The sequence below is a fragment of the Garra rufa genome, chromosome 1, assembly GCF_049309525.1.
Source record: "Garra rufa chromosome 1, GarRuf1.0, whole genome shotgun sequence".
Lineage (NCBI taxonomy): Eukaryota > Metazoa > Chordata > Actinopteri > Cypriniformes > Cyprinidae > Garra > Garra rufa.
The window spans coordinates 43,376,714-43,438,524 of record NC_133361.1 but is presented as its reverse complement, the minus strand read 5'-3'; the positions used below and the strand labels follow the sequence as shown (position 1 = coordinate 43,438,524).

General features: G+C 36.4%; 1 protein-coding gene across 1 annotated transcript; it reads right to left on the bottom strand.

Moving 5' to 3' along the window:
• Positions 1-2,344: 2,344 nt before the first annotated feature.
• Positions 2,345-57,825, bottom strand: LOC141312084 (KAT8 regulatory NSL complex subunit 1-like). The gene is made up of 4 exons (XM_073832579.1): positions 57,351-57,825; positions 41,296-42,547; positions 2,502-2,761; positions 2,345-2,352 (listed from the first exon to the last, which is right to left on the bottom strand). Exons 2-4 carry the CDS (start codon positions 42,456-42,458, stop codon positions 2,345-2,347), a joined length of 1,431 nt encoding a protein of 476 aa, XP_073688680.1. The 5' UTR covers positions 42,459-42,547; positions 57,351-57,825.
• Between the last annotated feature and the right edge of the window lie 3,986 nt (positions 57,826-61,811).

Here is a 61,811-nt window from a genome sequence, read left to right as displayed (position 1 = left end):
AGCGTACTTTCACAGCAGCCAATGCTCGATCGCAAAACAGCTGCTGTACGGGTCGTTGGATAGTGGAGATGGAGAAAACTACTTCTATAGTTTTTGTAACACTGTCTGTCTGTATAATGTGTCGAAAACATACCACAACCGTAAGGAGAAAGAGGAGCTCTGCTGAGGTGAAATCGTCTCAGTTTTGAATAGGGCTGTGACGGTGGCACGTTGTTTTTTTATATATAGCCTACACTTCAGTCAGCGAACAAGCAGCCTGAAAACGCTAAAATAAATCAAAGAAATAATATATTTAATTAAGAAAGTAGCCTACGAGTATTAAATAGGCTATTAAACAAACATTCCTTGTAAAAATGTCCGACAGCTCATCAATTTTTGGCCGACTGAATTTCCAGTCCGACTGTCTTTTTTTCTCTTTCTCTTCCTCATTACACAGCTGCTGATTTTAATAGCAAAGTGATTACATTTATTTTCGTTCCTTTAGTTTATAAAGTTAATTTAGAGATATATTTGGAACACTTTTTGTTTGTTAAATTCAAGTTTTTGTTTTTTAAAGTTATACCTAGCAAACAGCGGCAGACAGATCAAAAGCCTGCTTAATTCATCGCGATTTAAATTTAAATCCATTGATATAAAAAACTTAAAACATATCACAATATTAGTTCAATCATTCAATCAAGATAATTCCAAAGTTTGTGCGGAGAGAAGCGCGCTTTGCAGGACATGGAGACGCCAGTGCAATGTGGAATTTCTTTTTTGCTCATAAAGGTAAGAGTAATTTACCACCCGGGCCGGAACTGTAAAGGGTCTACCTTAGTTTGTGTGTACTCACAGTATCAACAAAATGTGCTCTTAAAGAAAACAAACAGAATACGCTTGATATCTTTGGTTTAAACAGGAGCGCTTCACAATAATTAACCGAAACCCAGGTAATTGCCTCACAAACACAATATCTATAGAAAGCTTTAAATTATTATTTTACTATAAAATGAAATAATTAAAATCGAAAACAAAACTCTTTCATTAGCTAATCCATAAAGATGCATTAGGCATTAATGAGCAGATGGCAGGATCGTCAATTTCATCTTCGCAACACTGAATCAGAAAATACTAGTTTATTAATAAGTAATTCGAATATTTTCTTAATTTTTGCCTTGACTCATTCATGGTAATTACTTTTGCTGGGGCTTTGAGGCCAGTTTTGCGTGCATTTGAATGCGGAACTCTTCCAGCTGGTCGCTGCTGATGGCAGGACGCTAAACACCGCCATGGCAGAATGAATGTAGCAGAAAGTTAGTCAAGTTATCCCGTTCCAGCGTGCAAAGTCACATGACTTTTTTAATGCGCACTGAGGAATTTAATTTGAGAGGCTTCTTGATGGGGAATGCCGCATGTACACCACAGCAAGCCGCTGTCTTGACGGATAGTAATTTTAGTTTATTTAGTCTATATATTTGGCAGATGTAAAGCATACATGTGTATGTTTTTTGTGTTAGTCCATTTTTATTTTATTATTATTATTATTATTATTATTATTATAACAGTTCAAGGAGCAACATGTCCGTGCACTTTCTAAAGATTTTAGTTCTGTTTTTGAATAAAGGGTTGTAAATCCCTTTTTTAATCCGATTAATCGAAAAAATAATCGACAGATTAATCGATTATTAAAATAATCGTTAGTTGCAGCCCTAATATATACACTATATTATAAGTTATATATAGTTCACTGTATAAGTTATATATAGCTCACCCAAAAATGAAAATTTGATGTTTAGTTAATCTTCATTTGTGTTCTACTGAAGAAACAAAGTTACCTACATCTTGGATGCCCTGGGGGTAAACAGATAAACATCAAATTTTCATTTTTTGGGTGAACTATCCCTTTAAGTAATATATTTCTGTTGCGGTTTATTCAAGTTCATAGGGCCCTAATTTGTGCAATCATAGGGCCTCAATTTATCAACACTTGTCACATGCAAATTACATAAAAAAAAGAAAACCTGACAAATGTATAGAAAAAAGTTGCAACCTGTATGTTAAACATTTTGGAAGAAGTCACTTATGCTCAGCAATGACAGTATACAATAATAAAGTAATAAAGGAAACAGTAATAAAGGAAAATATTACAATTTAAACTTTTTTTAATTGCCTACATTTTAAAACATCATTTATTCCTGTGTGAATGGTGGTATTAATATATAAAATATCCTAAAAATTGGTTTATAAAGTTAACCAATACATGTCAAATTTTAACATTTCAATACATTTCTGAAGTTTCATGTAGAGTCAGATTAATCTTAAAATACAGCCATTATTTCACGTGACAAATAATTATGATACTCTTCTAATGATCTGTTTGTGTTTAAATCACACAAAGAAAACAAGCCATAAAAGGAGCACTTTGAAACAAAGACAGTGAGCAAAAGAAACATGAAACAATGATCCCACAAGAGTCTGCCTCGCCACGGGAACACAAGAGAGCACCCGCGTTGCCAAGTTACCCAAGGCAGACGCCACCTCTGTTGGGTTAAAACTTAAACTACACCAGTGATTCTGGCGTAAACAGCATAAAGTGAACAAAGTGAAGGTGAAAGTGCATGGCTGTGTGTATGTGCTCACCTTGCCGGAGCGGATCTGTCTGTAAATGTCGGTCTGTTGGCGTATACGGTACTCCAGATCTGAGACTTGGGCCTGTAGCCAGTTCCAGTGACTGATGATGGCAGCTCGGTCAACGGCATAACGGCCTTCTGCTCTCCTACATCTGGAAAACAGAGAAATATAGCGGTTACAACTCACAGCAAGAGTTCATTCATGTTCATTGAGGTTTTAGGAAATATGTGTCTTCATAATTAGAATTTACACTGAAGATTTAGCTAAATGCACAAATGCATTTCCCCTCTAAAAGCTAGGTAAGGAGTTGCTCTAATAAGTTATGTCATGGTGCTTATGTGGACATTGAGTTATATTTTAGTTTGAGTCACTTGCAGACTGTTAATACAGTTTTTTTTTTTTTGTAAGAGTAAGCATTAAGTGACAAAACACGAAGTAACCTTTGCTTGACGGTTATCACCTCTCCACAGCACACAGTGACATGGAAGTGTAAAAACAAAACCAAGAAACCAAATCTGACAGGAAGTTAACCAAGAACATCAGTTCCATCCAAAACTTCCTCTAGCTGTTTGTGCGCGTGAGAATTTAGTGAGCCACTTGACAGGCCACTCAAAGAGACTTTTCCCAAAAACCACTCAACTTGCTCTCATTGAACTTCACAAAAAAATGAAAATAAAGGGTGTCAAGCACTAACAAAAATGCACTGAATTGACCTCTGACCCCTTTACATTAGCCCTAGTACATTCTTGCATAACCTCTGGTCTCTCAGCTCTTGCAGTGAGGCAACATAAACAAAGCAAAACCAGTGCATATTACTGAAAATAAAAAGATTGCAAAACACGAGGAGAAATAAACATCTCCTTTTTCATCTGAAGTACAACAACATGACTCAAGATTTCCCTGAATCAGAGAGAGCGAGAGACTTGAGAGATAAAAGTGAAGGGAAAAAGCAAAAGCATCACTGTAACCACAGAGGAGAATGACGAGAAGAGAACTAAAAAGTGCACTGAGGACACAAACATACACACTTATCACTACTTTCTTGTAACAATCCAATAAGAACGCTTTTTTAGGTTGGAATTACACTCAGATCTGCTTCAGAAGAGCTTGACAACAACAAAAGTTTGTCTGAAGCCTCACTCTCGTTTTCACATGAGAGAATACCAATCAATAGACTCACAAACAAGTCTTATTTCAACATGTAGGATTTTTGTGTTTTTGTGCTTTTATCCTGTGGGCTTCACTCTCAGATGTACACTGAAACCAACTTTTTAAGGTTGTTTTAGACTAATCACAAGCTCCCAGTTGGTTTTCAATGAGAGAAAGGCAGCAGGCTTCACCGCTTGCCAAGCGCACGCACGACAATCCAGTCACTTCATTGTGAGCGAATGTTAGCGGCACACTGGGCAGGACAACAGGATTTATTTGTGGTCTCTGCACGTCATTGAGCAATCATATGTGATGTTATTGACAACCAATCAAATGACATTGAGTTATGTAGTCAAAGAACCACACTGCACTAGCTTTCTACAAATAGCATATGAAAAGGGTTTGTTGGACTTGAGTCAGCACTACCAACACCACAGACAATGAATTACCTTACGTTGCATTATTTTATTTAGAAAAAAACTTGCTCCTACAGTATCAGTACGTCTGACATGCCTAAACGTAATCTTACTGAGAGGCTGGGACGATAACTGGCCCAGATATGAGCTCACAATCTGTGATCGTGAGGAGATCTGGCATGTATCTGTGCTACAGCCTGCACACACATACAGAAAATCATGCTCTGCTTCACTTCAATGGACCTTTCAATTTCATTCTTTAAAAATGCAGTTCCACTAAAATTCAAAGGATAGCCATTCCCAAAATATTGTGATCATTTATATTTTCAAGGATGTTGGTAAGCAGTCAGTTTTGGTTTTCATTAGCTTCCATTCTAAATGGACAAAAAATAAATAAATTCAATGCAGGTCAATGGGCATTGAAACTATTTGGTTCTCAACATTCTTCAAAAGAACTCTTTTAATGCCCCACAAAATAAATAAATATATAAATAAAAAAGCAAAAACATTACTATTAATAATAATAATAAAAAAGAGAAAAAATAGGAAAAAAAATAAGCAGCAATGACAGGCCCAAGCCATCTGACCAATAACCACCCTAGTGGCATCAGGAAAACATTTACAGTAGCCTGGTTTTAAGGGTTACAGCAATGAAAGGGTTACACTAACATGAAGATTGTGACAGACAGAAAGAAAGAACAATATCTAAAACAATAACTATTAGTTGACCTAGAGTCCTAGTCCTAGTGGCTTGGGCCCCAAAAAATTAAACAAAGAGGGTGAGTAAATTCTGACTTTTTTATTTTATTTTTGGGTGGACTAATATATAACAACAATATATAATTAGTATGGGATAATGCACGGCTAGCTGCCCATTAAACTATTTTAACACACGCACAACGTGGAGGCCAAGAACCAGGGCGGTTGCTTCTGCAAAGTGCATTAAAATCGTTTAATGCAAAGCTAGCCATGCATTATCCCACTGATGCCATGGTAATTTGCCAGCATTGACAAGTTAAAGCTGTTAATGATGTGTGCAGTGCAATATTTGACTGGACGGGTAAAAATGAAGATCGTTTTCGTCAGTTACGGCTTGTTACCTCTAGCACCCTGCCTGTTTTAACTTAAAAACAAAGATGAAATAATGCGGTAAAATGACATTTATTTGAATGAATTATAGCATTTACTGCAATTAATTATCGATCGAGAGAGAGAGAGAGATATGACAGATGTGTGTGCATTACCTGCATCTGTGCGTCTCTCTATAAACAATGAAGCTGTGTAACTTCAAAAACAGCGATTTTCCACCTCATTGCTGAGGAATATAATATGAAGTTGTGGATGTAAGATCTTAGACCTCTCTCTTTCTCTGTGTGTTTGTGTGCATCAACTAAAGCAGCACATTAATATAGAACGCTGATTAAACTGACTTGGAACTACCTGCCAGCCAATCAGAATTGAATATTCAGACAGACCATGGTATAAAAAAACATGAATAAACAATTTTAATTAAATGTATTATTGTATTATTATAAAAACATAATCAGAACACCATGTACAGGCATAAACAGAATAACTGTTAATACTCAGACAACCAATTTTGCAGACAATGAGCATATGCATTTCAACAATAACCACAATCTATTCTGAAGAGGCTGACAAAGACAGGAATGAGGCTTCTGTAAACACGCTATGATTCCCTGGAACAAGCTTTACAAACACTGTGACCAGCCTTCCTCCTCTTCACTGGAATGCCATGTTTCCCTTCTTGCCAGTTCAGATGAGTGTTTTGTATTTCTGGGCATTCAAAATGTTTCCACATGGGTTCGGGGTGGGGGAGGGACTGGCACGATTGTGTAATACACAGAGCTGCCACAAGAGGCAGCACATGAACATGAGTAAATATGGTGCACGTTTGGATGCAAGAAAGAATGTGACAAGATTTTTTCAAGAGCTTTTAAAGCAGTCTGTGTGTGTGAGAGAATGATCGAGTAATAAATCAGATCTGAGTGAGCGAGTGTGACGCAGAGACAGCAAATGAGCACAGATGAGATGCTTCCCAACCCGTTGTCCTCAGAGGAAACGGGAAACTAGCAGGAAGTGGCTACAAAATGCAGACAAGAGACTGTGCGTAAAGATCAAAGGCAGGTCATGTCAACACAACACGCAGTCTTTGGCTGGATGTGAGTAAGGGAAATTTGCATAAGCTAATATGATCTACGATACATCTCGATGGCCTATAAGCCTTTAAATGCGAGTCACAAGCCTGCTATGATGTGTCATGCCTATGTAGACTAGATACAATGCAACACAACTGTGAAGTAAATGCCCTTTAATTTGTCTCGTCCAAACTTTGTTCACTCTCGTCAGCAAAAACTGTATTTGTCAAGGGAATTTAAACATTAAAAATAAACCCACAATTCAAATGAATCAACCCACAGGCCTACCACATTTTGCAACCATCAATTAAGCTCCTGGTGAAAAAAAACCAGCCCTTTAGCATTGTAAAACCAGCCAGTTTCGAGATTTGACAATTCCACCCCCCCCAAAAAAAAAAAAAAAAAAAAATCGCTAGCCCTCTAGAGACAAAAGTCACACACACATTCAAGCTGAAATGCCATGTACAGCCAAACATTTACAGGCCAAACAATCCAGAAACCTTCAGCTTGATGCCAAGTGGGTCATCATAAGAAAAGGCTCACGTTCACATAGGCGGACACAAAGCCAGAACAATAAATACTTCAAATACTTAACACAGAACAAGATTGTGCCAGTATTTTAAACCAACATACAAAAAGCAGCACACACACAAGCCAAAAATGTCCAAACAGATCCCATTAGGGGTGTAAAACACCACTGATTAATGCATTTAATACTTATTTATTTCACTTTAATGACAGTCAGTGGATTACACATTTATTTCTTATACAAAATGGAACTCAAGACTTCGTTTTGATAATAAAAATCGGCCAAATCAAGATCTCTGACCTGAAAACATATACTGAAGAAAACAGTGACCGAATTTCAGATTTCAAGATTCACTGCATAATTTTGTGAATAGAATTACAATGCAACTATATTACACTTCCAGTCTTGTTTTTCAACAGTAAGTTTTATTATTATTTTTTTGCAGTTATTTGATCCAAAATACAGCAGAAGCAGTAATTTTGTTAAATATTTTACTATTTAAAATAACTGCTTTCTATTTGAATATATTTAAAAATGTAATTTGTGTGATCAAATAAAAATTTCAGCATCATTACTCCAGACTTCAGTGTCACATGATCCTTCAGAAATTATTCTAATATGCTGATTTGCTGTGCAAGAAACATTTTATTATTATTATTATTATTATTATTATTATTATTATTATTATTATTATTATTATCAATGTTTAAAACAGTTGAGTACATATTTTTTCAGTATTATTTGATAAATAGAAAGACCCAAAGATCAGCATTCATCTGAAATAAAAAGCTTTTGCAACATTATACACTTATACCATTCAAAAGCTTGGAGTCTAAGTATTTATTTATTTTTTGGGGGGGAAAGAAATAGAAATTAATACTTTTATTTAGCAAGGATTTCTATTTCAGATAAATGCAGTTCTTCTGAACTTTCTATTCAAAGAAACCTGAAAAAAAAAAATATACTCAGCTGATTTCAACATAATAATAAATGTTTTTTGAGCAGCAAATCAGAACATTAGAATGATTTCTGAAGGATCATGTGAGTGAAATAATGATGCTAATCACAGGAATAAATTACATAATAAAATATATTTAAATAGAAAACTGTTGTTTTACATACTAAAAATATTCCAAAATTTTGTTTTTGCTGTACTTTGTATCAAATAAATGCATACTGTTAGTGTAGTGTATACAATAATTATCGCATTGCTACAGGAAGTTAGAATACTTTTCCCACTCCAGTTTAATATTCAGAAGCAACTATAAATAAGCCATTTGTAGGTTAATGCCCCTGCTGTGGTGCTATCAAAATATTTCATCCCAACACTAATGTTGTAAGTTGGGGGCGAGATTAACTGTTTAAAAAAGGTCATAATTTTTTACAAAAGTAAAAAAATAAAATATTGCATGCTTCTCCTTTAATACAAGTATTGGCTGTGCCAATGGAAAAAGTACAGGAACTGTGTTTAAAGCAATACTGATCCTTTAAGAAAAAATAAAAAAAGACTACCCTTTACCTCAATGGGAACATCACATGACAATGCAGCGTAGCACATAAAATCACAACATGTAAGCAGAGAGCACCCACTCAAAAATATCCCCAAGTGAAGCGAGACAGAGCTGATGATCAACAGAAAAGATGGGGAGACATAAACATGTAAAGCTGCTTAATCTTTCTCTGATGATTCCCACAAACAGCGACCTCTGCACAGAACAAACCTCGATAAAGTCTAACATTAGCACAACAGCAAGACACAATCACAGCCGGCTCAAGTGGGAATGGGTGGAAGGACAGAAGCGTCCCATCTCAAGGTCAAAAAAACACTACAGAGTATCTCTCTTTAACACACACACACACACAGTGCTTGGGGATTTTGTCAACCGAAGCAGTACAAAGAGACAACATATATGTGAAAAGCTTTACCAATGCGCATTACAGGAAATGTCAAAAGCAAAAAAATAGGTCTATAAAAATTAAAAATAAAAACTGTGTTGTTTTTGTTATGCTGATTGTTTCTTTGCTCTACTATATTACTGAAGGTATTATTTTTATTACACTATTACGTATTAAATCGCTACTAAAATTTGGCTATCATAAAGTGCATTTTCAGGCTGGACTCTCATATACATCATTGCCTTCATGATGAACTCCTTCGCCTCTGACACATACATAAGTGCGCGCGTGCACGCACACCCTGCTTTTTCAGGAAATGACAGAACGAGGCGGAGGAGCAAAATGAAAACACAGGAAATCAAGCCTGCGGTGATCATTACGTGGGTAACACGCAGACAGCTGAGACGAGAATACTGAATACACACACCTGCATGCATGCATGCAAATACCAACGACCTTGAGCATCCAAAAACAATCATTCATAATAGAGTTAAGGTGGTTTAGAAAGACGTTGAAAGAACCGGTAAAACTGTTGGGCAGAGTCAAAGAGCAACACTTTTTTTAGTGCAGCCTGCATTTGTAATCACTGTGAGAAAGTGTGAATGTGTGTGAAGGGCAGAATGAGTGCTGACTTCAAGGCCGGGGACGGAGCCGCTCTACTGCAGACATGATATGGGCGTCGTCTGGAGAACAAAGAGTTTGATGTGCTGAGAGAGAAAGAGAGAGTCCCGCCCCCTTCGAGGTCACATGACTGGTAGGAGGCAGACATGAAGCAAAATAAAGGAGAAAAGAATAGAGAATGGAAAAAGAAAAGGCATGCCAAGTTTAAAGCATGAATATAGTGTTTAAGCATGCTCGAAATAGCTTTTGTTGTATTGTTTGGGAGTTGTATGGGGCTGAAATATACTCATTTAACAGTGTTACGTCCAATGACTAAAATGTATGAAGACAAAGCAGCATTAACTACATCATTCTTAATCATGTCTATTTCTGTATTTTTTTCAAACTAGCCTTATGTACTTTTTGTCAATGATTTATTTAAATTGATTCACAAAGCATATGTGTGGAATACTGAACTTTACGGTCACAATAATACACTGTCTTCCACTAAAAACAAACAATAAAAAAAAATGGCATTTTTTAAAACATATTTAAAGCTGCAGGCCATAACTTTTGGCGCTTTAGCGGTTAATAAACAGAACTGCATGCATCTTGTGGAAGAACATTGGAGCCAGAGCTACTTCTCTCTGTTGATAATGTCTATTATGTCTGAAATAGTATTATAAAAAGGTATTACAGGTGTGCCATAGTGATTCAGGAACAATGTTTGGAAAATGGATTCATGATGTACTTGCTTATTATATAAATTGTCAATTTTGAACCAAAAGTTACAGACTGCAGCTTTAACAAATGATGCAAAATTCTGTAAGGAGACTTGTATGGAAACCCATTGAAACCAATCTGCTAAAATTAATCTTGCCAGCTTCATGTCAAGTTCTATAAGCTCTCTCTGCATGTTAGTAGGCACTATACTTGAAGAGTCCACACAACACCAAAAAAAAAAAAAAAAAAAAAAGCAATACAAGCAATTTACTAAAAAACAAAAAACAAAAAAACACACAAAGCAAAAAGGCAAATGTCAAATTTTGACCACTTTCAATGACTAACAATTGCTGGAATTAGGAGCCATCTTGATCTAAGAAATCACATGATTTAGGAGATCACATGATCAACCAGAATAAGCACTAATGCAGAAAACAAAGGATATACTGCAGTTGATCAATATACAAAATAACACAAATAAATCAAATGTAATGTAGTGAAAGTACTGAAAAAAAGTAAGTTTATCAACATATTAACTTACACAATATAAATTAATAAACATAAAAGGGCACTACGATATCGGTTTTATTTTTTCCCAAATTTCGTTCTATTTTTTCCCAGATTCCATTTTCCTTTCCGCTTTAATTTGTCTATTCTGTGTTTTCTCTTTTAATATTTAATGGTAAATGAAAAATCTTCATCAAAAAGCATGTCTAATTAATTTAAATGATTAAACTTGCACAATTTAAAAGCAATTTATTAAAAGTTTAACAAACTCTTTTTTTCTTTTAAATTGGGGCCCTGTAAAATATACTTTTTTTATTTTTTTTAATTATAATTATTTTTTTTTCATAAATACTGAGTTGTGTACATGGATGGCAGATATGGGGTTAGAAATATATCACAATATTTCTGGTATTTATTGTGATATCGATATCAATGACAATAAATCAGGTAATCTAGGTAATGCATCCACTAAGAGACAAAAAAAGATCAAATTCCTGTTTCTTTAGAGAAAAGTATTATCTTTACTATTTTACCCAAAATAGGCAAACGAAAGTAAACGAAACTGCGCGTCTGCGCCATTCATTCACACAGAGACACGCAGAACATGCAGGATTCATATTTAAATAGTATTTTTGCACCTTAATATTCACAGACACTAGTCCATATCAGGTTTTGATTGAAGTGTACTGACCTACTTTTGATTTATTCATCCCAATTTTGGCAAATTCTATTGTTATACAGTAAATTCCATTTTCATGAATGGATTGCATGACTGATTATGCTTTTAGCTACCAGTAACTGTATAGTACTCTCAGCACCTTGTTAACATATTTCACCATATTTGATCATTAAAACCAATATCATCTAAATAAGCCACAGCCTGTAAACTAACAGCAATTAGCTTTTACACAGGAGAATGTGAAGCATGTGTGGATGGTGGGCCTGGTCTCTCACACAGGAAGCCCATGCCCCCATTTTCCCAGCTCCCAGAGCATTACTATAAGTCAGCAGATTTCCACAACACTGACCATATGCCCAAACACGCTCCCATATATCCCCCCACTGCTCACAGTGGGTGCTGGAGGCCGTGGTTAGCTAGATAACGCTGTGAACTTGTAAATAACGCGCCCGTAGTCATGTGTGGGGGGCGTCAGTACTGATAGAGGAGGGTCTGGAGGCTCTGATAATAAGCATGTTTCCTTGTTGACCACAACACACAACGACCGCCACTCCCGCCACAAAAGGGTCAAAGTGACGCACGCCTGAGGCTAACAAAAGCAATGAGGGTTGGTTTGCTGTGCTAATGTTTAACTTCAGCAACCATGGAACATCAAAACAGTCTCAGGCTAGAATTGGAACATTCCTGATGAACAAACATCCAAAGCTCATCAAATATCAGGTGTTTCTTCAAGAACACAATCTCTATAGGTACAACTACAAGTCAGAGTGTGTCATGATCAGCTGATCACAGCTGCACAAGTACAGACATGATGATTGCAACATATAAGCCCAAACATGTAAATATTTCCAGTGAAGTTTAGAGAAAAACACTGAGCCATCTGGAGAGTTTCAGTAACTGATGCAGCTTGCATGTAAACTCTTGCATGCAGAGTTGTTTTGCATAAACAGGTCGACGTTGAACTTGCAGCCACTTGAATAAACACGTGGCCTATAACCAGTTCAAGATTTATTTGTCGATAGTGACGAGGTCAGTGCAGAGCCGATTTTGGTTTGCTATGACATTTAGCATGTCAGATTAAAAAGCTGTCAAGGTATCAAGCTGAATTACTCCCGTTTATAAGCTCACAACCTCAACTGACCTGAAAATGCTAAAATCAAACCTCAAGGGGCACTAAAGATGAAATCAAATGATTTAAGGAAGCCAAACTTTTAAAGTGCAATCTGGAAAAGTCATGTTAAGTCCTCAAAGTTTTTTTTTTTTTTAATCAAATGTAAATACATGCCCCAGTCACATTTTTTGGTTATATAAGCATTACCTACACTATCAGAAAATGAAAAAAGATCCATTTTATATTTTTACATTAACAATGTAATCAATATTCTATTTATTAAAGCCAAGTATGAATCTCATCAAGTAAGTGTTAAGCATTTTACATTCACTAAAATAGTAACTCAAGGCAGTGACAATTTAAACAGCATATTTTACGTGTGAACTTATATTTAGCTATTCTTTTTAATAGTTAACTTTTAACCATTTTTGAATTTTTTTTGGATCATCAGTCATCAAAGCTTGGTAAATATTGGTTACAGACATGGAAATTTACTTTAAAATTGAGCTGATTACTCACTAAAAACAGCCACAGGTCATGTTTTCATGCCATTTTAAGTCTTAGTCTGGTGTGAAAATCTAAGTGAGTGAGCTGTTTACTTGTTTTTTTTAAATTAGTCTTCCCATTACTGCCCTTTTATTGTTCATTCAGACTGTTCTGTGAACTCGCACAAACACCAGTTGGTTTATCGCATAAGCCAATCATAACCAGTCATATCCAATCATATCGTGACTTTACCCTATTCATTCTCAAATAGCCCCAACCAAACCCACCACACACTAGTTCTTTTAAAACTCAACGGACTCAGGAGAGGCGAGAAAGACACATAGTCCTGCTGTAACTTTACCTGCCTGTGTTGCTGTTGGACAAAGTTTCTTTACAAAAACTGGTGATTTTGGCGTTATTTTTGTACTACAAATTTTTCTCTCATCTAATTTTTTGAAGAGACACTGCCTCCTTTTCCTCCTCAGAGGAAGCTCCACAGGATTACTGAAGAATTTGACCTCTTATCTTCAAAATATTTCTACACATCCCTCGACTCTTATGTGCTCATGTTACAAATACATTTGCCCAATATAATCATCCCAACTGTGTTCCATTCAATCAAATTCCAGGATTCCAGTAAAACCTGTGCAGATTCCATGCTGGCCAAGCTACGACTGTGTTTGTTGGTGAACAGAGCAGAAATTTAAATAGCTTGTGCCAGGCAGGAAGGAGTCAGTGAATCAAAAGGTGAATCCTGTGTGGAATTCTGGAGTCTTTACATAAATGAGCAAGAGGAGAAAAGGAAAAGAGAGAAGAAAACAAACTGACTAAAAAAGCAAGTATGTAGGAACAAGCGAGTATACGAGAGAGAGGGAACAAGTGTGAAGCGTTTTGCAATGGGTGTGGGTGCAGATTTCCAGGGCCATCAGTTCTGCTGTAAGCAGCTCCAGATGTTTGGAGATCAGGGTGGGAAAATGACGCGGCTCCTCGGCATGTTTGAACTCCTGACTGACTGCACCACCACAGCAAGAACGGCCTTACGTCACACCAGCATAACAAATCTGTGATGTGTTTCTCAAAGAGAAGACAACGTGGGAGATGAACTGACTAGATTCAGCATATTGTGGAATAGATGCAAAGTACATACTGCAACACATTTGTTCACAGTTTTTAGGATGAAATTGAGAAAATGGGCAATTTCAGTGTGTTTGTTTGTTCATTTGTGTGTTTAACGCCATGCCAGTTTCTTTGTTTAAAGTGTGTTTAAAACATTTAAGAGAAAAAGTTGTCATATCAATGCTTCAGTAAAACATCCTAAAATAATATGCATGTCATTAAAAAAATCATGCTGAACATCAGCAAACATTACAAATCTAAACTATTTTTCAGTATTTCAGAAACCAAAATATGAGCAGCTGATTATCCATGAAGTTTGTTTATAATCATGTCTGCACCAATTATCAAAACGAGACTCGTTAGTGATACATAGCAGGATGAAATGTTTGTCAAAAAAATATGCGTGGGCTCATGTTACCGGCTGCAATACAGAGCACTGAACGCACAGCGAGCGGAAAGCCAAACATTTACACCGATTATAAACAAGGTTGGGGGGTCATGACTAATTACTTTGATCTCTGAACAGTTGTGACAATTGTCTGTTAAGAGCAAACAACTAAAATGAACCAATAAAGATAATTCAACATGTAAAGCTAAAAAAACAAAGTGATGCAGAAAACGCAGACTGAATTGCAGAATCTGTCATAAAATGGAATTAACTGTATAACGCGGAATGTCAAGGAATTTGCCAAATTTTGGATGAATAAATCAAAAAATAGGTCAGTACACTTAAATCAAAACACAATATGGACTAGTGCCTCTGAATATTAAGCTGCAAAAATACAATTTCAGAGTATGATTTTTGCATTTTCTCTGTGTTTCTGTGTGAATTAATGAAAGGCACAGATGAGTGGTTTTGTTTACTACACATACTGAAGCATGCATGACGCTCAGCCTTCGTGTTTTCAGCTTTGCAGCTGTGTTTTCAGATTATTACAATTTAATGAAACCATTAAAATTGAATCTAAAAAAATATTGGAAAACTGATTTTGCAGGGTTCCTACACATTTTCAACTTTCATACTCAGTAGATTTTCAGACCATATTTAACAAATGGTTCATAGAGCATTATTTTCAGCTTTATATTTGGTATATAGCACAGTAATCTGTAAATATTTTTATATTTAATATTTTTTTCATTGGTTTTCTCGAAGTGACAACATACAGAGCCCATAAAATAAAATAAAAATACTGACTTTTACATGTGCACAAGAAACTTTGTGTAAAACAAGAACACTGATGCACATGAATTAACAGATCTACTTTCTCAAAATTTGTCTTTTCTTATGGTAGAAATAGCAAGTAATATCAAGGCCTAATGTCCAATTTAAGACATCCTCTGTGGTGGCGCAGAAACCATGACACAAAATTGGCTAATGGCTAAAAATTTGCCAAATTCATGGGTCTATAAAAAAAAAGACTGGTACTGTAAAAAAAAGTGTTTAAAATTTGGCTTTCGTTAGGGCAGTATGCCATATTTCAAGGCCTTAGATCTCTTTAACGTATACTTTGTGGAGGCCAAGAAACCACATTGTGAAATAGGCTGATGGCACAGCAGGTGGCTCAGTGTACATTGTCCTACATGCTAAGTTTAACGGTTTCTCGCACATACATAGAAATCTATATTTTTATTTATTTATGCAAAGGTCCTTGAGGCTATGTAATACAGTGCTAAGAATATTGTGAGAAGAAACCCACAATGCTTATAACCTGCATTTTGCAAAATGAAAAGTGCACCTCCGTCATATTTGACAATTTACTAAAGAATCACTAAACAAATCTCTTACAGAAATCTCTAAAAAAAAAAAAAAAACTCTTTTTGTACAATAAATGTATTATCATTCAATTCCAAATTTTCTATGATAAAAAAAATAAACTAAATAGGGGGAAAAGTCTGGAAACACAAATATTTTTCCATACTCCGATTTCTTTTTTCCATACTTTTCCAAACCCCATAGGAACCCTGAATTTGGTAAAAACAAAAGGTTGTTAAAATGTAATTTTTTGTTAAACTTGTAAAACATGTTTTATTTTTGTTTAATTTAAGTCTAGAAAAATTTAAATGAAAAAAAAAAAAAAAAAAAAATCAAATAAAATGGAATTTGGTAGAAAAATAAAACCCTAATTATATACAGAACAATGGTAATACATAGTTAAACAGTCAGTCAATGGTTCATCTTCACTATCCAATCAGACTCTTTGATTAATCAAAACATGATTAGCTTTTAGCATCTAGGCTAAACTGGGCTGTAAACATGTCTGTCAAACGTAACATTTCTAAACACAAAACAGAACACACTTAACTGCATTATGTGCAACTGAACTGACAGCATGCACTGTATCCCCTGTACGCTCCATCTATACTTTCCACATTAAAAAACAAAACAAAACAAAAACTAAAACCTGTAGGCATGTTATTTTATGTTATGTTAAAGAGCAGTCACATGAACATCAAGACATTGAAAAACATCATTTAGGTCTAAGAAAATGACTTGAATGTACAGTGTAATGAAACACACACACAGGAGCAATAGTTTACAAAAAGGTATGTGAGCCTGACCATAATCACTGTCTGTTTGAAATCTGTAATACAGATGTTCACTTGCTGCCCAGTGTGTCCTGCTGTAGTGACTTGACAAGCACTGTTTCCACATACTGGGTAAAAGAACATCAGGTTCTCAAGCTCAAGGTACTAAGTGCAGTTTAATCAGTACACTGGTAATGTGTGAGTGCATAAAGGAAAGTACATGTAGTAGATATTGTTATATAGTTGACAGGAAACAATTCTTAAATAACAGAAAAAAGCACCTTTACTTTACTGTTACCTTAAGAGAGGTAAAACTCTTTTGGAGAAGTTAAGCACTGCTGCAACGGCCATCAAAGCAGCACTTTTGTACAAATTCAGACAATAGACAATCACTGCCAGACGTCAAATCGTCCGCTGTGAGTAATGTTCCAGTTAAAGGAGCGCTACAATAAATAGTCACAGTAGAAAAAAAGGCTCTACAAACTGTAGGACGCTGTAAACTAGATGTTTTACACCTAAAATATTTCTAACGCTACAGCTTAAGTCTTAAATGCAGATCAAAGGTTTTCATACATGTCAGGATGCCTATGATACACTGAACAGGGCTCTACAGCGCGACCATTTCACACTGAAAACTACTGCGGCGAATATGAAAAAATATTTAGGAGCACCGTGTGCGACTGACCCAATCAGCATATTTGTGTTTGCGTTAAGTGGAGCATCACGGAATCATCGCAATGAACTAAGATGAGTGACAGCTTTTAATGATTTTTAAGGGAGTTTGTAAATGAGATACTGATTTAGTACAACAGTTAAAAACTAATACTAAGTGACTTACATTGTTTGACTATAACACTTTTGCCTTATTTTGCTCTATTTTGTCATCAAAATGGTCTGAAACAAGTCACAACTGGGCCACTGTGCATCTCCATTCAAACACAGCGTTGTTTCATTTATGAATGAACGTGCATTTTTAAACGAATCTAGGGAGTCATTGAATCAATTTCCCATTCATAAAGACAGTCACTTGCTTTATTCCTGAACGAATCAGCCATCTGAACAAATCAAATGAATGACATGATTCAGCAATTAAATCAGTGACTTGCCGCCACCTACTGGCAGATTTTGTTTCATTTATAAAGTATCTTTTCTATAATTTAAATCATTTTATATTTAAAACATTAATCTCAACATAATTTTATGAATCTGATTGCACTCATGCCACCTCTGAGCCTCATTAAACATGAAAATATACCTACAAGCCACTTCTGTGTTCTTCTGTGCCACCTCTGTAGTTTAAATACATTTTGTTAATACTGATTTCTTTTGATTGGTAACTTATTCTGTTGTTTTATTTAGAAATTTTAAAAAGCTTATATGTGTGTATATATATATATATATATATATATATATACACATACACACACACATATATATATATATATATATATATATATATATATATATATATATATATATATATACACATATATACACACACATACATATATACATACACACACACATACATACATATATACATACACATACATATATACATACACATACATACACATATATATATATATATATATACATACATACACACACACACACACACACACACACACATACATACATACATACATACATACATATATATATATATATATATATATATAAATAGACATAAGATGACTTTAATAAAGTTGCCAATAAACACCATTACAAAGCTCCCCTGTAAATAATTTTAAGGAGTCAAATACCACCTCGTAATGGGAAGGCAATTTTTTTTGGGTCAGATTTTTTAAATAAGTGATTTGAAGGTGCTCCTGAAATTTTGAAGAAAAGTAAACAGAGCCCTGCTGAAGCACATTCAGCAGGAGAAATGCGTCTGGTCTGGTGGACATGACACAGCCTAATTGTACAGTGCTTCCTGAACACTAACTAGTCACTTATGAACATTTGTAGTTATGCACATCCCTAGTAATGATGTACATGAAGTAAACACTACAATAAAGTGCTGCTGTTACCTGGCAACACACCATAGTTAATTAACATTAACACACACCATGTATGTAGCTATCAAACCAAGGTCATTTAAAAATCAATCAGTCTTCTCAATAGATACCACCGGATTAGAAGCTCTTTATCTGAGCTTAGATGTTACAAAACAGTATTTTAAAGATGAAGAAATGGCATTACTATCAGCGTGAGGGACGGAGAGAAGATTTCATTTCGCACCACAGATGTATGTGCTGATCAAGGGAGCGTTTAGGCCAGACACACTCTGGTGATCAGATATGAACCAGCTTGATCAAACCCCTAAAGGAGGAATCAGACACTCTATTTAGAAATGTGTACGTCTGTGATGCAGCAAACACCTGCTGGTGTGACATCAAACACGCTCTGATCTGAAAAGCAATCACTCACGGCCTACGAGGAACAGAAACCTTTAGCAACAAGCGAAGAGCCAGAACAACGCTTATGTTTCAGTCACTGACGCACAAGGAGGACAACCAGACAAATGTGTACACTCTTAAAAAATGCTGGGTTCTTTTTTTTTATGGCATTTCTAAGCTTTATAAATGGCAGTGAATGGCTGTTGAGATTAAGTTCAATAAAGTGCACCCATCCATTATATAAAGTGCTCCACACTGCTCCAGGAGGTTAATAAAGGCCTTCTAAAACGAAGCAATGCATTTGTGGAAGAAAAATATCCATATTTAAAACTTCATAAACACATTCTCTAGTTTCTGCTAATTGTCGTAAGTGCATTACAAGAGAGTGGTGCTTCAGTGGATGACGTAGGACGTACGACGTAGGCGTAGCATAAGCTCTGGTGAGAATATGCTAGTCTTGTGAGAACCTAGTTTTGCTAGCATAAATGTGGCAAAGTTGCCCTTTATCATCCACTGGAACGACACTCTCTTGTAATGTGTATGACAGTTAGCAGAACCTAGAAATTACGGTTTATAAAGTTTTAAATACAGATTTTGTTTTTACACAAACGCATTGATTCACTTTAGAAAGCATTTATTAATGATGCACTTTTTATGATGAATGGATGCACTTTATCGGACTTCAAAATCTCAGCAGCCATTCACTGCCATTATAAAGCTCAGAAAAGCCAGGACTTTTTTAATATAACTCCAATTGTATTCGTTGGAGTAATTTTCATTTTTGGGTAAACTATTCCTTTAAGAAATGCCAATTTCAGAGTTAGTGTTCCTGAAGACAATGAGAACAATACCCTTTACACAAAAGCTTAAAAGCCACGTTTAATATTTTCTGCCAACACAAGTATTTCACAAAGGAAAGCTGAACATTTAATTGATTTAAAGACACTGTGAACTCTTATGAACTGGTTTAGACACACATTTCATTAGACTGAAAAAAAAAACTCCATTACTCCAAGTTACTCGAGCAGCCTGCAAAACACAACCACATGTGGCTTGAGCTTCCAACGGCTCAGGGATTGCTGGCCGATGTGAGCGTGTACCGAGTCCAGCCGGTCTTTTCGTGTTTGCGGTGGGATAAAAAAAACTTTGCGTGCGGAGTGTGTAAAGAGTGCCTATACGTGTTCAACAGTTATGAGATCCATGTGCATGTTTGTCGACGTGTAGCAAAACTGAAATTTTCCTCCACCCTTTAAGTACTGTTGAAATTGGTACACATAGTGACGCTCCCTGACAACACAAAAGACACATTTCAGCAGAGGAATCTGATGTTCACCCAGTGTTTTAGACACAGCAAGAGGATCTCCTCTTGAAAACAGTTCCTGGTGGAGTCAGGTCCAATCAGCCCGTAAGCTCTGGGCTGAATCAGAGCCAGAGTAGCGATCAAAAGCCAATGCTGGAAGAGAGCAGAGACTCAGTGTTTCCTCCCCAGCACAGTTCAGCAACTCAGGAATTTGTATTGTGGTCCCCAGACAATGCTCAAAAAACAATAAGATTATCTGCAGCGCATTAGTGCTGCTTCCCGATCAAACATACACATGCACGCACGCGCTCACACGCAGAACTTTTCATGGGACTAAAGTCTTTGCACAGGTTTAGGATTAAGTGCTTTAAACAGGTTTAGGATTACAAGTCAACTTCGAGTCCAACACAAGCACAACCTGCTGACATCAGATATTATAAACTAAAGAGAGACCAAGCAGAGTCAGAAAATTTGACTTTAGAACAAAAGGTTAAAAACTCAGAACGCAGAACCGCTCCATGTTTCCATCTGCTTTTGGCCAGAAAAGAAAAGTCAAAAGGGGTCCAATAAAAACAACGACTAAGACATTCTTCAAAATATCTTCTTTCATGTCCAGCAGAAGAAAAAATAATAATAATAATAATCTTGCAGGTTTGGAACAAGTCAAAAAACAACAATGACCCTTGGAGATACCAGAAAGACAAGCAATTGAAATTAAAGTCATACTACAATAAAGATGTCATCTGTTGCACCAATCATATAAACTCTTACCTAAATGGAACAATCAGGAGTTTATTAAAGTTTCAAAACTCCATGTGGGAACACATCTGGAATTTTTGAACAATTTGAATAAATTTACATCACTTTTTCAGTTATTCATGACATTGAATAAGGATTTAGAAAATAAAATAAAAAAAGTACAAATATACTTCAATGTTAAAAGTTTGGGCTCACTAAGGTTTTCAGAAATTAACACTTATTTAGCGAGGATGTATTTTAATAATAAAGAAAAAAAAACAGTAAACACTTAGAAAAAAAAAATCTATTTCAAGTAAATGATGGTCTTTTGAACTTTATATCCAAGAAATCCAAAGGAATGCGCCACAGTTTCCATAAAAATATTAAAACAGCACATCTGTTTTCAACATTGATAATAATAAGGAAAAAATCCTTGAACTCAAATCAGCATATTTTAATGATTTCTTTGCCATAACAGGAATAAATATTTTTAAATTTTAAAAGATTTGTGATTCGTGTAAATTTATATTTTTATATATTTATATAATAGGGTATTGTGTGCTTCTAATTTTATAGCAACAGTTTTGAAAAAAAAAAAAACCTTTCTATTCTAACTTGGAAAAACTTGGCTGGTCTGCATAAAGCCAAGTCCTAATCCCAGCTGAACACCTCTGGTGTGACTTTAAATGCAGAACACCAATGACTTGTACATACACTATATGGACAAAAGTATCGAGACACCCCTTTCTTTACAACAGAAAATTATTTCCATCTCTGTTGCAACAGTTTTGGAAGTGTCTAAAATGACTGTAGCCATATGTAAGTCATCGGTGTTGAGTTTTTGGCTCAAGGTCTGCATTTAAAGTCACACCAGAGGTGTTCAGCTGGGATTAGGACCTTGCTTTCTGGAGACCAGTCAAGTTCTTCCACACTGACTGAATCAATATTTTTTTTAACATTGCCTTATACACAGAGGCATTGTTAAGCTAGAATAGAAAAGGGTCCTGTCCAAAGCACACAATTCCCTAGAATATTATCATATGCTTAAACATTAAGATTTGTACTCATGGAAATTGCTAAAGCAGTCAATACTTTGGCAATACAGTGTTTAAATACACACACATTTTTTTTTTTTTTTAAATAAATGCAGTCTTGGGGAGCATACTTTTTTTTTTTTTTTTTTTTTTTTTAAGTCTCTTACCAACCCCAAACCTTTAAAATGGTAGTATAAATATTTTCTAAATGTATGACTATTCCTTGTCCTTTTTTAAATAAATAAAAACAAATGTTTTATGACTCTGGAAGTCCTCATGAATTCACCACAATAGCAATTTCAACCACCCTGTTTTAATGCGCATTTTGAAGTATAGCAGCAGAAATGAGTGATGAAAACACCAAATTTCGAATAAAAATCCTTTCATTCTCAAAAAACTTTTTACGCTTGCTTGATGTGGTGGTTTTTGAATTGCATGAAAAAGGAGTTAATGCAAATAATGGGAGAAGGAAACATCCGACGAATAAATTCTTCCATGCGCATTAGGGCTGTGCAATTAATCGCAATCGCAAAAAAATCGCGATTTAAGCACATGCGATTTCTAAACCGCACAAGGTTGCGATTTTATCTATCCCCCCAACGGCACCCCCGCCCCCCTTGAACGTCAAGTTCATTTTATTTTCGATTTGGCGCCACATCACAATAGAAGTCATTTAAGGTTATCTTTCCTATAGAACAGGTCTATACATAGTTCTTTTATTAAACATACTAAATTGCCTTATGTTATTTATCTTATTTACACTAAGGCATGTCATTTCTGTCTCTTCATGGTCGCGTGATTACAATGTCTCCTCCAAGAAAACACGGACTGGATCGCGGACTCCATTCATAAAAACGGAATCTACTATAGCGCGGAATGCCACGGAATTCGTCGATTTTTGGATTAAATAATAAATCAAAAGTTGGTCTGTCACTTAATTCAAATCGCAATATGGACTAGTGTCTGTGAAAACTGAAATGCAAAAAGACCGTTTTAATATGAATCCTGCATGTTCCGTTTGCTTCTGTATATGAATGGTGGAGACAGACGCGTTTTATTTCTTTACTACATGCAGACTGAAGCACACGTGACGCTCCCGCTAATTTTTGGCATTTGCATCTCACATGAACAGATAAACTCAATCGCCAAATCGCTGCTGTGAGTTTCACTTTTACCGTTTCATTTGAGAAAACTAGCATCATATACACATAGAAACTTCACTGCAACCTGTCAAAATAAAAGTACGGTTTAACATGAAACAGAACAATATTAGTCCTGTATTACTTTTGTACAGTATAATGTAGGTGTTTATATATTCCTATTTAAATAATTTACATAAAACAATATATATGATAAAAAAAATATTACAACAAGATTAACCACTTAATTATTATTTAAACGTTTTAAACTGAATATAATTTTTCTTCCACGCATTGATTTTAACAGTAAATTTCTGTTTGTTTGAAAAAAATTAAAAGGGTTTATTTATCATTTGATTAAAAATAAATAAATGTTTGTGCTTTTTCATTATCAGAAAAATTAAAACACATAAGAAAAAAAAAAGATTTTAGAACCCTCAAAATGTTAAAAGAGAGTTTTGGACTTATTTTTCCATTGAAATGAATGTATTCGTTATTGCACAAAGTAGGCTAAAGTACCGGGAAAAAAATTAAAATGGCTTATTTATTTTATGTTGTCTGTTTTAAAGACAATTTTACTACAGTTTTGTTTATTAAACTTAATATTTGTTATTTCATGGTGAAATGTTTTGTTATGCACTTCTTGTGCACTGAATACATTTAGAATGTAGGCTATGTATGTAGCTTGTTTGAAAAAGCAAAAAAAAAAAAAAATCGCAAATAAAATCGCAATCGCAATATTCGTTCAAAATATCGCAATATGATTATTTTGTCCATATTGCACAGCCCTAATGCGCATCAAAAAAAAGTCATGTGACAGCAAAACCTAACTAACCAGCGGGTCGATCTCTTTCTATAGCATCTGAAATGTTATGGTCATTCTGAAATGCCTGAGCAAAGTCTGTCAAAGTATTTCTGTATAACTGCCTCCCACAACAGTCTTACACAACTTGTTTCCAAAACAGCAGGCATCCCCCTCCGAAAGCAATGACCGCATTTATTTTGTTTCGTCTGCTCGCTCCGAGGCACAAGTAATTTATTATATATGAAAATTATTATATTCAGTGGCTTGTCCTACTTTTTTTTACTGATATGTAGTGCCAATTTATCAGGAAGTGACGATTTTGTTCTCTTTGACTCGTTGGATGGAAACCGTGCTAATTTGCAAATGTTTTATGCAATATTTAAATTCTGTGCTTAAGTTAAATTCGCAACTTTGGATGGAAACCCAGCTAATGTGTATGCAATGCTATGAGTGACAAAAACCTCTGCTGTATGTCACAAAAAAGTAATGGAAAACAACAGATAAATCATCCAGTTGCCATGACCAGTAAGAAAAGTTCTCTTTTTAATCCTTCAAATAAATAATAATAATAAAAATCTATAATCTAGAGAACTTGTTTTTTTTTTTTTGCCAATAGTGGCTGTATCTGTCCAACAGCTGCCTGACACGTTAACACAAGATCCAGTTGTTTATGCCTCCAACACTGGGAAAGAAAGCAAGGCCAAATTGTAAAAAGCTGGTTGTTGATGTACTGCCCACATCTATAAACTGCTTGCTTGTTTGTGAGAGGTTCCATACATATATTGGCCCTACAAGCAGTAAAATGAGTCCCATTATTTGTGCTGTTGCTTCTAGAAGGTTCTGGCACTGTTAATTTGACCACCCGGGAATAAGTGATAAAGCCACAACGACTAGTAATAATTTCTTTACTGCCAAACAATGTGTAGCAAAATTCATTCGATTGGTGGAGAGGTGGTTCTATGATGTCACAAAAATGATGAGTCATATTAATGAACCGGTAAGCATGTGTGACATCACATTCATTAGCAGCACAAAGACACAGACAAACCGTCGGGAAAGGGTATGTGACCTGAGCTGCAGATATTATGGCTCGCTTATTTCATTACAGGACAAAAACAGGCCTAAGAAAGATGCAAAACATTGAGCGGGTTTATTCAGTCACTGTGCCACACACATTCACAGAGGCGCACACACATACACACACACACACCCTTCACAGAGGAGTCTTTTCATTATGGGCCAGGCACTACAGGCGCTGCCAGGTACAGATGATAGTGAGCCATACAGACAGAAAGAGGGAAAGCAACCTCCGCTGTAGGTATAACTCTACCTTATCAGAAATAAAAATGCATTAAGACCTCATGAAATTCAAAGTGGCAGTATCGTCACTTTTTAGACACATTTATCAGCCAGTTATATGTTAGTGTATTTGTAAAAGTGGACAAAAAAAAAAAAAGAAAAAAAAAAAAGAGGTACACACAGTCTTTTACTTCTGGGCTAAGAAATACTGAAAATACCCTAGCAACCAACTAGAAAGTAGTCATTCATATTATAAGAATCATATAACCAGAAAATCTAATTTTTGTTGTCTTTTTATTTTCACTATTAAATACAATTTTGTTTATCATCATTATTATAAAATTGTATTTTTTATTACTATTATTATTATTATTAGTAAGAAGAATAATAAAAATAATAGAATTTAATAACAATGATTTTATTCAAAAAAGAGCCCCTCAATAATGTAAGAAAACTGAATACTGCTACTGAATAAATAATAAAAAAAAGGTTATTGCGACTTTTATATAAGATCTCTTTTCTTTGCAAATGCGAGTTTTTATTTCCCAATTCTGACATTTTTAACCTCCGAATTCTGACTTTTTTCTCAGAATTGCGTGATATAAACTCACAATAGCGAAAAATAGTCTAATTTAAAGGTGCCATAGAATGGAAAACCTTGACTTACCATGGACATGACATACCATGAGTATGAGTATAATTAAATATACATTTCCTCCATGTGTCAGCTATTGAGATGAGCAGCTCTGTGAAACAGCCAATCAGAGCAGAGCTCATTAATATTCCTTCCAAATAAGGCAAAAACAGACCATTTCATTCTAGGGACAAATCCTAGGGTTGTAAATGGACTTGTAAAACCGTTTCTGGAGAATTTTTGCCCTTTCCTATGCCATATATCTTCTATGTAGATATCAGAGAACAATTTAAAATATTGTTTCAATTAGGGATGCTCATTTCGGTTAATTTTCCTGACCGACAACCGCTGCTCGTTATCCAAACATTAACCGTTAACTGATAAAATTAGAATAAATTAGTTTAAAATAAAAATAGAATGCACGCGTATCTGTGATACATTAAAAATACAAGCAAATGTTTTATTTTAACGTGCAAACAGCAGCATACAGAGCAACAACAAAAACTGTATTGACATATACTCAAATTATCACGCATCAGCAGCGCTTCTGAGAACAGAGAAAATCTGAATGAAAAAAAAGAATAATATAAATAGGCCTACACTAAATATGTATAAATTAAATTACCTAATTAAGATGACAAAACTAAAACACACTGAATCCTTTTATGCGTTTTGAAGAACTGTACCGGTCTTATTCTTCTCGTCGGACATAAAAATATATAGCAGGCCAGCCAATACCTCAGTGTGCCTAGTTTTTAACATGTCCACATGCTGTACGGATAGGCAGGACCGCTGCCTGTTAACTCTTAGATCCGCGAAAAAAACACCATCACAAAAACCCTTTCAATTTGCGGTTCGGGACTTCCATCCACTGTCATATGCGTGTGGAGAAGCGCGTGTTTTACAGCGTTCAGCAATAGCCAATCACAGACATGTATGTTGATTTGATTATCACTGTGGCCAATCAGAGGAGGCTATGTTACAATCCACTCACCAACCAAAGTGCCGGTTTCAGTTTTGCTGATTTCTACACTTTCGCAAACTCTCTCATTAAAACAAAGAAAGTGTTGGCATTATATAAATAAGACATTAATTGTGCAGTGTAGTGTTGGGCGATATGCTCAATTTTCATATCGTCCTATCGTCAGCATCTGAGATCGCCGATACACGATACTATCGTGCTAATTTATTTAATAATATGTAAATATGTCAATATGTAATAAATTCCTTATTCGTTTTGTAAGGGTAGTGCATGTGACTTGTGACACAGTTGTGCGTGTACAGAGCGCTGACGGTTTTCTGTTTCCTTTCGGTTTCATTCTCTGCTATCTTCAGTGAGTGGTAAATGTGCGTGCCTGAATGTAAATGAATGTATCTTTCTGTACCCGTCATATTAAGATAATGCTACCGCTATATGTCTGATCTTTGTCATCAGTTCATGTTGTAGTTCAGTTCATATAGAATGCGGAGAAGCGATGTGCGTGTAATTCACGTGCATATGTTTAGCGCCATTTTATCGCATCGTAATTCTAGTTAACGCATATAGATACTGAGGTGAATGTTTTGTTTACTATATACAGACAGATTCTGATATATCATATTTATTTCAGCCCAGTGGCGGCTCCTGACAAATATCTCTGGGGGGGCAACTGTTCCGATGATGGTAAAGATAACCGCTTTAATGGGTAAAATTATGATAAAATTCAGATAGCCAACTTTACAGCATTACATTACATTGTTTGATTTGGTTTCCCTGTTCCTAGATGGCAACATCAGGCATGAATTGTACAAACTGTACAGTATTTTGAATAGCTATATTAAATTTATCGCAATGGTCTCAAATACACTGAAACACTTCCACCATGGCCATCAAGAAACACATTGTCATCAACTAGTTTGCCCTCTAAGAGTAAATACTTTATTTCTCATATTAAAACTGTAATTATTCAAATCTTTTCAGAACATATTCAGTATAAATTTGCCTGCCAATAAGCAATGAATACAACTATTTAAAATTCAACATTTGAAGAATACAACTTCAAAATAGACAGACATGTAGATGATTGTGAAAGATTTTTTATTCAGTATAATGTTTTACATGGAAAGTTCGGTTTTCTTTTAGCTGAGGGTTATAAAAATAACGTTAAAATAATGACACTGGCATAAAACTAACGTTCAACTTTCCACTTTATAAAAGTCCCAAAGTGTCACACTAAATTGGACAAACGAGTCAAAAAACACGTATTATAGGTGGATCTGGCAACAAACGGAGGCTGCTGCACCCGCGCTCTCACTCAACGCGTTCTCAAGCCCCGTTCACTGCAGCTTCTCGCAGCAACATGAATTGCAATCACTTATGTGATATGAGGTGGTTTAAACGGCTAAATAATCATTCAAAGAGCTTGACATTTTATTTTTGAATATAAAAAATGACCGAAGTCCAGACCTCGGTGACCTCATAGCTGGCTACGACCGTGATAACATAAACAATGCACCATTTAATAACACACGTCACTTGTATTGAAATTTTGCTCGCCTCTCTTTTAAGCAGGCGAAGTGATCAATTACCTTCTCATTAAAATCAGGCATGTTCCTCACAAGTTCCCTCTCCATTGAAAGAATGGCCAATGCATTCAGACGTCTCGCTACGCGTGCGTGCTGTACATCTTCGAGCACGCATCAGTGCGTATTACGAAATCACGTTGGGGCGAGCCCTCCCGGTGCCCATTGAAATGCATTGTAGGGTTCAAAATGTGAAAAAAAAAAATCTCACAATATAACTCTATGAGACCGGCTGGGGCGATTTTCAATCTGACTGAGATCGCCCCAAGGGGGCGGGGTTTTAGGTTGGAAAGTGACATTCAGGCTGTTGATTGTACAGTAATATACAGACTAGGACCAGCGAAATAAGACTCTTTTTCACCTCTCTTTTTTCGTGTGGCTCAAGGAGGGCGATGCACTATCGCCCACCATGGGCCAGCCGCCCCTGTTTCAGCCTAAACCACATTTTACTACCTCTGTTATCCTAATGACTGTCTACACTTAAGTCTACACTTAATCTATGTACACTGTATGTATGATGAATAAATCTCTTACCCATTTTCACTGCACACATCTGCGGCACTATCTACTCTATGCTTGTGTTTATACCGCGGCAAGTTTCTGAGGCATCCTAACCGACTCTCTGCGCTGCATCGCTAAAGTTAGGTGCCTTTTTGACGGATAATGATAATAATCGTCTTACTATCGTCAAAGGCATCAGCAACAGGCGATATCTCTGACTATCGTCGATACACGATACTATCGTCTATCGGCACAACCCTAGTGCAGTGTAAAGGTTATTTTATTACTTTTTAATAACTTTATGAGATTGCGATGAACTACTCTAGGATGAGTGATAGCTTTCCAGTGATTGTAACGGGAGCGCCTATTGCGCACTTTCTAGACTATAATTCATTCAGAATTTGAATACATTCACTCACGGATTCACTCTCTGATAACCCAATAACGCCACTTGCCATTGAGTTGCATATACTACATCTGTTTACTAAGTAAAGGTGAAGCGAAATATGTCTGTACAGCCACACTGCACGTGTCGACACGCGCGCGAGTAAACAGATAACTTACAAATAGCATTATTTCTTTCACCATGCAGCAAACGTACAAAAAAAAAAAGAATAAAAAAAAACCCTTTTAAACCGTTTAACTGATAGTAATAATCGGTTAAAATTCTTACTGTCGGTTAACGGTTAAACGGTCAATATGAGCATCCCTAGTTTCAATGCATTCTATGGCACCTTTAAATATATAGCCTTATGTGACCTATAGACATTTTTCCCCCGCAACTATTTAGAATTATGAGATATAAACTTTTATTATTAAGAATAATAATAAAAACAATAAATAAAATATAATAAAAAATGAATAAAAGGTTATTGCGACTTAATATATATAAAGACTTAGACTTTTCTTCCTCATAAATGTGAGTTTGTATTTCCCAATTCTGACTTTTATACCTCCCAATTCTATCTTTTTTCCTCTGAATTGCGTGACAAGCTCACAATAGCGAGAAAGTCTAATTTAATAGACTTATGTGACCTACAGACTTTTTCCCCCCTCGCAACTGTTCAGAATTGTGAGACTTGTAAACAATTTACCACCAAAATAAAAAAAATTTAATAATAATGATAATTTAAAAATGAGACCTTCAATATCTAAGGAAGCCCGTTTCTGCTACTAAATAAAAAATAAAAAGGTTATTCCGACTTTTCATCTCACAATTCTTACTTTATTTCTCACATAGTTGCGTGACAAACTCGCAATTCTGAATTTTTTCTTAAAATTGTGAGATATAAACTCACAATTACAAGTTATAAAGTCCAATTTTAAGGACTGATATGTGACCCTGGACCACAAAACCAGTCATAAGGTTAAATTTTACTAAACTGAGATATATACATCATATGAAAGCTCAATAAATAAGCTTTCTATTGATGTATAGTTTGTTAGGATAGGACAATATTTGGCCGAGATACATCTGTTTGAAAATCTGGAATCTGAGGGTGCAAAAAAATCAAAATACTGAGAAAATCACCTTTAAAGTTCTCCAAATTAAGTTCTTAATGCATATTACTAATCAAAAATTATATTTTGATTGGTTTACAGTAGGAATTTTACAAAAAAATCTTAATGGAACATGATCTTTACTTAATTTCCTAATGATTTTTGACATAAAAGAAAAATCAATAATTTTGACCCAAACAATGTATTTTTGGCTATTGCTACAAATATACCCCAGCGACTTAAGACTGGTTTTGTGGTCCAGGGTCACATATGTTCTCAAGAGTTGCGAGTCTCTCAATTTTGACTTAACTCGCAATTGCGTATTATAAAGTCGGGAGTTGTGAGATACAAACTCGCAATTTAGAGAGAAAAAAAAAAGAATCCCGAGTTATTATCTTGCAGTTCTGACTTTATTTCTCAGAATTGCAACTTCATGTCTCACAATTCTGACATTATAACTCTCAATTGGGAGTTTATATCTCAATTCTGAGGAATAAAAGTCTGAATTGCAAGATGTAAAATCGTAATTGTGAGTAAAGGTCAGATTAATGAGATAAAGTCGCAATTACCTTCATTATTTTTTTATTCAGTGGCGTAAACAGGCTTCCAATATGCCTTCAAAGTTTATTTAAAAAGTTATTGTCAGAGCAGGTTTGAAATTTTGTCAGGCGATTTAAAATTGTTCAAAAGGCAGCACAGGCTCAATTTAACCACACTTCCACCTCACAAACTATGAAACATCAATTTTTCAGTGCAGCAGTCTTTTATTCTAAGTGCAGGGTAGTATTACCACACTTCCGACCGCAATATAAAAAACTGCAGCTCTGAAAGGTCGTGGACATGAGCACCAGACAGCCAGAGCAGGGTACACATCTGACGGTGGAAAATGGAGAAAGAAAAAACACCTGCACATGGTTTCCACGGAGATACTCTGCCATCACCAATAAGACACAAGAGACGGTGGGCTGCTGTATCCCACAGTCCAAAGGGCAACAGGGCGGATGGAAAAAGCTGCTGGCAGTTTCAAAGCAGCGCTGATGTTTAAAAGGATGCCCTTAAATATTCATCTGAGAGCTGATTTGCCGTTTCTACACTAATGGTTAAGATGCATACTCAAGCAGAGAAAACCGGTGCTTGAGCAGTGGGTAAGAGCAAATTAAATCATTTGCAATTAGCTTTGGGATGGAAGCTAGGATTGATGGAGGACAGATCACAGAATGTACATGCAATGGTGTGAAACAGACAGAAAAGCAGCAGAAGCTAGGCAGAACAGGCATTTTAGCTTTTTAACCCTCTAACCCTCTATTGTAAATTAAAAAAAAAAAAAAAAAGAAACTCTAACCCTCACATCATCGGATGCCTATTTTCCACAAGATTCATTTTGGTCTCCATGAATTGTCTGCAACATACTTTGGTTATAATTCCTCAATGGTTGTGTAAAACACCCTTTCACCACGTCAGAAACCGCTCTGTTCTGACTCGTTTCAGTGCATGTCTCTCTAAATGATAATGAGCTACTGCTCAACCCGCTACTCTCCATTTTTTTTGTGTGTATTCGGTGTCTCATTAACATCAAAATCAAAACTAATCCACTGTATCCACTGGCTCTGTTGTTGGGAGAAAATGAAGACTCTTACGTTCACTTCAACATGCAGCAACAAAACATTGCATTGCTTACAAGACATTTGTCACTACAGCTGCTTGAACGCGAAGAAAACGCAGCGGTTGTGGGCGGAGCTTGAACAATGACATCACAGAAAATCAAAACGGCTTGATAAAATGACAAATTTACAAAGAATACTCGTGCACTATATTCAAAGATTTCTAAAGTCACACAATAGTTTGGCCAAAATTTCTCATTTACCAAACATCATGACATTCGCCCTGGTTTCTCTTTGAGAGAAGTAGCGATATCCAACCTGAATACAGACTGACCTGGTTCTTGAGTTCAAGTCACTGACTTAAAGGGGTCATCAGATGCCCATTTTCCACAAGTTGATATGATTCTTTAGGGTCTTAATGATACGTCTATAATATACTTTGGTTAATTCTCAATGCTAGTGTAAAAAAGTCTTTTTACCATGTCAAAATCAGCCCTTTTTAGAGCGAGCTATTCTGCTGCATGTTCCTTTAAATGCTAATGAGCTCTGCTCGCCCCGCCCCTCTCTGCCATTGGATGACGAGCCATAATGTTTACTTTAGCCGAATTTAGCCACGTTTATCTGCAAAACTTGCTAACTAGCACATTATTAAGAAAGGCCATTTGCTAAGATGCATAAAAAACCCTTATACTCACTTCTGCTGTGGGTGAAGCTGCATCACGAACGATTCGCACAAACATGGAGGCATATGTAGATTGGGATTGGCGCTTTCCTTTTAAAAACGAAAGTAATGTTATCCTCTGCATCTTCAGCTGCTCAGATTTCGGGAGTAAATGATGACTGCTATGTTCATTATTACATTCAATTAGAGACATTCTTGTTTTCCCCTGCACCTGAGTCGACACAATGACGATTGTAGTCTGACTGTTTCAGCGCGGTGAAGGTGGGTCTAAGGCAAGGCGCTCATACATGTTGGCACGCTCTGTGAAGGACCAGAAGTAGAATATATCGCTAGGCACCATTCACACAGAATGCGCTTTTGTGTTGACAAAGAGTTGAACTTGAACGTGTTTTTTAAATGCCGTTTCATGCATGAGACGAGAGCGCAACAGTCAAACGCATCCATGTTTACATAGAAAACAAAAACAATGGAAAAAGCAGCGCAACCGAAAAAAAAAAAAAAAAAAAAAACGGTGAAGTGTATGAAACTACTACTGTATGTCTGATATTTCATGTTTGCATCATGGTGACAGGCTGAAAGCTGCTGTTAATTGTTTTCACAGAACGTTTACAGTTAAAAAAAAATAGTCTACTGGTGTTACAGCTTCAGTCATTTGGAATTTGAATTACCATGACTTTTTATTTTATTTTATTTTTTATCTCATTTACCTCGTACTATTTCTCAACATATAATATGTATAACACAAGTTTGTACAAGATTTAGTTGTAGTTCATGCATCTTTTCTGCAAAGATATTCAACAAGTGATTTGTTTAACATTTACGTAATGTATTAGAATAGAATTTTCTTTAACTAGAGGGTTAATAAAGAAAAAGTAACTTGAATCATGTTGTTGTTAATTGTAAAAAAAAAAAAAACAACAACAACAAGAATTGGTCAAACAGGTTCTGAAAATAATTCACAAGGACTACATTCACAATATGATACTTTCATGGTGCTTTAGCACCTAATTTCAAGCTTGAAAGCATTAGTCCCCATTTCTATTTTGTTTTACTGCAGAAAGGAAATCATACCAATTTCATACAGGTTTTGAAAGAATGTTCCATTTTGGGTGATCCAAGTCTACATTATAGATCAAACATCTCATTACAGATTTTAATCTGTGTATAAACAGCCTCTGCATTTCATGAAGCAGGTTTACATTTTACTCTTATAGATAAAGGACAACATTAGCTACCTCATAGTGACAGCCCTGAGAGCAGACGCAACAGCGCACAGCTGGGTCTGCCCTTTAAAAATCAGTCAATCTTTCTGTGCTGCAGGCTACTACAAACACAAACAGCCTCACAATCACTTAGGACCTGTTGAGATTCTCAACATTACTTGGGTCACACCAGTCGGTGGCTACAGTGAGTGTATGGAGATGAACGACACCTGCAAGACCTGTAGTTAGGGGTGTACGACACATGACCGTCTGTGTTTTGCTATCAGAGTTTGTTGTTCTCTCATACTGTGTATGTGCGTGTGCACCGGAAACCACACTGCCACAATTGAAGATCTCTCATTTCCTGTACTCACTAACGTGGGACACTCTACATAAACTCAAAATGGTTGGTGACAACTTCAACTGTACTACACCACTTGCGATTTCATAAAATGGGATTTGAATTTGTGATAACCATCTCAAAATTCGAATTTGATTTTCTTCAAGGAAAACAGAGCGAAAATATTGATGATTCACCTTCCACTCTATCTCACAAACAGATTTGTGTTTAATAAAAAGCTCTTTAAAATAAGAACACCTCCCTTTAATACCATCTGCCTTTGACTAGCAATAGCAAAAACCAAATGATATTCATTGATATTAGCCTGGATATATATGGCTAGATGAAAACTAGCCGGCCCATCAACCATGCATGTACAAACAGAAGTACTTTCACTTGTGCATACACACATACACATATTAACATGCAGACACAGAACAGGTGCAGCCACATGACTGTGGATGGGATGCAGAGACAGGATATTTTCCTGGCAGTGCTTGTATTTCAAGAAGCAATGGTCGGATTTTAATATGTGTGTGAAGGAGAGGGAGCAGATGGAGAGAATGCAAAAAGAAAAGAAAAAGCAGCAGAATGCAGGAGAAGAAGCACAAAAGCTTTCACTGAGGGTGTTGAGAAAAAGGAAGAGGAAAGAACGAGCGAGATAAACATAGAAATTGCCACGAAAGCAGATCCGTGAGAAAATGTTTCTGGGATGCAAATCCACTGTATGTGCGATTTTGTTCCTGTTCATAATTGACTGATTCTCATGAGTGATGGTATAGAAATTGAGCACATTAAGCTGTTAGGTCTGTTTAACGGACATACCGATCTCAGAGAGGTTTGAGCGCACAGTAAATAAAACACTAAATAAGTAAATAAAACATTAAATAAAACACCATTTAAATTATTTGGTTACAATATTAGTAAAAGGAGTCCCAATTCAAACTGGCAAACCTCTGTGCTGCCATTTGGTCAAGACATCATTTGGCTATTGCAACATGGTTATTTGGACATTACAACATCCATAGGAATTCAAGTGTGTAAATGGAGCCTACATGGGCATGAGTTCAACTTGGAGGGAAAAAAGACAACAGAAAAAGGGGAAAAACTAAAGAGGAAACCAGAAAATATCTGATGAAAGATTTGTATGTACTGACGTTTGTGGGGAGGTTTTTTCACTGAGTCACTGTTGTTTTGGACCCTAGAGTTCTTCTGTCATTCACAAGATAAAGACATTCATCCAGGTTTGGTAAGACATAAGGCTGAGTAAATGAAAACGATCCCTTTTACAGATCTGGTTTTGATAGTCCTGACAAATATTCTAGCTGTGTTTTACTTAAAGTAGTTTTATTGAATTACATTCAATGACAGGACTGGATATTTCTCCTCAAGGGTATTAAACCATCATGTGTGAAGAATGAAAGCAGTGCTAAACAATTTTACTCCATTCACACGGGACCTGCGGCCAGAGGGCAGTGGGACTGGTGTAATAATCTGCAAAAACTGTAATCCTGACTGATTAAAGAGATGTCTCTCTGACTTTAACAACTCTATTCATAATGGCCTTGTTCTTAGGAACTTTATCTTACAAATACAGAAGGATACAGAACTTGTAACTAAAGAGAAAATACCAGAACAAAAACATCCAAACGGATTTTAAATTAGTAAGACTAGACAAATGTGACCACAAACCCAGTCAAAAGAAAAAAAAAAAGAAAAATTGAGAAAATTGCCTTTAGCAAGTTGTCCAAATTAAGTTCTTAGCAATGCATATTACTAATCAAAAATTAAGTTTTGATATAAGTTTTGATAAATGATTTTTGGCATAAAATAAAAATCAGTAATTTTGACCCATACAATGCATCTTTGGCTATTGCTACGAATACACCTGTGCTACTTAAGACTGGTTTTGTGATCCAGGGTCACAAATTAAAAAGGGTAAAAACACATTATGGAAGTGAATATTGAAAACAATGAAAAAAACATTAGAATAAAAAAAAAACAACAACTTGACAAAGCCGGCTGTGTGACCTAGAAGGTTGACTGGTAAAACCAGAAACCATGCTGATGGGGAATCCTTGATAACAGAAAAAGAGCTTTTCAAAATGGTTTGAATACATTAGATGAATAAACAGTGTTATGTAATCTAGTGAGGAGTCTTTCTGATTTGTTATATTTATACACACACACACACACACACACACACACACACACACACACACATTTCAAAAGGTGGCAATGTCCAGACAGAGCCCAAGAAAGACCCCAGGAAAGACATAAAAGGGAACGATGTTAAACACTATACTATATCTGCTGTCACTAAAAAAGTCCATATCCAAAGATGAGGACCTTCAGGAGAAATTGTACATGGAGTACCTAACTATAAACTCCAATGTAATCGCTCCTCACTTAAATCATGATTACTACTCAAAACAAGATGCAAACATGGTGAAAACACAAGAGACAGAAACATTGATTAATGGTTACTCTAGAAGCACCATGGAACATTTAGTGATGAGCACCACAATGACTTTTGTTTTATTAAAAAAAACGAATTCTAATAAATAAACTAAAAATATTTTTGAAAATGTCATTCCCAATTGTGTTGGGCAATATGCTTAATTGTCCTATTGTCAGCCTGTGAAATCGCTGATACACAACATTACCGTGGTAATTTATTGAACTACTTAGTACTACTAAATACTTAGTTTCATTGCCAGAAAGTGAACCAACACCTGCATAAGGCTAAAATCAGCCTAATATTTTTAATATGACTGAATTTGCATGTAACATAACAAATTTAATAGAAATGTTGTAAGTTACTAGTTATAATGCTTATATTTTCTCAATTATTCAGAAAGCAGCTACAGAAAATGAGTGAAGAACATTTAAGTTACCAAAGAACATGACTTCAGTCTAGCACAAATATTATGCACTTCAATCAGTGAAGCTATCTCTGTATGATGAACAAATCTCTTACCATTTTTGACGGATAATAATAATAATAATAATAATTGCCTTGCTATCATCAAAAGCATCAGCAACAGACGATTATCTCTGACTATTGACTATCAGCAATCCTAATTCACAACCCTTTATGGAACACAAGAGTTATACTTCAATATAACCAAAGTGAACAATAACTGGAAAAGTTAAAGATCAAAATGCCAAAAAACAAACAAACAAAAAACACACGCAACATTTGACATCAATTCCATATTATGGTGTTTTTATGTCCAGTTAGTAAAATCATTTCAATGTTTTAATTGTGACCCTGGACCACAAAACCAGTCTTAAGTAGTATGGGTATATTTGTAGCAATAGCCAAAAATGCATTGTATGGGTCAAAACTATCGATTTTTCTTTCATGCCAAAAATCATTAGGATATTAAGTATCATGTTCCATGAAATTTTCTACTGTAAATATATCAAAACTTTTTGATTAGTAATATGCATTGCTAAGAACTTAATCTGGACAACTTTAAAGGCGATTTTTTTGCACCCTCAGATCCCAGATTTTCAAATAGTTGTATCTCAGCCAAACATTGTCCTATCCTAACAAACCAATACATCAATGGAAAGCTTATTTGAGAGAGCTTAATTGACACTAATGATTGGTTTTGTGGTTCAGGGTCACAATTTATAGCTGACTAGAGAGTAGATTTATCAGAGCTGTATGGGCCACTACTTTTGTGGTCCACAAAAATTTAAAAAGACATAAAGGTGGGTAAAAGACAATTCTTGTTTGTCTTGACAGAAGGCGGCTGCATGACAGGTACAAACGTCTGATGCTCGACCAGTTCAATGACTCCCTTTCATTCAAACCGGTTCTAGCTAACAGGATTACAGCAAAGAAACAATGAACTTCGCCAGCTGGTGCGTGCAAGTACACGAAAGCTAATTGCTAGCCCATGGTACCAGAAGGACACTAGCAAGACTGAGAAATGCAGTCGCACTTATGCGCTCATAATGGATTTTGAGAATGGTCTTCATGGAAACTTGGTTATTTAGTGGGGTTTTGTTCCAGGACAGACAAGGATGCATGGTACACAAACTGGGTTAATCATTAACAGTGACTGAACACTCTTAATCTGTCTGTGGTAGAGAAACTATACCAAAAAAAAAAAAAAACACAACTCACTTACAATAACTGAATCCAATACAGCAATACATCCTCCCCACAGTGACTTCAAGAAATCAACCCTGTTTACCACCTATGATCCGAACTAGCACAAATGAATCTTTGGGTACTGCAGATTGCACTCAAGTGACCTCTCGGCTCATCAAGACACTGGCTTTAATGGCTGATTAAGCAGCAAGACAAATCAACTACCTATTAACAAAAAGGCCTTGCATGCAGTTACAACATGCACTCATGTAGGACCAAATCCCACAAAGGAATCTGTTGAATAACACGCAAAGGACTAAAAACCAAATGACAAGAGGTGGATGGATGGGTGGAAAGCAAACGGTGAAGTAAAAAAATAATAATAATAAAAATAGCATAAGCTACACAGTCCTATGTCAACACGCTTCACTATGCTCGTCGCATAATCTGCGAGTAAGCCTATTTGTCCTTGCGCAATAGTCATGTGACTGACTGATGCTGAATGTAGGTTATCCCCTCATGGAGTGGCCTTAGTCTGTTTGATTAAAAAGAAAACATTTCTGACTCACTGAGTTGTCAAAGACACTATCCAACTACAATGATGCAGCAAAAAAGACTGAATTGAGACTAAAGAGACTGATTGAAAATAATTTTTAAATGTACACCAAGTAGGGATGTAACAATATCAAAATCTTGTGGTACAAAGTACACAATACAATATTTATTGCAAGATTAAAAAATAAAATAACAATTAGAGAGAGAGAGAGAGAGAGAGAGAGAGAGAGAGAGAGAGAGAGAGAAATCAAGAATTGAAAAAAAAATGGAAAACAGTTTGACCTGCACCTGAACTTTAAATGGGAACTCAATCCCTTTTTTTATTTTATTTGTGATATATTGTCTCAGTCTTAATTACATTCACACTGGCGTTTTAGGAAGCCAAACAAATTAGAATATAATAACAACAATAGTAACAGCCATATATTGTAAAACACGTAAAATAAATGAAAATGAACATTTATTAGGTATATTATTTTTGCTTTACACTACACTAGGGAAATTACAATGCTTCTAATTCCTAATTTCTACACTTGAAAGAGATATTTTGAATTTGGACTGCAGTAACATTACTCTTTTTACACTTTTAAGCTTTTATTTTGATGGAAAAGGCAGTAGAGCTTTTATTTTGAAGGAAAGCTCCAGCTTCAGTGAAAACAGGCTTACCAAAATACATCTCACTACAAATCTAGTGAAATGCTGTAATCATCTGCCGCAAAAATAAAGCTTAACTGGTGGCCGTTGTGTTCCCAAACGAGCGCTAAACGTAAACGGAGCCGTTCTGAGGTGCAGAAAACACCGGATCACAAGCTGATGAAGGGACTAAGCCATATTTTAGACTAAGCCGATTTTAGTTTGCTTGACAGATACTGTGCCAAAGCATAGCCTAATGGCCCAAAACAACTGGTGGCCATTGCATTCCCTAATATGCGAGAAAAAAAAAAAAAAAACAGCACATGCAATAAATTAGGGATGCACCGATCCTAATCGGCCGAGATTGCTAGCGCGTTTTGTCAGTAAAGCCGGTTCTGTAATCAGCGGTAAATGCCATCAGGTGCGTGATTTCACGTTGAGCCGTATATACTACACACAGCCGTTGTTCACTGACGAGCTGCGCACATTCACACTGATAATGAACATTGATTTGCGCAGCTCGTCGGTAAACAACGGCTGTGTGTAGTATATACGGCTCAACGTGAAATCACGCACCTGATGGCATTTACCGCTGATTACAGAACCGGCTTTACTGACAAAACGCGCAATCATCTCGGCCGATTCGGATCGGTACATCCCTACAATAAATGAGTTCACTGCACTGACTATAAACAGTCATTTTGAGGCGCGGAAAACACCAGATCAAAGATCGACCGCTTGAACGAAGTGCGCGCTTCGCTTTGAAATGCGCAGCAAAAGCAGACTTGATGAAGGGATTAAGCCATATTGTGCTTTCGGTTCGTCTGACAGATACTGTGCTGATGGCCCAAAACACAACTTTAAGGACCTTTTATGTTAGAATAAGAAGTTTAAATATATTTTAAATACTACACTTTTTGCCCTGAAGACCTGTTAATTCATATCGTCATGTGACAATAATATCAAGACAATCATATCAAGTTTTGTTATCGCAATATCATATTGATAATATTGTTACATGCCTAACACCAAGTAAAGCGAAATTAGGCAAAAGCGGAATTTATCACAACTACACATCTTCACATGCCAATGCTTTTAGCAATTATCTAGATCTGTCTTGGGAAGAGGATTATTTCTCTTGCATCTGGAATATTTGAGAACAAGCCCCTTGGATAATAAGAATAAACACTGAACTGAAATAAATATAAAACACACACCAAAAGGATGTAGAAGTAAAACAATGCCTTATCTCTGCCCTCCACTTGTCCAGTGTGTTCTTACCCGGAGGTTGGGATGGGTGAAAACAGGTCCAAAAACTGACTGAGAAAGTGTGCGTATGGATTTAAGGAAGTGACTCACTGCCTCTCAAGAAAAATCCTTTGACATCTGAGAATATTAAACAAGGCTCAGCCCTTGGGAAGGGAACGACTGACTTGGTGTGTGTTGGAGAGAGTGCAGGCGTTTGTCCTTGCCTAACCAGGATGGTAATGATATTCAAGAGATGAGCACATACCTTCATTTTCAATAAGATTCCTTTGTGACAAAGCAATCGGGATGATCTCAAACTCAACAACAAATCTACACTTACAAATGAACGGAGAAGAACAACAGCCACTCATTGATAATTGTTCAATATCGGTTGCTCATCACGGATAACTACCGTGGTTTCATGAAACAACTTGACCCAGCCTTTGTACCATCATACTCCATCTGGATTCGCATTATCGGAGGAATAATCAATGTAGGTACTCACAGAGGAATGTGGCGTTGCTCAATGTCGACCCGAGCCAGTTCGTCCTCCTCCACATCAGTTTCTCCTCCTGAGCTGCTTTCCGTGGCGTCAGAATCGAACGCGTATTCGGATGATCGCAGGTTGGTGGTGCAGCTCAGTGACAGTCGCTCTAACTCAGCCGGCATGGATCCACTCTTCAGAAAACGTCTTAGTCCGTCCCTCTCCTGAGGGGTGAGAGACTCATCACCGTAACGGCTCCTCGGCCGCCTGGCATCCAGAGCACCCAGCGTCCCCTTGAGTAGTCCACCCAACTGTTGTTGCACGTGCCGCTCCACCTGCTTGGCCTGCACCACCTGCAGGCGTTTACGTAGTCGCCGTAGCCGCGCTTCGATCTCTCCTTGTCTGCTCTGGCTGTGCTGAGTACGGTCGCTTAGTTCCACCCCAAGGCCACCTAAAGGGTCTTGCTGGGTATCGAGCGAGAGCGCCAACGTATCTTCAGTGGCTAGTGGCGGACAATCCGAGATTTTGTCTTTTGTGTAAGGTGCGATGGAGGTTGGAGAGGTTGCGGGAGGTTCTCCATTACTGGGACCCGTTGATGGCTGGTGCTGCTCCGCACCTTCTCGAAGAGGACCGTTGCTTGTCAGTCCCCTGGTAGAATTGACAACTTCAGTCTGATTTGACAAATCCTGCTCGGCGGTATGTTGCCCACCATTTAAGGTCACCGCGTTGTCTCGGTCAGTCGGTTTACTTGCTTTCTTTGCTATGCCATTAACTGTGGCGCCTTGGACGATGGGCGGCCCACATGGTCCACCGCCGGCACTCATGATGCTCTTTGGCTGCTCCTCGGGGGGCTCTAAAGCCTGGTGTTTGCGGGGTATGAGGCTCGGGAGGATGCTGTGCGTCTGCAGTAGAACACCTTGCAGCTTCAGGGACTCTTTTGCTGAGGACACATCTGAACAGTGATATGAGGTAACGAGGGGCTTGCAGGGGCCGGCCCCGCGAGAGGGGCGTTCCTCCGAGGCCTTGCGCTTGACGGCGCCGTTACTGGACACGAGGATGTGGTTGCCGGTGCCGTTGCCCTCCACGCCACTTGGGGAGAGGGTGGAGGAGGACGGAGCCAGTTTGAAGCGTATGCGGTGAGCTTCGGCCGGAGCGTCGGTCAGAGCGGGCGCCATTGCAGCCATGCAGCGCTGGGAGGGGGCGGGCGAGGGGGCCTCTCCCGGTGCCGAGGCCAGCTCCACACCACCCACCTACCACTGTGCCAGGGGGCAGCCTGAAGAAATACAAGACAAAGAAGCATGACAAGTTAAATTTAGCTGTTTATCATGAATTAAGTCAACATGAAACAGCAAAGAATCAAACATTATTGTTAGACACATTGTGCGAATAAACATTACTCCCCGTCAGGTTTCAGATTTATCTGCTACACTGAATGGTTAATAGTATTTTCAATGTATGAATGAAATTAAACAGCAAGTGCAAGATACTACCTAAATTACACTGGTAGCTGACAGATGTCACACAACCAAAAAAAACAAAAACAAAAAAAAACACGTAAAAAGCATTTAAGCATTCAAACCTGTTCACTAAGATCCTTTTATTATCCATTGAAACCCACAATAACATTTAAAATATCAGTAAGCCTAATATAAAAAAAATAAATGTACATTTTGAAATGAAATTTAGTATTTTTTTCCTATTCTTGTTTTTAAAAGTATCTTTTTGATTCTGTTAAAAAGTGAAGTTCAAAAAAAAGTGTAAATTATGAAATGGTCATTTTCATGTCACTACTGAAACAGTGCGTTTTAAGTCTATTGAAGGAGACTGATTTTAACTACACCACTACATTTATGATCAGGAAATATTCAAGTGTCCCTTTCTCTCATAACTACATGTTGAGTAGATATGCCCCAACATTTTAAAGTAAATGTGTTCAAAAGTCTAAAAAAATCTGTGTAACTTTAAGTAACGACACTACCGAAACCTTTTTTCTGCAATTAAGCACACTTTTTTGGGAGTTATTCCATAACATTTAGTTTTTATAGGTGTACCATTGTTCAGAACTGTGGTTGCTAACCATGTGCTGATTAGCATCTTTCAGCTAGGTTCAAAAGTATCTAAAATTGTCACTATCGAAATATCTGTTGGAGTTTTGGTAGTGACATCTTTGTTTCTGGGGTGTTATTCCATGAATTTGTCATTACTGAAATAGTCATGACCAAAACACGTGACAAAAGGGAACATACTAATTTTTTTGTATGTTTTAGTAGTGTTTCAGTTTGCAAGTTAAAATTCTATAATTTGATGTGGTCGCTACTGAAAATGTGCAGTCACTTCAGACTTTTTGTCAAAAATAAAAGTATACTGAATTATCATCCAAGATGATATGGTAGTGTTTGGGTCAATGCGAGAAAAACAGTTTTCTAAAAACAAGAAATCTCATAAATCACTTTAAATATTGTTAAAATTGTAATTGTTATTGATTTACCTCTGACAACCTAAAAAAATAGAAAAACATTTACAATGTATATGAAAGCAAAACATGAAATAAATAAGTACATAAATAAATTAAAAAATATATTAATAATAATAAAATCATGTTCTTTATCCATCAATATGTATTAATTTTTTTGTGACATTAAATGGTCATTAAACACCACACCACATTTCAAGAGGTGTTTGTGTTGCAAATCATAAAGACAACAGCCCTGTTCACAAATACAGTCTTTACTGGTAAATTACCATTAAGTGATCATGTGCGAACAGGACCCAGTAAATTTGTTCTGGCAATTTCCCGGTATGAGAAGTTGTAACATTACCAGTAAAATACTGGTAATGTGCTCTGCGTGAACGCAGAATGAGTTTACTGGTATGAGCATGTACAAGTTCAGAACGATCTGACGTTAGACGTCCAACTCTGGGCCAATCATAACATTCTGACGCAAAGACACACTGTGTAGTTTAGTTTGTAGTCATCTATTACAATGTCTCTCTATTCCAAAAGCAGCTGCATGAACGTGAACGTTTGATACAAAAATTTAATCAACAAAAAGACCGAACACACATACCCCTCCATGTGTAAAAACAAAATGCCAGGAGGTGCAGCCGTTATTTCCAGTTAATGATGTCACAGAATTTACCAGTATTTTAAAACGGATGTGTGAATGGTGCTTTGCCAATAAAATATGCTGTTCATACAGTTCATACCCTGTTAGTTACAGGCGTTTACTACCTTTTAATTTATTATTATTATTATTATTAATATTTATGTATTTGTGAAACATACTGTAACATGATTACACACACATACACTCACAGACTATATATCAGCCACCTTGCTCTCTAAGATATTGGCATTAAAAACAAAACTAAAAAAACAATAATATTGTTCAACCACTAACCAACTATGTAAAGTTCCATATACATTTAAAAAAAAAATTACACATTATATTAAGTAGGGATGCACCGAATATTCGGCCACCGAAAATTTTCGCCCGAAAATGGCCCAAAAGTGCATTTTCGGTTTTCGGCCGAAAGACTTTTATCACCGAAACAACACGACTGAAACAGTATGTTGACGCAAATAGAAACCGCAGCCTGCACGTGCTTGTCTAAAGCAACACGTCTGCGGTGTGGACGTATTTCAGTATATCTGAGAAAGACCCACGGATAGCTATTTGCAAAACTTGTAATGCCAAAATTTCAAGAGGGGGTGTGTCTGCAGTCGTGTTTGCAGTGATGAGAGCAGAGATAGAGACAAATGTAGCTTTCAGTGAGTGAAAAACAATGGCTTTACGTTGGTGTTACGTCGCAATATTTTAAAGATGTCTTTTCTATATACTGTATTTTTATAAATATTTATGTTTTAAACCATGGAGGTGAGCCAATGGATATCACACAAGCAACGAGAAAACTGCGTGAAGTAAAAACTGACAGTGCTTTCAGCATCTGATGTGCATTCTCTCAGAGACAATGAGAGACGGTTATACTTCATATGCTGATATTAATTTAGTCCCCTAACATTTTTCTTGTGCCCCAAACACGGTGAGAAAAAAATCAAAAGAAACATATTTTGTGTAAGGTTTGTTTTTGAAAGTTGGTTCTTGAAATAAAGCTCTTAATTTTCATTGATGACTGCAGTGTTATTAGGGGTTAAGAAAGTCTTATGCTGCCTTCATGTGATATGGGAAAGATGATGCTTTCCACTTGTGAAGTGGAAATTACCAGTGTGTTGTGTTCAGGTGCTTTTGTTGTCGTTGGGAAGAGAAACACGGCAGACTCGGAATTTGTCCTCACATGCTACTTCGGTAAAACAGACCAAATAAAATAACATGAAAAAATTGCCGCCTCCAGAACACTGTACCGCACAGCACCCTACTGGAGGCGAGCCACGACAAGCTAGCATCTTCTCTTAACGGGATTTTTAAAGACAACACTACGTTTAAATAGCGGCGTTATTAAAATCCTTTATGTCCCAGCATTATGGGGGCTACAAACTAACCAACTAAACAGCAGAGAACTTTTAACATCATGCAATGCTTATTATTCAGTATAGTTTCGTTGCTGTCCGCCATGTTGAAAGGTCAAAGTTTATCCCATCTCGGCAGCTCGGGTATCATAAAAAATTTCGAGCTTTCCAGTGGAAATTACAACGTGAGTGGGTGTTCATGTGCAATTTCGATGTCGGATTTTGGTATTTACCATAATTACGATAGCACATCAGTGTTTCCCCTAGGTTTCCAGTGTTGGGGGGGGGGGGGGGGGGGTGCTTAGGGGGTTGGGTGCCGGTAGCCAACGTTACTTTTTTTCCCGGTACTTTACCCTACTTTGTGAAATAACGAAAACATTATTATAGACTTATTCAGTGGAAAAATAAGTCCAAAACTCTATTTTAACATTTTGAACAATAGGGCTCTACCAACTTTTGCTTTTTTTTTTTTTTTTTAATTCTTGTGTGTATTATTTTTTCTCATAATCAAATTAAAAGTATAAACATTTATTTATTTTTAATCAAATGAAAAATAAACCCTTTTAATTTTTGGCAAACAAACAGAGGTTTACTGTTAAAATCAATAAATAATAATAATTTAACATTTAAATAATAATTGTAGTATTTTTTTCTACAATTAAGTGGTTAATCTTGTTATATTTATTTTTTATCATATATTGTTTTATGTCAATTATTTAAATAGGAATATATAAACACCTACATTATACTGTACAAAAGTAGTACAAGACTAATGTTCTGTTACATGTTACTTTTATTTTGACAGGTTGCCTTGAAGTTTCTGTGTGTGTACAGCATGTTATGATGCTAGTTTTCTCAAATGAAACGGTAAAAGTGACACTCACAGCAGCTTTGGATATTGAGTTTATCTGTTCATGCGAGATGCAAATGCCCAAAATTAGCGGGAGCGTCACGTGTGCTTCAGTATATGCGTGTAGTAAAAGCGCGTCTCCACCATTCATACAAACAGAGGCAAACGGAGCATGCAGGATTCATATTGAAACGGTCTTTTTGCATTTCAGTTTTCACAGACACTAGTCCATATCGCGATTTGAATGAAGTAACAGACCAACTTTTGATTTATTAATCCAAAAATCGACGAATTTACGTGGCATTTCGCGCTATAGTAGATTCGGTTTTTATGAATGGAGTCCGCGATCCAGTCCGTGTTTTCGCAGAGGACACATTGTAAACACGCGATCATGTAAAGACAGAAATGACATACCTTCGTGTAAATAAGATAAATAACACAAGGCAATTTAGTTTGTTTAATAAAAGAACAATGTATAGCCCTGTTCTATAGGAAAGATAACCTTAATGACTTCTATTGTGATCTGACGCTATATCGAAAATAAAATGAACTTGACATTCAAGGGGGGCGGGGGGTGCCGTTGGGGGGGCGGGGCGCCCCCCTAAGATAATGGTAGGGGAAACACTGCACATGAAGGCAGCATTAATTATGATTCAGTCGGTCTTAAATTTGGGGACTGAAAGACAAGAATTGTGATGAAACTTCAAAAGGCTATCCATTGAATAAATGTGAGCGCTGCACGTTTCAAAGTCATTTGCTACACTGCTTTGTGTACCATTCTGACAGCGCCTCCTGCTGGAAGAGAAACGCATATAGTTGTAAATGTGAACTGATGGATCCACATGATAATGTGTTATAAAACTTTAAACAATTAAACAATTTAAACAAAGGCAGTAAAATATATGTATATGCAATTGCAATTCCTTGATTTTAGTAAGATTACTACACAGTCTTAGCCATAAATGCAATGGTACTAATAATTGGCATAATTCTTTCGGCGTTTCGGTTTTCGGCCTTGGCTTCCTCTTTTTCAGTTTCGGCCAAGAATTTTCATTTCGGTGCATCCCTAATATTAATGTTTATTTATTCTTAAATTTTTACCAACAGACTGAACAGTACTAATAAACTAATAAAAATGAACTTATATTTAATGCTGTCTGGGTTGTATTTTTTATGGTCGCATAACCTGCCAATGCTGGCATCTCCTACTTTGGCTAGTTTCTACCAAGCAACATATGAATTTTGAAATACATTACTGGACTTTGCCAACTATAAAAGATAACTATCCCCAACTATAAATGATTTGTTACATTTAATTTTATGCATCCAAACAGATGTACAACCAATCTGCTATATGACCCACCAGTTGAGGACCACTGCACAATGGCTGACAGTATCAATGTACAAAAACCGAGCGTTTCAGAGAAAGTTTCATATGAAGGCCCTCATATAGAGGCCAAGCAGATCAACACAATCACATTTTTATAAAGAGCAACTGCAGAACCCAGGCCTTCAGACTAACTGCTCTGTGACGTCAGGCAATGTTTATTCTCATTATTCTCAAAACAATGACAACAGACCGTGACGTTCGAAGTGACTATGAATGCAGGTAGTAGTTGACAGCACCAGTAACTAAATCCGGAACATAAACCAATTCATTCTGCACTGTCAAAACCCTTTGTGTGTAACCCACTCTTATTAAATCTAACAAGCTGATGTGCCGTGCCTTAACCGATTTGGCGAATATTCTAAGAGCAGAGACACAAAATTAATTCGCAAAGAGACTTAGGTTCTTAAGACACATAAAAACGGAGCGGGGTGACTCACACTAAAGCAACAGGGCTCAAAGCCGAAATGTCACCTTGTCTTGTGAGATAGTCATTACAATAAATTACATGAGAAGGAAGAAAAGGTGGTTAAACAGCCTTTCCAAAATGAAAACTGAGATAAAATGACATGCAGATAATAACACAAAACACCAGTCACTATTTTCCACAGAGCTGCAATTAACTGAGCTTTTACGCTTTAAAAAGGATGCACAATAATAATTAAAAATTTAATTAAACTCTCGAACCAGATTGGAAAAATGGAGCAGATTAATTGATGATAAACAATTATATAAAGATTGTTTTTGGATGAACAATTCCTTTAAGGCACTAGCAAACTGGGTGGACAAAATTATGAACATGTTACATCAGGAGCTGTGTGGGTGAATGGGAGTGCCTGTAAATTTAACATGTCATTTTCCATTTTTAGCTGTTTTTACTTTAATACAGCCTAGTTCCAATGTTTGGCTGACGTCTACAGTAGAGTAACACTTAATGAATGTTTACTTGGCATGTGCATGTATAAAAAAAAAAAAAAACAAGCACATGGCTATTGTGGAAGGATCACAGTCCTGTGAAGGGAAAAAGAAAATCAGTTTTTATATACTGAAGATGACAGGAGAAAATTGAGTCCTATTGTTTCCACTACACTTAATTTTGCTTTTCCATTCCCTCACTAAACAGTGGGAAAACTGGATAATAAAAACTTCATGTTTATGTGCAGTATGTGGACAGAGATGGATGAGAAGCAGATTTAGGTTGGGAACTGAGAAATTGAAAAGGCAATATCTAGCTTTATTTATTCAGCTTCTCAGCTAATACCACTACTATTATTCACAGCACGTCAGGTGTGTGCTCAAAGAGTTTAGGAAAAATTAAAGAAAATTAAATGAACATTTTGCAGTCATGTATCATGCTATTATAAACATTTAAAGGAGTAGTTCAATTGCAGAACAAAAATTTACAGATAATGTACTCACCCCCTTGTCATCCAAGATGTTCATGTCTTTCTTTCTTCAGTCGTAAGGAAATTATGTTTTTTTTGAGGAAAATATTTCAGGATTTCTCTCCATATAATGGACTTCTATGGTGTCCCCGAGTTTGAACTTCCAAAATGCAGCTTCAAAGGGCTCTAAACGATCGCAGCTGAGGAAAAAAGGGTCTTATCTAGCAAAATGATCGGTTATTTATAAAAAAAAAAAAAAAAAAAAAAAAAAAAAAAATACAATTTATATACTTTTCAACCTCAAATGCTCGTCTCGTCTAGCTCTGTGTACACTGTGTAGAGATTAAAAAGTATATAAATTTTAAATGTTTTTAGAAAATAACCGATCGTTTTGCTAGATAAGACCCTTCTTCCTCGGCTGGGATCATTTAGAGCCCTTTGAAGCTGCATTTAAACAGCATTTTGGAAGTTCAAACTCGGGGGCACCATAGAAGTCCATTATTTGGAGAGAAATCTTGAAATGTTTTCCTCAAAACATCATTTCTTTATGACTGAAAAAGACATGAACATTTTGGATGACAAGGGGGTGAGTACATTATCTGTAAATTTTTGTTCTGAAAGTGAACTACTCCTTTGCTTTTCTATCAGAGCTATGAGCGACTAAGAGATTCACTTCTCTAGGTTTTTAATCTTCATTTCACAACACATCTGTGATCAACTACAAATCACAAAAGGACTTCCTGTTGGGCGAAACTGAAATCTTAAGTCTGGTATTGAATACCACGTTTCACCACTGACATGTCAATCAGTGTGGTAGTACTGCAGCTCATGTGACCTTTACCAGTACAAGATAACTGATCTTCAGGATATTCTTAGAACGAAAAATAAATAAATAAACTGTCAGCCACACATCAGATTGTGTCAGAAAACCATGACACTGCCGTTGTGACCTCTGTGTGTGCGCATTCAAACCTCCCTGGGTGGGGTAAAGCCTTGAAACAAAGCTCTTTTATCCATTATCTCTATTAAGGAACTACTAGTCAGAACAACTCTGCTCTGAAGAGAGAGAAAAAAAAAAAAAAAGTAAATAAGGTCAGTGTTCCATGAAAATACTGGAACCACACCTACAAGAGCAGTGATATCCTACAAAGTCATATTGCAGACAAATATCTATAAAGCAATTTGGCAGATATAAACAATTTAAAGACAAATAGGATGTACACACTTGCTGACTTTAGAAGGAGGATGTGTGCACTACACTTTAACAAGGCCGAACAAGGCTTGACAAGGTTGGTCGATTCTGGAACTGACACTAAACAGACTTCTGTTAACTGGACAATCAGTGCGTTTACATACACAACAATATGCTAATAAACCATCTAAAATCTGCTTATTCTAAAGCCCCCATTAGACAAACTGCTTATACATTAGATTTAAAATAATTGGGGTTTTCTCCAGTTTAGAGAAAATGTAAATAAACAAGTGCACCAGATTGGATAAAATAATTTCATCTCAAGTAAAAGTGTTTCGGTGTACAACAAAATCAAGGTAACAGCCGAAAATCTGTATAAACTGATCAGGTTTTGTATAAACAGTTTATGATATAAAAAGTTTCAGGCTTTGCACTAGCTTAAATGTTGATGACTTAAGCATAATTAGTGTCAAATTATGCCTGTAAACAAACTCACTGCCAGTAGTCTTAAGGGGATAGTACACCCAAAAGGAAAGTTCTGTCATTAAATACTCACCCTTATATTTGTTTCAATCCTGTAAAACCTCTGCTCATATTTTTGATGACGTTTAAGGCCCAGAAAGGTAGTAAGACCATTGTTAAAGTCCATGTGACATCAGTGGTTCAACCGTAATGCTATGAGGCTACAAGAATTACTTTTTGAGCTCAAAGAAAACAAAAATAATGACTTTTACTCTTCCTGTTAGTCTTTGATGCGCGGATGCAATGAACCTTGCTGAGAAGAAACCGTTGAATAAAGTGGTTGTTGTTTTCTTTGAGCACAAAAAGTATTCACAAGGACTTTAACAATGTTCTTACTACCTTTCTGGGCCTTAAACGTGTCAGTTGCGTTGCTGTCTATGCAGGGTCAGAAAGCTTTAGTATTTCATCAAAAATATCTTAATTTGTGTTCTGAAGATGAACAAAGGCCTTACAGGTTTGGAACGACATAAGGGTGAGTAATTAATAAAACAATGTTCATTTTTGGGTGAACTATTCCTTTAAAATGAAATAAAAACTGCAGATGAAATCAACCTAGCCAATATCATGACAACACTAATTAAGTCATAGAAAATGTAAAAGTCTGTAATATTTTGGAACATTTAAAACAGAAAATACAACCAAAACAAAATAAGATAGGGAGTACATACTGGTGTTCCTAACTTTAATTAAAACGGTGAAAATATAATAAATTAGCTTATTCTTTTGTCATTTTAATCTTTAAGGCTCTAATCTTGACCCTGAATACAACCCATCACAGAGGAAGTTTTCAAACGACCTGCTTTGTGGACTGTGATAACCTCCCTCTCTCACACTCCCTGAAATGTGTGAAGGTCAAAAGCATGTATTTCAATGACTCCCGAGTGGTGGAGGGGAAGAAAAGGTTCCCTGGTGCCCATCTCTCACACAATCCAAAAATTTGCATTTGGACACTCATTTACAGACCACAGACTATTCTTAGATGGGTCGATAATGTCATCACAAACTAGTGACTCTTATTTTTCCAGGTTGACACTTTTTTTTTTTTCAATCCTGAGCACAATACAGTTGTGTAATTACACTTACCTAAAACCACAACAACACTACCAACACGGATCTCAGCAGGGTTATGTGTTTTTATGCTACCTATGCCGCATACACTTAAAAGTACTTCATTAATCCTGTACCAGTTTTTCCAAAACAACTTTCGCAGGACATCTAAAAAGAATGTCTATCTCTCGCTGTACATAATTTTGTTCTAAATATCTTTACTCTCTTTATTGCATATACATAAAAAAAGAAAATAAACTAAAATGATCCATAAATTCAAGACAAAGGAAAAAATGTTCCTGTACAATTAAACAATGTATTATGGACGCTGCAATTAAAGTGAAATGCGAAAATGAAGTGTCAATTCGCAGAATTACATTTAGATTCGCTAACACTGCACCAGATTGTTTTTACGCAGTTTTGTGTAGTGTTGAGCCTTGTAACCAATCAAACGCGTTTCTGTTGATCTCAGGAACGCATTGGCCAATCAGACGCACTTAGATTAGTCAGCGCTGAAAACGGTGGAGCTGTGTTGATTGCGCACGCCAAGAATTCCCTCATCATAAACAACACAGACACAAAGTAAATAAAAGATTAATTTTGGAGCTTCAGTGATTATAATGTGAGTTTTTGCATAACTTGTGCTAGACTAAGCTATGACTAGACATCATGAACCGATATGTTTGTTTGTGAAGTGAGAATTTGACGTGTCCAAAACTAAACCATTTTATATTGCTTTCTATATCGATATTATTAACCATTATTTAAGCAATAAGGTACGAGAGGCCGTGCTGTATCGTGAATAAATCACGGCTGAAGGGCGTTGTTAGGCACGACGCGAAGCGAAGTTACCACACAATAAAAATATTAATATCAAAAATATGTATTAATTTATATATATATATATATATTAGGTTGTACGTTTTCATAAAGTAAAATCATTAACTGCCTTCCGCTGTGAAAAGTAGTCCCTAACTGCTAAAGCTTCAATGATACACAAAACCGTTGAGTGAAGCAGTCATAGCCGTGCCGTATCATGAATACGACACAGCTGCTGACCAATCAGAATTGAGGAATGGAACTAATGTTTTATAATAAAGAGCAATAACCTACAATAACAATTTGTCATAATATTATAGCCCTATGAGCTGTTTTTATATGTATAATTTAGATAGTATTTTAAATTGTCTATTGTTATTGAAAGTCTAAAATATTGCTTAAATTAATTGGGTAAATGTAAGTATTTGACAATAAAAACAACATAGTATGGCGATTATAATAACAAGGCGATTGTTGCGCGTATGAATGTAAAAAATTCCAGGGGGCAATAATTTCCCCCGATGAAAAAGTTCATTTCTGACCCTGATATCAACTTTATATATCAGCTTAAGGCTTAAATAAGTGGTCATCTTGTTCTTTTTATTGAACTACAACAAAGACATTTAATCAGAAAATGATATAGGCATTGATCATTCACATTCTACTGTGATTAAAACTCATCCTCCACCCATTTAACACGCAATCAATGTGTTCAATTAAACAGAAACGTTTCAAGTGGATGTAAGTGTGTGAATGAGAGCTTGTCTTTTGACTGTGTAAATGTAAGTGTGTATGAGGGAGCACCTTTATTAAAAGACTTTCGTGAAGAGTTGACGTGTCACATGTCCACGAACTACGTGGGAAAAAAAACATTAGGTTTGTAAGTTCAAAATGTATGAATATATAGGAGAAGGTGCATATTCTGAACAAGTTATTGCATGTAAAATGTTCCATTTGATCTCATTTCATATAATAATCAATTGACAATCAAAATGCTGATTAAAACAGTTTTAGATGAACTACAACATCACACCATTACGTGTCAACTTCCTGAAAGTGTCATGTCAACTACCCTTATGGGAGGTAAATGAACTTTAAACCATAGGTTTGGCCCAACCTTGGCTAACAATTTTCAACAACACTGACACAGCTGCTTTGATAAACACAACAGTAGTGGACACTTCTTTCAAGTGTAATTATTCAGCGTTATCGCACTCTTCAAAAGATCAATCTACAAAACAAAAAAGCGAAATAAGAAAAAGTTCAGAGGCAGAAGGGTAACTTGACATTCTCATGGAGTCTTTGATTTCTTCCATATGGCTCAAGTACTCCCAGCTGGGTGAATTTACTTACAGAAGCCCTTTAAGACTGAAATCAGAAAAGCATTTCATTTAAAAAGACTTAAAGTGAATAACTTTTGCCCACAAGAAAGGCCTGTTGGTTGTAAAACAGACACACTTGCCCTTGTAACAGAGAATCCATGTTAATTGGACTTAAAAGAAAAAGTCCCTGGATGCCGTCCACCATGTCAGGTTATTTTTTTCCCAAACACATTAAACAGGTGGTCCTGTCTCACAATCTGACTGACTCCTCTCTCCGCTCCCATGCCAAATGGCCCGGTGGATGTCTCCAGCCCTGGCCTTGAACTTTCCAGAAAGGAGAACAACCTTGATGTTTCCAGACAGTGTTTGTCAGCAGCTTGCACTTTCTTTCACTTTTCATTTTTAACCTCCCAGCGAGAGAGAAGTCTTGCCAATCTAATGCCCTGCCAAAAAGCACAGAGTTCAAATTTTGCACTTCACAGATACAAGTCAGGAGCTAAGCATTTTAGGTTTAAAATTAAACCAGGCCTTGGGGTTTGGGAGACAGATGAAAAGCAGGTACAGTAGGTGACATTGATGTATACTTCAAACTGACATTGATTGTGAATTACACAGGGTACTAAAGGTATCAATACTCAAATGGATCATAAAAGGATTACAGATTGATTTAAATGCCTTAAAGCAATAATTCAATTCTCTTTAAATTCACTTCGACAGCCTTCAACAACGTGGGAGCCAAAAATAATTTCATGCAGCTCAACAGCTGAGATCTGCAGTGGCCCACACAAAACATATCAAGAGAGAAATAGACAAATTAAATGATCATACATCTATACACTGCCATTCAAAAATGGATCAGTTCTTTTTCTTTCTTTGAAATAAATACTTTTATGATGTGTTTTGACAAAATTGAGAGAAAGTGATCTTATACGGTTAGAAAAGATTTCTTTTTTGAATGAAATACCATTGAGGTTCCAAAAACAATAATAATAAATCAGCATATTACAATGATTTCTGAAGGATCATGTGACACTGAAGACTGGAGTGATGAAACTGCTGATGAAAACTCATCATAGAAATAAATTAAAAGCATATTAAACCAGAAAACTATCATTTGAAATTGCTATAATATTTCACATTACTTTTTCCCTGTATTTTGTATCAAATAAAGGGAGCTTTGATAATCATAAGAGAATTATTTAAAAAAAAAAAAAAAATCTTACTAATTTCAAAAAGCTAATTTCTTGCCCATACAAGCACAGGAAAAATTCTGACCAAAAAAGTGATTTCCAAATGACTGCACCGCCTTGAAAAAAAATTAAGCCACTTTGTCAATGGTATTGATGTGTTACATAACAGCTCTTCCTGTGAGAAGGGGATGTAGGACAATAATAAATCAGGATGGAAAGAAAAGTACACAACATCTCATAATCATACGCGACCCCTAGAGACTCTTAAAATATCCCAGACAGACTTTAACAATTCAATACATGTGCTATGCATGAGAGAGCCAGTTCAATATGAAGGAAAAAACATCTAAAACAGACTGATGTTCTAGTACAAAACACAAAAGACCTCAAAACCAGGAAATAAGAGAGCAAACGGAAAACAAACAGCATGAGAGAGACAGGCATGGCATTTCCCATTAGGGATCAATACAGTATCTATCTATCAGGAGGAGGGGGAGGTTTAGGTAGTCTTTGTTTCAACCCCATCTGTGATAAAAGGCCTATATTTAATAAATTACAGTCAATGTCTTGTGGGACAGACAATGTGTAATGTATCTGAACGTCCTAGAAAGCGCTAAACAGATCAAGGTGCAAAATCCAAATTTCCCTTTAAAGGCACACAGCGATAAAATCGCGTCAGTAATTAGGAGCAAAACATCACGGATGTCTCTTTAAACCATAAACAGCACGTACACATGCGGAACCTGTTATATTTGAGACCTGAGATCAAGTGAGTGCTGCGAAAAATATGCAACGTAACACATTATATAATGGAAAAGTACAGCGCGTTACACTTACCACAGGTTGAGCAGGTTAATGTTCGATTACCTTACACATAAAGCCCTCTGCCGTCCACAACCAGGCAGAATACTGCGCTAAATATAAATAAACCCCCAGATTATACGGAAAACAGGGGTTATGGCGAGCTCAAGGCCGGGAAGAATCGCTGGCTGCGTTTCAAAACGCTGGCGTGTTGCCTACTAAAACAGCATTTTTGTACATTAAGGAACGTTTTGAGACGCAGCCGATGGTTGCGCGACGCGTTGAGGTTTTAATAAACCATGCGACGTCAGTACGGTTCGGCGGGGCGAGGACAAAACTAGGGGGAAAAAGAGAGGGGGAAAACAACCAAATATTATGTAATACAGATAGTTATGGAAAACTCCCCGTGTCCGGGCTTAATGCATAAGGTTGTAACTGTTTACCACCCGATTGCATCATTTTATTGCACATACATGCGTATATTCAGTACTCAACAGATACCGGAAATCAATTTTGTGACTTGTTTTCTTTAGAAGATATTAGAATAACACCTTTTTTGCCTCAATGTTGAGTCTTAAAGGGCCAGCCCGCGTCGGCTGTATTATAATTAATCGGTATTACTGGAAATCCATGTGATGCATAGGCCTGGGACAACATCCAATAAGTGAGATAGTAATGCATACGATTCGCACCAGCTCAAACGAAACCCTACTGATCTAGATGCAGCAGACACATACTGCGCACCCACCCCATGCTCTCTCTCTCACACACACACGCGTTTAACCTACTCAACGTAACGCTGAACTTGTCTCACGACGTGCTTTCGCAAAGTTGACACGTATAATTATGTCGGGGTTGATTTTGCAACCTTGATGGTCTGACTTTGAACGCCGCCTACTTCACGGGTTTAACCAGAACAAACCGTGGAAAATAACTACGGAGAGAGAAAAGCGTCTGAACGCAGCCGCATTTGTAGAGTTAACGTGCCCTGTTTCACGGCGCGTCGATTTAAGTGCGTAAACGCGTTAAAAATGTGTGAAGTTCCCTCACGCTATCGAGTTTTAAACTAACAAAGAGAAAAGGAGGAACCTACCACGTGATGAGGAGCCGATTCCGGGGGAAATGTATGTAATAAATCCGCACGCTTAAGAAATTTCGTAGTAATAACTGACAGGCAGAAGCAATTATCCAGATGCAGATTCCGCTGTTGCACGTTCAGGTGGAAAAATCCCCGGCCTCTTGCGCGCTCCGGTGTTCGGTAACCCCCTCCTTTTCCTCCTCCCACTCCTCCGGGCTGCGTTTAGGAATCACGAAATGGGCGAAAGAAACGGGGGCAGTCGAGCTATAGGAGCCCAGTCGGCTGTTTTTCAGTCGCCCCCGACAAAAGCCGCGAAAAAGCGGTGAAACGTATCCCTTTTCTGGTCGTTCTCTGAGCGCAGTCCCTTCTCTCCGTCTCCGAAAGGTCTTCGTGCTCGATTTCGGCTGAGAAAGCCCCGCTTTTGTCCGTTTTTTTTATTGTTGTCGTTCGAGGGGGAAGCGACGAGCTCGGAAAATGGCGGCTCGCTCCTCTCCCTCGGATTGCGAGTCTGACAAACAGAAAGAAGCGGAGCGGCGCAGTGGCGGGAGAGAGACGCGCTGCTCGGACTGACCGCTAGAGGCGCAGGGCTTCCTCTCACAATGCGTCATGACTATAGGGGGCGCCACAGTTTGACGTATATACTGTACCATCAAAAAACATTTAGATGGATGTACACTGCCAGTTTGAACAGTAAGATTTTAATGTTTTTAAACAGGTCTCTTCTGCTCACTAAGCCTGCATTTATTTGATCCAAAGTACAGCAAAAACAGTACAATTTTGATTTTTTTTTTATTTACAAAATAACCGTTTTCTGTTTGAATACGTTTTAAAATATAACTTCCTGTGGTTTCAAAGCTACTCCAATCGAGTGTCACATGATCCTTCAAAAATCATTCTAATAGTCTAATAGTAATTATTATGTTGAAAACAGGCGAGTAGAATTTTTCAGGTTTCTTTGAGTAGAATATACCGAAAAACAGCATTTATATATATACAAGTCTTCTGTAACATTCGAAATGTTAAAATACACGCATATACACACACAATGACCCCAAGCTTTTGAATGGTGTAGTGTATAATGTTACAAAAGCTTTTTATTTCAGGTAAATGCTGATCTTTGGATCGCTCTATTCATCAAAGAATCCTTTAAAAAAATGTAATCGACTGTTTTAAATATTGATAATAATAAATGTTTCTTGAACAGCAAATCAGTATATTAGAATGATTTCTGAAGGATCATGTGACGCTGAAGACTAAAGTAATGAAGCTGAAAATTGAGCTTTGATCACAGGAATACATTTTATTTTAAAATATATTCAAATAGAAAGCACTTATTTTAAATAGTAAAAATCTCACAATATTACTGCTTTTGCTATACTTTGGATCAAATAAATGCAGGCTTGGTGAGCAGAAGAAACTTCTTTAAAAAAACAAAACTGTTGACTAGTTGTGTACAATGTCAGTAATAGTTAAAATAAGAAACTGACCATAAATAAAAATAATATTAAACAATTTAAAATAGTATAGTATAACATATAGATGAAATGAACACAATCAATCAATAGTACCAAGAGCCCTGCCTAGCGTTGCACGTTTCTAGAAAGAAGCTCTAAAATAAACGTGTACCAGTAGAGGGACCTCGAGGGTCTCTAAATGTGACCAAGAGACAGGAAGTGTTCAAGAAAATAATACTAAATGAAGTAGAATATGATTGAAAACCAACACTATAGAAATAAGATGGCACTGCACTGACTTGCTATGCATTAAAATAAAGTTATCCTTGATCCCTGCATGCAAACTGAACTTAAATGCAAGATTTCTGGCAGAACGACAAAAATGCAAAAAAGTTAATTAAATTTGAAATCGAAAAGTAAACATATTTCTAGTTTAAAACTTTGTGGTAAAAACAGCTTTTATCTCAATAGGTTAGAGGTTATGAAACCTAGTTAAGCTTCCTGTTTCTAGAAGCCCTCATAAACAAAAAGACAGCGCCATCTTCTGTTTAAAAGAGGAATACTCATTTTTAAAGTACCATAATGTTGCACTTATTTAGCTTAACCTTTTTTCGGCTTATTCTAACAATTTCGAGTGTACATACTGCAAGTACATTCCTCTAAAATATTACATGTGAATGTATTAAAACAGATGGAAATACACATATGACTTAAAAGAGTGTCAAACCTTAGAGATGACTGGTTTCAGTCTAATCTGATGGTTTACAGGAACCTCCATTATTAATCCAAATGTAACTTGCAAACTCCAAAACGAACAAGACAGTGGTTCAACCTGCAGTCTGTAAAACAAATTAAAAGACGGTTAGCATTTACATGTATACATACACTGTTAGACATAAATCTGTACAATATTAAGTCTGAAATACACAAATTAACTTTGGCCATGCGTTTTAAACTTTAATCCCTCTCAGAAAATGTACATTTTATATTTTAAGTTTAAGTATCAAATCTAAATATTCGTTATATAAAATAGAGCTACTGTAAACGTATTATGTATTTATTCTGTTACTATCTGATCTTGGGAAAACAATAATTATAAATATTAAACGAAATTATGTTACTAAAGCTTAATAGAGCAAACAAATGTAAACGAATTAGGGGGGGGGGGGAGAAAGAGCAACAAAAAGTCGAAACCAAAACAAAGAGCGCTTTAGCAACTGCGCTTCCGAAGGCAGATGATGGAGTTACGGATTGTGTTTCAAAAGCACGCAAGAAACCTATCTAGACAGCATTTTTTAACTCCATACGCGCGTTCCAATGCTGTCTAAATAGGCAGCTCACTGGGTGCTGAAACACAACCACATACAATCAGTTCCAATGTTGTGTAGAAAACAAATAATAGTTGAAATGAATAATAATAATACATTTGCTATTAATTACATAAGTTCTTTAAATAAAGTCCGATATGAATTTCATTTACTCATAGGCCCGTTGACTGTAGGTTTAGCATGCTAACATCATCAGCTGATAGTCTCTGCTGTATTACAGCCTTTCTTTCATCTCCACTCACATCTTGAAGACGAATTCAAATTGTAAATTTGTAACGGACATTCTCATCTGTAACTAGAAGAAACATGTCAATTTCATAGTTCTTTTAATTTTATCTATAGGTTAATTCTGACAGACTGAGAGATTTTTTGTACCCAAACAATTTTTGGCCTGTTGACTGCAATCTCCGGGATGAAATTACTTTGTCATAATGTCTACAGCTCACCGAATGAGGGGAAAAATGTAACATCGTTTTCTTCTAGGTCTTATTCAACATTTCACGTTGAACCCCGCATTTTGCCCATACGAAAATAGCAAAAATAAGTATATTTTATATGACAGAGTACAGAATTCACGTTCACTTACCTGCACAGATCAACCAGACTTGAGCCGGAAGTACCGCCTCATTTCAACCTGTGATTGGCCAGTGGGCGGAAAGGCGGCCGTTGATTGGCTGGTTTATATGTTTTTAGCAAGAGATGGGCTTACGAATGAAAGTAAAAAACTAACTTTGCTAAGAAGTTGATCTTTGTTTATTTGTTAGATGTTATTGTCTTTTAAATACATATGTACCAAACACACAGTCGCGTCTGAACTTAAATCAGGCCAATCGTAGAGCTTAATATCGCAGTATCTTTGTTAGCTGTTGTCATTCTCGCAAACGATTTTTTAAATGTCAACGCTCATCAATAGAGATAAATTAGTATTATTAAACATTGATAATCACGTTAACAGTGCTGAAACCTTGTTTAACCGTCCACTTAAGCAAGATCACATTTTAATTTGTTTTTACATTAGGATCAATAAATGTAGCAACCATTGCATTTTCATGTAAACAATGCCATTTCACAAACCGATGGACTTTAAAAGATAGTGTTTAGGATGTACTAGGACTCCTGTAGGGGTTTTAGGTTTTTCTGAAATGACCACATCAGGACTTTCAGTCAAAGTTGTTTATTCTATTACCTTTTAATTCCTTAAAATGTACAATAAGAAGCATTTAGCAGAGATCAAAAACATTTTATAATAATAAACATGTTCTGGTAAAATAAAATCCATGAAAGATACTTTGTGCACATTTTCTATGTTCATCAGTATTGTCCTCAACAGCACCAACATTTCAGAAAATTGTCTCAAGAAGTCTGACCACTGGTCACTGTGCCATATAATAGTGTTGGTAATTTAGACACTGTGGTGTGGTTTCCTAAACACAGACTAAAGTGTCAAGGAAACCACCCCACACATACATTTATTTAACAATTTAATCAACAATTCTCTAATCAATGTCTTGCAGCTGGGCAAAAAACATGGATTCAGATGTTCTGAAGGTAGATATGACCGAAACAGATGAGTGTGAGAGTGGGAAATTGTTCTGATTAAGACAACAATAAGTGCTTCTTGAACATCACTCACAAAACAAGTCTTAAAATCCAGTGAAGAAAGATTTGCATCATCAAAAACTGGTACTTTTGAG

Coding starts and splice junctions, on each gene's coding strand:
- LOC141312084 (XM_073832579.1), bottom strand. CDS start 42,458: ATGGCTGCAATGGCGCCCGCTCTGACCGACGCTCCGGCCGAAGCTCAC. Junction 2,762..41,295: donor GAGCAACGCCACATTCCTCT/GTGAGTACCTAC, acceptor TCTGTTTTCCAG/ATGTAGGAGAGCAGAAGGCC.